Below are 61,769 nucleotides of genomic sequence, written 5' to 3'. Positions count from 1 at the left end.
TGCAGCTGGCCAGGCACACCTCTGCAATCCAGTCCTGTGGCTGCAGGTCGAGAACCCAAGTGTTACCATACTGTCATCAGGGCTGAGGGCTTGGACACAATGACCACTTGGCCCCACTCGGCCAGAGTCCTGTGAGGAACCCAGGAGAGGAATACCTAAGTACTGGTCATCTAAGAAAGCTACAACAGTGCCCAGCCAGCCTGTCCCTGGACTGTCTGGACCTGAGCCCATATCGTTCACTCCCAAGCCCAGCCTCCCCATGCCACGTCCATCCAATTATTCTCACCGGAAGCCTAGCCTCCCGAATCTATCCACTTCTCTCCACCCCCCAGCACTGTTCTGATCCCAGCCATCTATCTCCAGCCTGGAGGCCCACGGCACTCAACCTCTCTTCCCTGCCTACTCCTGCTCCCTCGTTCCCCAAACAGACCCTTTCTTCCCAGTGTCAGCTCCCGGAGGCTACGCTAACAACCCTACGTGCACTTCCACCCTCACAACTCACCCGCCACGTTGTGCCCAGTCCCTCCAAGGCACTGGCCCCAGCTTCCCTCAGGACCTCTGCATGCGCTAAGCCCTAGGTTGCATCCTAAGAGACTGCAGGCCCAAGGGCCACAGGCACCTTTGCCACCAAAACCACCTGTGCCTCTCTGCCACTTGAGTGGCCACGAAGGTGACAAGGAATATACAGCTTAGCTGCACCACTTCCAACCCAGCCCCCTGCCTCAGTTAGGCCATCCCCTCCTCCCTGGTCCAGAAACCATGGCCCCCTTTGCCTAGCATTCTGTTGCATGGTCAAGTCTTCCCCCACTGGACGGTGGGGAAGCCACAAGATCAGAGATCACGCGAGTCGAGCTTTGGCTAGTCCTCTCCAGGGAACCAATTCCCCATCCCCAGGTGGGACCTTAGCGGAAGGGCCTCAGCAACTGGCCTGGGGATGGGCACATGAACCAGGCTGGCCAATAGAAACCACCCCTGAGACTTTGGCTGGAAACCGCAGTATGGTCATCAACCCTCACGTCCTGTACAAAAATAAATAATCAGCAAGAGCAGAGCGGATGAGAAGAACGGACAGGGAGAGGGAAACTGAGTCTGGAAGAGCCCTCTGGGTCCCAGGACCAGCCAAGTCTGAAGCCTGAGAACCCTGGGATGGTTGCAATCTTGTCAGCCCCAAACCTGAGCCGTTTGCAGCTTCTGATCTCCCATCCTCACCCCGGCGCCTCTCCAGCACTCAGCTCTCAAGGGAGTCAACGAAGCTGGGAGTATGAGGCTAGGACAACTACAGGGCTGAAGAGGTCCGTCTGGGATGGTGGAAAGAGAATGGAAAGGGGCGAAAGGGGGAGCGGCTGCACAGACACCACTGGGATCAGTCCACGGAGCCCAAAGACGCCGAGGGTACCCGGGCAGGGCCTCTGAGGAGGCTGGGGCCGGGATGGACGCCAAATCAAGACCCGAAGGGGTAGAGCCGACTCCCTGCAGTGAGGATGGGGCCGGGGTCGTTCGCCAAGAGGAGGCCATGGACTAAGCCTGCCCATCCCCAGCGCGGGCCCAACTGGGCCGCCGGGACTACTTCTCCCTTGGTGCTCCGTATGATGGCGGCACGTCGCCTCAGCGACTGGATGGGACGTGCGGCAGGAGCCTCATTCGGACGCGGGCAGGCTGAGAGACAGAGCCCCCGCCGCCCCACGGGCCCGGCCCCCCGCCCCAACCAGCCCTCGCGGCACCGCTCACCGCCTGACGGTTCCCTTGGTGACAGCCTGAAATCGCAGAACCGCTCCGCGCCGCTTCCTCCCGCCCCCCCCCGAGGCACGCTGAGCTGTGATTGGAGGGGAGATGGGCACCGCCCATATCTCACGCGCAGCCGGCGGATGGTCGTAGGGCACCTCCGCTGGAACCGTAGACTCGTGCAGAGCGCGGCCCTTCCCACGTTCCGCTTCCGAAGTGTGTCAGCCTGTGTAAACCTCGACAGTGCTTACTACTCTCTGACACAATACACGTTTTATTTGTTAGTTTCCTCAACCAGACTCTCTGCGAGAGGGTTCTTTGGGTTTGCCGTGGGACACCGAAAGTGCTGGACCACGCACCCTCTAGGCAACGCCCCTGCCTTGCTCAGGCTCTGACCTGACCCAGCCTCAGTCTGTGACCCCCGGGGCCAAGTACTTCGTTTGGCCCGCCTACGCCGCCGTCTGCACGAGTGCAAGTGGGAACGGCTGGACCGCAAACGAAGCTGCCCGCATCTGCCCCACTTAAAGATGGCGGCAACAACGCCCCCCTCCCTGGACCCGCGGGCGTCCCCGGAAGTGACCGGCCCGGCCCGGCCTGCACGAACGGAAATACCCGAGCCTAGCCGAAGGAGCCCGATCCCCAAGTCCCATCGCGGAGCAACGCGGGGCGGTGGCGTCGGCGGCTGCGCAGGCGCACAGCGCAGGCCGGGCGGAAAGAGCCGAAGCGGGCAGGCGACGGAAATATCCGAAGAGGTGGGGCGCCCGAGGCCGTTGCGGACCTCCGCGCCGAAGCCGCTGCTGCCGCGGGAGCCGACCCTCCTCCAGTACACGGCCGTCGCCACCGCAGCCCCCGCCTCCCTCTTCCGACCCGAGCCGCAACCCCCTCGGGAAGGGAGCGAGTGAACAGGCCAGTGGCGCGGCCTAAGGACCCCGCGTCCACAGCCGCAGCTGGGCCTGAGGACACCGGAGCGGGCGAGGGGGAGGAGGGAGCGGCGGGTGGGGGCGGGGCCGAGCGGACACGAGAACAGCCGAGTGGGCCCGAGCGCTGCCGAGCGAGCCCGAGGCGCCGGGCCAGGCCGGAGCCGACTACGGGAGCCGACGCGGGCCGCGCGGTGGGCGCGGAGCGGCGCGGCAGGCCGGGCGGGCGGCGGCACCAGCCGAAGAGGCCGCGGCGGCGGGTCCGAGTGGCGGAGGCGGCAAGGGCGGCGGCGGCGGGGGGCCGGGTGGCCGGGGTCCCGGGCCCCGCAGGGGCGGCAGCGGCGGCGGCGGCAGGATGATCAAGCTGTTCTCGCTGAAGCAGCAGAAGAAGGAGGAGGAGTCGGCGGGCGGCACCAAGGGCAGCAGCAAGAAGGCGTCGGCGGCGCAGCTGCGGATCCAGAAGGGTAAGGAGTCGGGATCGGGGTGGAGGTCGGAGGTCAGGGCCTGCCTTGGGGTAGTGCGGTCGCCAGGGGTCAGAGGTGTCAGAAATGGGGGGGGGGGGGCGCGGATGTGGGGATCGGAGATCAGGGCCTGGGGATTGAGGGATCAGGGGTGGAGTAATAGTCACTGAAGTGGTCAAATGCGGGGCCGAGGATGGGGCACTGAAGGTATTTGGAAAGCCAGATGTCTGATATTAGGGACTGAGAATCTGAGGGTGGCAGTGTAGTGGGGGGATCGGGGAACTCGAGAGCCTGGGGGGTCAGACGGGAGCCTGGGTGAAAGGCAGAGGAGATATGGATAGTGGGGGCCGAGGATTGAGAATCCGAGTGGGAGATTTAGTGTATTATGCTGGGGTCAGTGGGAATCAGAGTCAGGCGTGGGCCTGGGTTTCGTGGGTCTGGGGGGGGGGCGTCACATGGCATTTTGGGGTTTAGGGTGACAGGAGGAGGAGGGAGGGACAGTGGGTGCCAGAGATTAGAGATAGGAGTAGGATTGGGTTTAGGCCATGGTGCTGGAGATGCTGGAAATCTTATAGTCCGAACAGTGTAAGGTAGGAGGGCTGGGAACTAACAGATCTGGGGGTCAGATGGGAACCTGGGTTTGGGATGATAGGCAGGAAGAGGACTATATGGATCATGGGGACCAGGGATTGGTGGGGGGATGATTTAGGGTGTGGAGGGGGAATAAGGTCTTTGAGTTTGGGCGGATAATTGGGGACTCCTCTAGAAGGTGGGGGTTATGGCCAGGGATCCTGGGTGTGGGGTAGTCAGAGGCTCTTGGAGGGCACATGGGAGTGGGGGCATTTAGGAGCTGGGTTGGGGGGGACCCCGCTGTTGGGTGCTGGGACTTAGGGCTGTGGATTCAGAAGAGTTGGAACTTACCCTGGGCCAGGAGCTCAAGCACAGTCACAATTGAACATGTGTGTTTGTGGTGTTCTGTAGATCGGGAAGAGCCTGCCTGGAGACTGGGGAGCAGAAAGAGCAGGGAGAGGGTTGGGGATGTGTCCCACTGCCCAGGACAGAGCCGGGGTCCTGGAGGAGGCTATGGAGGCTCTGCTGGCACCTGCACCTGCTCTGAACACCCTCCTCTCTCTCCCTCTTCCTTTCTCTCTGTTTCCCTTTTCTGCTGTGAAAACCTAGACATAAACGAGCTTAATCTGCCCAAGACGTGCGACATCAGCTTCTCAGATCCAGACGACCTCCTCAACTTCAAGCTGGTTATCTGTCCTGATGAGGTGAGGGCACACTCAGCTGGACCCCAGGCACAGCGGATGGCCCCACCTCAAGTAGGGATACCTGGTTCACCTGCCAGGCCTTGCTGGATGGGATCCCAACTCCTCTTTTCTTCCTTCACAGGGCTTCTACAAGAGCGGGAAGTTTGTGTTCAGTTTTAAGGTGAGTCCCGGTGGGCCGGGGTGGCTCTCTGGGCTGAGGAAGCAACAGCTGAGGCCCCGGCCAGGCACTGCTGGGGCACCTATCCACCTCCCCTCTCTTTTCCTGGAGCCAGGTGGGCCAGGGTTACCCGCATGACCCCCCCAAGGTGAAGTGTGAGACGATGGTTTATCACCCCAACATTGACCTCGAGGGCAACGTCTGCCTCAACATCCTCAGGTGAGGGCACTAGCCCTCCACAGCTCTCCCCAGCCCTGCCTGCCAGGCACCCTTCATGGCCTTGCACTACACCAGTCTCTGTCCATTCCTCACCCCTTGTGGTGTGTGTTCCTCGTGGCTTGACCTTGGCTTTCTCCATGGTCTGTCTTCCTCTGCACCCTCCCGCTAGCGTCTCCCATCCGCACTGTCCTGTGCCCTGGCCCTGACCTGTCCAGTCCCAGCAGGGCCTGTGGCGGCTGCCCACTCACCAGCCCCTGATCGTGATGTTCTCTGCCCACAGAGAGGACTGGAAGCCAGTCCTTACGATAAACTCCATAATTTATGGCCTGCAGTATCTCTTCTTGGTGAGTAGGGACGGGGGCGCTGGGGCCGGGGGAGGTTGGCCTTCTGCCCCTGGGGCTTGTTGACCCCCACCCATACCGGCCACAGGAGCCCAACCCTGAAGACCCACTGAACAAGGAAGCCGCCGAGGTCCTGCAGAACAACCGGAGGCTGTTTGAGCAGAACGTGCAGCGCTCCATGCGGGGTGGCTATATCGGCTCCACCTACTTCGAGCGCTGCCTGAAATAGGGTCGGCGCATACCCACCCCTGCCAGGGCCACCAGCCCCGGCGTCCCCTGCAAATATTTATTGGGGGCCACAGGTGGGGGGGGCATGGGGCAGCCGGTGGGGGAATCCCATGCCCTGACCTGCCACCCCTCCCTGCCACCCGCTCCTAGTTTTTTTTTTTTTAAACCACCATGTGATTGAGGTCGGCGCTACCTCCCCCGACCCGCTCAGCGATGGGAAATGAATTGGCTTGTCTAGCCCCACGCTGGGTGCTATCCAGCCCCCCTAATCTGGGCTCTGGGGTGGGAGGCCAGGGGTGGCTGGGCACCCGGCACCCCACCCCTGCACCACTGGAGGTCCCGCCAGGCTATTAAAGGGGAATGTTACCGCACGGCCTCTGCCTCTTCCTTTTGTGGGGTGGGAGGGGCAGGTGATGTCCACCAGGGCTCCTGCGGCAAGCGTGGTGGGAGTTGTGTGCTCACAGGTGGCATTAGGGGCCCCCCCGCCCCCGCGTCAGCAGGCTGCCCAGTGCCTGGGGCAGCCCTGGGAGTCGTGAGGGGACCAAGCCCCAGGCCTCGGGCAGGGTGGGATGAATCCCACTCCGGAACAAAGGAGGGGCAGGATCCAGTAACCACAGGCTTCCTGGCCAGTAAGCCAACATACAAGAAAGTCCGCACCATCTCCTGTTCTGCCCCCTTCTGCCATGGGAGGGCCTTACGAGGAGAATGCTGCCTGGTGCCACCGGGTGCCTGAGGTCCAGAAACATCAAGGAGAGTTCTGGGTCCCTGAGATGAGCTGGGCCCTACAGTGGGTGACGCGGTGGGGTGCAGGGCCTCCGGGTGGCTGCGCGGAAGGCGCCCGGATGGGCGCCAACCCCGCAAGGACCAGGACTCCGGCCGTGGCTCGGCTCCCTTAGGCTGGACTTGAACCTGTGGAACGCCGAGTCTGCGGCAGGGACACGGAAGCTGGTGCGCATGCGCTTGGGGCCGGCCTGGTTCCCCCGGCGCGTGCGCACGCGCGCTCTTGTCCCCGCCCAGCATTCCGGGCGCCGGCGGGGCGTGTGACGTCGGGTGGTTTAATCCGGAAACGGCGGCGACCGCCGACGCGACAGAACCGAGGGCCTGTCGTTGGTGGGCGCTCCGGGGCTCCCAGCGAGAAGAGGGTGACCCGGAAACGGAAGCGAGTCCCTGTCGCAACTCCGGTGAGTGGCCCCTACTGGGGCGCGGGCCCTGGGTGGGCGCGTGGGCGGCGGCGTACGAGGGCCTCGCCCCTCCCTGGGACCCGGCCTTATCATCAGAGGACCCCATGCTGTCTTGCCTTCAGTGGTCAACACCCCGAATGGCCCCCCAGGCTTTCCTGCGTGAACAAGGCACCCCAACACTTAGCATCCCTCCCTCTGTACAGGAGTCCACAACGCCCCCCAACCTTATTCTCCGCACCCAGATTCCCTCAGCATTTAGGACCCCCGCCCCAAACCGAATTCCATCCATACGCTGTCAGCTTCCCATCCACCCTGTTTCTAGCACTCACAGCCTCCACCTCCTCCTGTCAAGGACCACCCCCCCACAAGTGCCCTGTCCTTGGCGCTCAGGGTTCCAAGTGCCCCCTATCCCCGTCCGCCCACACACGGCCATCTCCAGTCTCAGTCCACCGGACACGCTAGGGCCTCATCGCAGGGTCTGCAGGACGAGATGGAAGCCTTGAACCTCTGTGGGGGCACTGCGATGGAGGAGGGGTTGGGGTGGGCACGTCGTCCCCACTCACGTCCCTGGGGCTACCCAAGTTCCGGACTCCACTCTCGTGGCCTTCCGTTCACGCCTTTTCTCCCTGCTCAGCCCCTTCCGTCTTGGGAGCCCCCACCTGTCCCTGCCCACACACAGTGTGACCCCACTCTGCCTCATGCCCTCGTGTTGGGCCTCACACCACTCTGCACTTGCCCCAGACCTGCCGGTGGGCTCCTGCGGCCATGGACCTGCTGTTTGGGCGCCGGAAGACACCGGAGGAGCTGCTGCGGCAGAACCAGCGCGCCCTGAACCGCGCCATGCGAGAGCTGGACCGTGAGCGACAGAAGCTAGAGACCCAGGAGAAGAAAATCATTGCAGACATCAAGAAAATGGCCAAGCAGGGCCAGATGGTAAGCTCGATTGGGCACAGCCTGGGACACAGGCCAGTGCTGTTGCTCGTTCAGACACTGGGGCTGCAGCGAACTGGACAGGCTGAGCACCAACAGGGAAGTGCTTCTAGGGAAACGAAGGGTTGAGTGGGGCTTTCCCTAGTTTCAGGGTCCAAAAGGCTGCCTCTGTGGAGGTGGTATCAGAGCCAAACGTTGAGTAACGAAGAGGGTGAGCCCGTGAAGATGCAAGTGGCAGGTGTGTCAGGTAGAACAGCAGATGCTCCACGAGAGAGCGACGGGTGAGCTCAGAGGAGTGGACGTGGACCAGACCGCTGGGAATCGTGGGCCACAGTGGGAGCCCACGTGGCATGGGATGCACTGGCCCTGGGGGCAAGCGAGCAAAGAGATGGGCACAGCCTGAACTGCTGGGGAGCAGCACCTTCGACGTGCGAGAGTTTTGGCCTGAGCAGCTGGGTTGACGTGCCATTTCCTGGGCTGGGCAAAGCAAGGAAGAGCTCTGGGGAGGAAGTGAAACGGTGAGGTTTGGATGTGTTCCTGTGTGAATCAGGATTCTGTTCTTGAGGTGAGGGCCTGTGTGAGGTGGAGGGAGACACACGTTCTTTGGCCAGGAGAGAAATTCAGGAATGGGTGTTGACTCTACAGACGTGGAGAGAAAAGAACCCCTCAAAGGTGGCCCCACCTTTCTTCCTCTCATTTCTGCCCGCGGAGGCGTCTGTGCACTCCACTCCGCGGAGGAGTGGTGACCCAAGAGGCATGAGGGCGAGAGGGAACAGGGACCACTGGGAGCAGGCACATAGGAGCCCCTGAAAGCCTCAGTGGGCATGGTGGAGTGGCAGTGAGCATACTCCCAACGCTGGCTCCCTGCCACCTCTGTCCCCTTCGCAGGACGCTGTGCGTATCATGGCGAGAGACCTGGTGCGCACGAGGCGGTACGTGCGAAAGTTTGTGTTGATGCGGGCCAACATCCAGGCTGTGTCCCTCAAGATCCAGACACTCAAGTCCAACAACTCGATGGCACAAGCCATGAAGGGCGTCACCAAGGCCATGGGCACCATGAACAGACAGGTGCGCCTCTCCCGACCCCCCCGCTACCCCGCTAACCTCAGGGGCCAGACTCACCCTCCTCCCACTTCCAGCTGAAGCTGCCCCAGATCCAGAAGATCATGATGGAGTTCGAGCGGCAGGCGGAGATTATGGACATGAAGGAGGAGATGATGAACGACGCCATTGACGACGCCATGGGTGACGAGGACGATGAAGAGGAGAGGTTTGGAGGCAGGAGGGAGGGCGGGGGCGGATGCCTGGCCCTCCGGGTGCCTGGCCCTCATAGTTCTTTTTTTTTTTTTAACCTAGTGACGCTGTTGTAGCCCAGGTCCTGGACGAGCTGGGGTTGAGCCTGACGGATGAGCTGTCGAGTGAGTGTCCAGACCCTGGGCCCTGTCCTGCGCGCAGCTCAGCCACCGCGCAGACCCTCCCTCTCCCAGCATGACTCCTTTCCGCAGGGGCTCTCTTCCTAACCCCCCTTCTCTGCAGACCTCCCCTCCACCGGAGGCTCCCTCAGTGTGGCTGCCAGCGGGAAGAAAGCAGAGGCTGCAGCCTCCGCCCTAGTCGATGCAGACGCAGACCTGGAGGAGCGGCTCAAGAACCTTCGAAGGGACTGACTGCGCACGCGCACGCCCCCGGCCACCCTAGGGAGCCAGCGGAGGGCCCGGCGTTTTCATTGTACCTTCTGCAATAAAAGAAGTTGGCCACTCGTCTTGGGCCTGTGTGAGTGGCCTGACGTGAGCCAGGCTGGGTTAGGGAGTCCGGTGACAGGGCTGACAGGAGTTGCTCAAGCAGGGGGCTTGGTAACGCGTACCAGATTAGTTGGGGTATAAGACAGAGGGCTGGAGGTTTTCTCGTTTTGGCGCGAGTGGACAGACCAAGCCCACCCGTCTTCAGGGCTTGGGACGTGAAAACGAGCAGCAGACACTGGTGCAGCACCCCCAAGGCGGCAGGCTCCCCAGACACACTGGTAGCATCCCAGGAGTCCAGGCCTGTCCCCCAGGAATACGGTGCCCAACTCCGCTTAGCCCAGCCCACCCAGCTCACTGTGGTGAGCTGGTTGCGAGCAACGGTTCCAAACCAGTCCAGGAAGCTCTCGGGGAGAATGAGCTGCCGTGCAGCACCTACCTGGGGATTCACCCTGCCTGCCCGCAGGTTAGCCTAGGTCTGCCTACCTACCAGGTGAGCCTCCTACCCACCAGACACTCCCCAGCTCGCAAAGGGCCCAGGAGGGATGCTGCTCCGCACTCCCTGGACACCCAGGTGGCTGGAGACAAGTGCCCCACCCCGATCTGGCCCAACAGGGTTTGGTGAGGGATCAGTAACAGCCAGAGACCAGGCCCCCAGGACCACTGCCGCCACCAACCAAGGCCTGAGTAACGGGTGAAGTTTTTATTAAATCCACAGAAGTAAAAACCGTATCGTGAGGGGCTGGGGTGTGGGCCACCAAGGAGTGGGGACCAGGCCACCGGAGGGAGGAGAAGAGGAAAGAGAAGAGGGGGTGACAGGACAGAACAGAGAACAGAGCCAGGTTGGAGCGGCTCGGGGGCTGCCCAGCCTCAGGGGCCGTCACCAGGGCCACTGGACAGGTCCTGGGCGCTCAGGCCAGCACCAGGCAGGCTCAGCGGCGGGGGCTCCACCAGAACAGCGGAGAACTTGGTGTCACCAAAGGCTTCGTTCATGCGAGTCTCAAAGAAGCGCTGCAGGCCAATGATGGACTGCACGTCGGCCTTGTCCTGCCGGGCAAATTACCGTGGATGGGTCCTAGGTCGCCCACCTCTCTACCCCCAGCCTCCCCTCCCCAACCCATCCCCACCCCAACAGGCTCACCTCTGTCAGCTTGTTGAATTGCTTGAACATGCGGCCCACATCCTGGGCAAACTCCTGGGGGGAGCTGTAGGGGGGCGACAGCTTCTCCTGGAGACGGGCTCGAATCAGCGTCAAGTCCAGGGTGCCGCCGGGCTGATCCTTCAAGCGGAGGCCACAGGCTGAAGGTGAGGCCAAACAGCCCCTGCACCTCCCACCCTCCCAAGTCCCAGAACTCACCAGGGAGAAGGTGGAGTCAGTAGCCAGCTGGTGCAGGGGCCGGCAGGGCTCATGGCAGAAGAGGGCCAGCAGGACTCGCTCACACTTCTGCGGGCATTACGTGAACATCAGAGTCATACGGGACTTGGGGTGCTGCTGGCCAAACCAAGGGAGGGGGCCCCACCCTCACCTGCTGGTTGGCTGGCGAGAGCTTGGCCACCACGCCAGCGCTGTCACCCCCGTCCAGGCTGAGGCTGCCATCCTCCTCCTTCAGGTCGGGCAGCACGTGGCAGAGCGCGCAGCTCCACTCCTCCCTGAGGGAACGGACCGTGAGGGGCTGCACGGGACCTGGCCCAGCCCTCCACCCCACAGGCCCCACGCAGCCGCGCACCCTGGCACATCCTGCAGGGCGGGCAGGTGGCAGTCCAGGTGGAAGCAGAATTCGCACTGGTTGCACATGACCAGGTCCCCTGGCTTCTGGCAGACACGGCAGATGGTGGCACTGTCATCCAGGGCACCTGGGCCACCAGCTGGGGCTGAGGTGCCCTCTGGAGCCACCACCTCCAGGCCTGAGCTTGTGCTGCCACTGGGTGAAGCCAGGCGGGGGCCCTCGGCACCGGGGCCCTCCGCCAGGGCCATCAACACAGGTTTGGTCTCGGGGCCCTCAGTGGCAGCAGGCGGGGCTCCAATGGCAGCCTCTGTTTCTTCCTCCTGTGAGGAGGTGAGGGGTGTTCAGTGGGGTGCCGGCCTGGGCAGTAGATCTTCATTTCCCAGCCACAGCCACTTGGGCAGGCTCACCTTGACGATGGCCATGCCCGGCAGGGGCGGGGCCCCAGGGGCCCCTGGGGGCGCAGTCCCAGGCTGTCCAGCAGCAACAGCTGCAGCACCTCGCTCAATGACGATGAGGTTGTAATCCTCAGTGGTGCTGCCCGGGAAGACCTTGAAGACTGGTGGCTGGCTGTCAGCCGTGAGATCCAAGTCCAGGCGTTCGAGGCTCACCCGTGGCACCTTACGCATGAGGCCACTCACCTCACCATCACTTGAGCGGGACCTGTGGGCGTGGCTTGGTGTGAGCACCCCACCCCTATGGCCACCCTGTCCCTATAACCACCAAAGGGCAGCCACACTCACCGCTTCACCCCTGACACGTGGGGCTCTGCACTCGAGTAAGGGTCATCTGCTCGGAACACAGAAAACAGGTTGGGGTGGACCTAGGGCACTGCAGCTCTCCCACCTACTGGGGGGGCAGAATCACTCACCTGACCCGAAGCCATAGCCTTCCTGCACCTCCATGGGCTGTGGGCAGAGCAAGCGGACCTCAGTGGACAGGTTTCCCACAGGACCCTGTGCCTCCTTCCTCCCACTATGGTCCCCTCCCTGGCTCACCTGGCTGCTGCCAGAGCCCTGCTTGCTCAAAGGCCCTGGAGCCCGAGGAGGGGCCATGGGTGCAGGGCCTGTGGAGTTGGTGCCAGGACGTTCTGCCACGATCTTGCCTGCAGTAAAGAAGTAAAACAGTGTCAGAAAGTGCAGTGCCTGGGATGGCAGGGTGCAGCAAGCGAAAGACAAAAACCCACCAAAGGCCTCTGCGCTCTTGGTCCAGGCATTGAGGTCCCACTGGAACTTCATCTCACCGTGTGGCTCCACGGGGTCCACGATCATCTTGAGGGCCCGGTGCAGCTGGAAGTAGATCTGGGGGTGGGCAGCACGTGAGCACACGGGCAGCGAACAGGGCTGCAGGGTCTTGGGAGGCGCCTACCTGGAACCCACCCCCTAGGTGCCCACCAGCACACACCAGCTTCTTGGACAGCAGCAGAGCAGTGGTGTTGTCACTCTCCAGAGCCCATGAGGCAAAGCGCAGGATGTGTTCCTGGTGCTTCTGGATCTTGGTCATGGTCCAGTGCTGGCGCTCCAGGCGCTCCTGCTGCCCCTCGGTCACCTTCTGCAGGCCGAGGGCACATGGGGTCAGGGAGGACAGCCACCAGAACCTCTCCCCGCCCAGGAGGGCGGCAGCAGCCAGCAGAGGGCGCCAAACCCCAGGGCGATTCCACTTGAGGCAGAGCGAGCTGCCAACAGAGAAGGGCCACGCAGGGGGTACCTGGGCGTCGTTAACCAGCACACGGCCCCGCTTGTTCAGTTCCTTCATGATCTGCAGGATGGCCATCTTAACGTCCACCTGCACGCGCTTCTGTACGTCAGACACTTGGCGGATCCTGGGTAGCAGAGTGGGTGAGGTCAGGGCCACTCAGGCAGGTACTCACCCAGGGCCACCCCCAGCCCCGCCCCAGCACAGCACGGGCATCCACACTTACGAGCTGCGAACCTCCTTGGTGTTCTTCTGCAAGGTCGCGTGCTTGTCCCCGAGGCGCTTCACCAGCGAGGCCAGGAGCTTGCGCTGGTTCCTCACAGCATCCTCCAGGAACTGGTACCTGAGGGCAGACAGAGGTGGGCCCGGGCGCCCGGCATGGCAACAGGCAGCACCCACCCACCAAGCCTCAGGACTCACTGGTGGTCCTTGTGGGCGTTGAGCTGGCAGTCCCGGCAGGTGAGGGTGTCGCAACTCTCGCAAAACAGCACAAGGGGCTCGTGCTTGTGCACGTTGCAATACACCGTGCGCTCACCGTCCCTCGACTTGGCTGGTCCTGGGGAATGGGAATCTATGAAGCGGGAGCTCATCCTCACCACCTCCAACTCGAGGAGCAGGCAGAGATCAGGGCCTCACTTCCTGCCTGTCCTGCAACCCTGGGCTGGGCTATCGGCCGGAAGAACCCAGAGGGCCTACAGCAGTGGACAGGGAGGAGCCAAGATCCTTGCTCTCAAAACCCTGTGCCCTCAGCCTGACCCAGAGGGTCACGCCCCTCTCCTTTCAGCTCCTGGAGGTGATGACAGCTTAAAGCTAAGACCGACGGCCTCTGCCAGGAGAGACCCCCCGCTGTTCCCTCTGCTGAAACTTCCTCCAGGTGGACACTCAGGAAAGCTCCTCCACCTCTGAAGCCCTGCCCCCATCCGCCACTGGGGTCCCTTTCTCCTCCACTCACAGAGGATTCTGTCCAGCAGGGGAGGGGATTCTGGCTACTGCGGCATCCCAGCACACACATTTGCTTTCTGGCTCAGACAAAAAGCAAATCAGGGCTTAAAGAGACCGTCAGATACTTTTTCCTCATAAGCCATGCCTGGTGACCTCCCCTCTCTTCTCTGGTAAAAGGAGACCACACCATCTTAACAACCCACGGGGGAACCTGCAAAGCCTTCTCAGGCTGGAGAGATGCGATATCAGACCAGGACCCTCAGAGAGGTGTCAGGCCCCTGTGCCGGGAAAAGGGTCCTACTGCTCAGAGCGACACTCCCCAAAGGCTAATACCCCACGCTGACCCCCCAGCAACCCCCCGAGGCCGCTGCCACTAGAAAACCGGGAACATCCTTCCTTCTCTCCTCCCCAAGCCCTATCATGTCTCGTTACTACACCAGCCCAGCATGAGACACAGGAACATTTTGATACAAAGGAGCCGAGCCTCAGCTCCTCTAAATATTGCCCGCTCTTGCACACTGACCTTTGCCTGGAACCCGGGACCCCCTGGAGACCCCTGCCCTTCTCTCCTGGCTCCTCATGCCCCACAGGAACCAGCTCTATCCAAGTTTTCCCATCAAAACTGTTCTCTGGGCTGGCGGAGCCACAGCGCGACTACCAAAACGCCACTCATGGGGAGTTCTGGGCCAAAAACCAAGCGCAAGCCCCTCTCCACAGCACTTCCAGCACTTTCACAGGAAAGTCTGGAAATACAGGGCTAGGCTGTGAAATACCTGGGACCCAATGATGAGAACACTCCCAGCACTCACTGGTGATAGTCTGATGACCCTACCAGCTTGTTAAGACACAAAGGCCCAAAGACCTCACTTTCCCCTACAAAGGCTTAAAACAGGTGCCAGGGAACCTCTGGTCCAGGAGGTCCCTCACATCATTCCCCAAACACCCTGCATTTCCCCGTCCATACATGCCGATCTCTCTACCATTGGAGGCCTATCCCCTGCCTGGGAGGGGGGGGGGGGTCCCTGATGAGCTTCCTCAAGCCCTCTATACACCCGCTGCGGCACCATGAGATCCCCTGTGAACTCCCCCGACTCCCTGCCTGTGGCTTTTCCCCAGCCACTGGACCCGCAGAGACTGCCCACCAGGGCCCCAGCCTCCCCCGTTTTGAGTTCTGCCCTCAGGCCCTTCAGCTGGTACCCCGTAGAGAAACTCCCTGAGACCCTTCCACCATCTGCAACTGAAGGCACACAGAGAAGACCAGCAAGCGCAGCCCCCTGCACGCTGCGTACCAGTGGAACGCACAGTGTGGTCCTTGGTGTACTTCACCCGCTGGTGCGCCTCCACACACGTCTCACACAGCGGCTCAGAGCACTCCACACAGTAACTGGTGGCCGGGGCATTATCCTCACAGCTAGTGCAGCACTGCTGAGCAAAGGCAGAGTCAGAAGAGACAGAACCACCAAACAAATGTGCATTTAGAACCAGGAAATACGACATGAAGAAAGGCGGGGCCTTTACTTAGCCTAGACAACCTGCCCTAAGCTTTCTACTACGGGGAGAGTAAAGCCTGGAGCTGGTACCACGCTCTGGGCTAGTGACCCCTACTCATGGCCAGACACCTCCTGGGGCTTGCTTGGGCGAGACATACCTGATTCGCATCCTGGGAATCGGTGGCAGCCTTGCTGCCACTGTCGCGCATGAAGTAATTCTCCACAATATCTTTGGAGAAACACTGCTGCTTACATACTGGACAGTCCACCACTACGAAGAACACGAAGAAACAAAACCAACGCGTGGTGAGCGCATCCCCCCACTGGGCCCCAAACTCATCCCCTGCCAAGCCGAGCCGACCCGACCCTCCGGAGGAAGAACCAAACCCTTCTTTTACCGAACTTTAAACAGTCGCCCCATCTCAGTGCCCGGCCCACAGCCCACTGCCCACACACGTTCCGGCCACTCTTCGGGTCCCCATCCTCTCGCCCAGGCGACCCCCGCCATCGTCACGCTGGGACCAGACCCCCAGTCCCCGAGCCTCGTCGGGATCAAAGGCTGCGGGTGGGGGAGGGGCCGCCCCCAGCCCCACCGCACTCACCAGCGCCGTCGCCCGCCGCACCTCCGTCCCCTGAGCTGTTGGCGGCGGCAGGCGCCGCGGGCCCGAGGCAGGCGCTGCAGGCCGAGTGCAGGCAGGGTAACAGGCGCGGTTCCCTCTCGGGCCGCAGGCGCTCCCGGCACACGCCGCAGTGCTCCAGCAGTTCCAGCGCCTCGCCGCCGCCCCCCGCGGGCGACGATGCCGATGCGGACGCCGCAGCCGAGGCCGCGGCCGAGGCCGTGGCCGAGGAGGCGGCGGCGCGCTTCTCGGCGCCCGCCGAGCCCTCTCCCGGGCCCGGGCTGCCAGAGGCAGCCGCTGCCGCCGCCGAGGCCGCCGCCGCCGAGGCCGCCATTCACACGCCGCCGGGGGCGCCCAGGGGGGGAGGAGGGGCGCGGGGCCCGCCGCGCAGGCGCAGACGCGCTCGCCGCCAAAGGCTGGGCCGCTGCCGCCGCGAGGCCTAGCGCCGCCACGCGCCGCCTAGGTCGCCGCCCGCTGCGCGCGGGGCGCTGCCGAGGCCCGGCCGGCCGCTGCCCGCTCTCCTGCCTCCGCCGCCGCCCGCGCTTCCTTCTCAGCGGGGACCGAGACCAGCGCCACGCGGCACGCACACAACAGCTCGACCGCGCGCCCGCTCGCAGAAAGAGCCGCGGCTGGGGGGCGGGACAGAAATAACTGGCGCCGACGCCGTCGCGCACGCGCACTGGGCGCCTCTCGCCCGGGGGCGGGGCCGGGGCGGGCCGCGGCTGGGGAGGCCATGAGTACGCACGCGCCTGAGCGGGCTCCTCCCACCCTCGCCTCCACCACCCGCAGCGCCGCTCGTGCGGCAGGGGCGGGGCATCTGCGTCGCCGCCGCCGCAGCCTGGTCCTCCGGCCGGGCTCGCGCCCGTTATTGTAGTCCCTGCTCCAGGCCGCTTACTCCGCACGCGCGCCGGCAGTCCGTTCTTCCACCTCGATCCCCGCCCCTTTGGCCGCCTGGGGAGGTCTCCAGTTGCTGCGTCGACTAGCGTTCCCTAGAGGGGGCGGGGCCGAGAGCTAGGGAAGATGCTGGGCCCGGGGAGAGGGGCGAAGGGTCCCCATCCCGTGGAGGAAGTACTCTTCTAAACCGAGACGCTGACTTTGGGGTTTTAACCTTTTTATTGTTTAACATGAGAAACATTGAAACCTGACTAAATCAAATAGATCCCACGGGGTTCAGAACACCGAGACTGAAATCCCGCCTGGCCCTGCAAGCGCTCCTTGCCATCTTTTAGCCCGCCAATGCGCTGCCCTTAATGCTCTTCAAGCGGGCGAACTGAACCGCAACAGTGGGGAAATTCTGAGGCGGAAGCAGGGTCTGCGTGGGGCGATCCATCTGTGGGCGGAGGCAGGATCTGTAGGGAGGGGAAGCCTGCCTCAGTGGGGAGCAGGATCTGCGTGCGGGGAGGGTGTTCCCGTCTGAGGAAGGACGTAGAGTGTCTGGTGAGAATTCTGTCAGATGGGGGAAGCTAGGCCTGGAGGAGGAATCCTATCCGAGAGAAACACGGTCTATTTGTGGGAATCCTGTCTGAGGGAGAAGCAGAGTCTATGAGGAGAATCCTGGGGGTGGGGCAGGGTCCGTGGGGAGAGAGGAGTCCTGAGCTGAGAAGGAGGGAAGCAGGGCCTAAGGCTGGAGCTGGCGGAGGAGGGGTCCTGACGGAGAGGAAAGCAGGAACAGTGGGAGGGGATCCCGTCGGAGGTGGGAGTGGGGCCTGTGGGAGGGGATCCTCTCTGAAGTCACTAGGCACAGAGAATACTTGAGGCATGGGTGCCTTGGAGCCTCTGCCTGGGGTGGTCCTTCGTCCCTGTGCAGGGCTCCTCAGTCCTGCGGTTGCCAGTCCAGGGGGAGGCTTGGGCGGCAGCTTTGAGAGGATGCAGAGAATCTGGAGGGCCGGCACGTCCAGCCCCCAGGCCCCACTCCGCCTCCCGCTGGCTCGACCGTGCAAAAGCTTCAGGGGAGCGGGGCGCAGCCTCCCCCACCCCAGCTCCCCTAGGCGCCCACACGCGGTGTAGGTGGCGGTGGTGGAAGTGCGTCCGGCGCTGCTCTAATTCCCGCAGGGCCTGGGGGAACTCGGGCCTATTGTCTCCGCGCCTGCCTTTGTTCCAGCTCGAGTGCGGCCCCCAAATCCGGGCCCCGCCCCGCCCCGCCCCGCCCCTTCAGCCGCCGGAGCGCCCCCCGCCCGGACCGCGCGATGCCCCTCCCCCCCCACTGACTGGCCCGCCCCGGCTCAGCCCCTCCCCCCGAGGCCTGGGCTGCAGACCCTCGCCTCCTTCCTCCGACAATTGGGAGGGAAAGTTGGTGGCTGGCAGCGCGCAAGCTGAGGTGCGGAACCCTTTAGTGATGTTTGTTGAGTACTTTCCATGCCCCCTCCCGCTCTCTGCGCTGGGCCCCAAAATCACTGGGTTGTGTGGGGTAGAGATGACCCATACCTACCCTGGCCGCCCACCCCCGCCCGGGCAGACGCGGGGCTGTCGAGGGCCAGACAGTCACAACAAGTAGGTGATGGTAAAGAGTGTAGGAGTGGACTTGCCTCGGGGCTGCCCCCAAACACCTGGGGGAAGAACCGTTCAGGGCAGAAACAAGTGCAAAGGCCCGGAGGCAGACAGACACACCGGGAGGAGTGACAGGAAGAGTGGTGGGAGATGCCTAGAGGTTGCTGGACAGCTTGCTGGGGATGGGTTGGGTCCTCCGGTTGCCCCTGGTATGGTCCCTTCACTGGACCCTGGCAACTGTTTCAGAACAGCATCTGTGCGGGCAGGTTCACCTGGAAATCAGGCTCAGGCAAACTCAGGGAAGAGGTCCTGGGAGCATCCTGGGACTGGCCGGGCCAGAGTGGGCATACAGGAGGGCAAGGCCAGGCCAGAGCCCTTCCTCAGAGGCCCTCTCCAAGGAGCCAGCCTGTCCAGAGGTGAGTGGCAGGACACGGGCACATCCTGACTCTGCCTCCCAGTGGGCCAGCGTCATCGTATACTTCCATCCCCTGGGTTCCTTGTCCACCCTTCACGGCATCTCACCCTTTCCAATCCTGGACCACTGGAAACTGCCTATATCCTGGCTTTGCAGACAGGGCTCAAGGGGTGAAGCAATGTGTAGGAGGTGCCAGCCAGACCACCACCCCTTGCAGGCACCCGCCTGCAGACAGCCATCCTTACCGCCGCTTCACTTCCCAAACTCCGCGCTTGCTCCCGATTCTCCCTCTGACCTTCAGGTGTCACCCCTAAAGCCACTTCCTGGGGAAGCCTTGTAGCTGCATCACTCTGATCTTTTTCTCTGTCTTCACAGGTTTCATTTGGGAACTAGGCAACTGTGATAGTTGCACAACATCATGAATGTACTTCATGCCACTGAACTGTATGCTTACAAAGCGTTGAAATGGCAATTATTTTTGTTTTAATTTTTTGGCTGCGTTGGGTCTTCGTTGCTGCACGCAGACTTTCTCTAGTTGTGGCGAGCGGCCTTCTCATTGCGGTGGCTCCTCTTATTGCGGAGCACGGGCTCTAGGCACGCAGGCTCAGTAGTTGTGGCTCGCTGGTTCTAGAGCGCAGGGTCAGGAGTTGTGGCACACGGGCTTAGTTGCTCCGAGGCATGTGGGATCTTCCTGGACCAGGGCTCGAACCCGTGTCCCCTGCATTGGCAGGCGGCTTCTTAACCACTGCGCCACCAGGGAAGCCCCTGACATGGCACTGTCATGTGCGTTTACACACGTAAATACCAGAGCTTGGTGCGTCTGTCCCTTCTGACCTCTGACCTCACAGCCTGGCTCCGGCCGTACAGGCTGACCTGGTGTCCCCACCTCACAGCCTTGGCACTTGCCGTTCCTTCTAGCCAGAACGTTCTTCCCACCTCCCTCTCTGGCTGGCTCCTTCTCTTCCTTCACATTTCAACTAGTGAGAATCACAAGGAAGTGAGCTCCAAACTCTTTACGTCACTGCTGCGTCTGCCATGTCTTGCTCGGGGCCTGCTCCACAGTGGGCACTCAGTCAGTGAGTAAAAGGACAAACAAATGCATGAAGCTGATGACTGTCTCTACCCGGCCAGTTTTGTAGGCTACAAGATAAGGTTTGAGTTCTATTACTTTTTAAGCTTTTTTTAAAATTGTGTTAAAACTCACGTAATATCAAATCCATCAATTTGACTATTTTGAAGTGTAAATTCAGTGTTATTTCATACATTCACAATGTTGTGCAACCACCAGTTCATCTAATTCCAGAACATTTTCATCACCCCAAAAGGAAACCCAGTATCCATCAGCACTTACCCCCCATTCCCGCTTCCACCGGCCCCCAGCAGTGACTACTCTGCTTTCTGTTTCTATGGACTTTTAAACCTTTTGATGGAGGCTTATGATATATAGAGAAAAGCCTACACAGTGTACGTACAGTGAGCACCCTTGGTAACCAGCTCTGATAGCAAAACACAGAATGTCTCTGGCTCTCAGAAGTCTTCCACGCCCCTGGCAGCCGCCGCCATCCTGACTTCTCCCACCCCGGACAGGCTTTCCTGGTATACATATGGAACCACACACAATTTGCATGTCCACGCCGTGTGTTCACACGCCTTCTTCCCCACGTTCACATTCACGTGGCTGTGTGTGGCCTTGATTCCCTCCGTGCCCACAAATATCCTACAGTGTGTTTCCATGTTCTCCTCTTGGCGGCGCTTGGGTCTCCGTCCTGCGTGTGCTGCAGCAGCACCATAAGTGGCTTTTTTTTTTTTCCGTCGCCCGGCGGCTTGCAGGATCAACCAGAGACTGAACCTGGGCCCCAGCAGTGAAAGTGCTGAGTCCGAACCACTGGACCACCAGGGAACTCCCAATTCATGGCTTTTGGCTGGGCTTTTATTTCACTGTAAGGAGCTAACAGAAGGATTTAGAATATGGCAGGATCGGATGCCCATTTTAAGTGTTCTAAGCCGGGAACGGATGGTAGGAGGTGGAAAGCAGAAGATAAGCATCCATGCCGGCCAGGCAGAGAAGGCACTAGATCCCCTAAAATCACGCTTTAAAGTAACTATGGTTCGGGAGTTCTCTGGTGGTCCAGTGGTTAGGACCCTGCGCTTCCACTGCAGGGGGCACGGGTTTGATCCCTGGTTGATCCCACAAGACGCCTGGCGTGGTCAAAAATAAATAAATAAAATTAATTAGTTAATTAATTTAATTAAACAACTACGGTTCCTCCATTAGTTTCCTGTGGCTACTATAACACACTACCACAAACTTGGTACCTTAAAAGAAAACTTTAGGGATTTCCCTGGTGGCGCAGTGGTTGAGAATCCATGTGCCAACACAGGGGACACGGGTTCGAACCCTGGTCCGGGAAGATCCCACATGCCATGGAGCAACTAAGCCCATGTGCCACAACTACTGAGCCCGCGGGCCACAACTACTAAAGTCCGCACACCTAGAGCCTGTGCTCCTCAACAAAGAGAAGCCACCACAGTGAGATGCCCTCACACCACGACAAAGAGTAGCCCCTGCTTGCTGCAACTAGAGAAAGCCCGTGTGCAGCAACAAAGACGCAGTGCAGCCAAAAATAAATAAATTTATATTTAGAAGAATTTAATTCACAGTTCTGGAGGCCAAAATTATGAAAGCTAAGTGTTAGGGCCACACTTCCTCTGAAGCCTCTAGGGGTGAATCCTTCCTCACCTCTTCCAGTTTCTGGTGGCTCCAGGGGTACCTAGGCTTGTGGCTGCATCACATCAGTCTTCAAGGTCCACATCTTCAAATCACTCTCTGTTCCAGCTTCATACTGCCTTTTCCTCTGTCCTTCTATGGACAGAAGTGTGTCCACCCCAAAATACAATGTGATAGTATTTGGTCCTGGGGCCTTTGGGAAGTAATTAGGGTTAGATGATATTGTGAGAGAGGAGCTCTGATAATGGGATTAGTGTCCCATTAAGAAGAGGCACCAAAGGGATGTGGGAACAGATGTATATGTATGACTGATTCACTTTGTTATAAAGCAGAAACTAATAAATAAATAAATAAATAAATAAATAAATAAAGAAGAGGCACCAGGGAGTTCTCTGGTGTCCTAGTGGTTAGGATTCCAGGCTTCCACTGCCGTGGCCAGGGTTCAGCTCCTGGTCGGGGGACTGAGATCCTGCAAGCCGCATGGTGCAGCCAAAAATAAATAAATTTTTAAAAAAGATGGGGAGACACCAGAGAGTTTGCTGTGGTCACAAAGAAGAGGTCACGTGAGCGGACACAATACAGCAGGCTTCTCCAAGCCAAGACAAGGGGCTTCAGAATGAAGCATACCTTGCCGGCACTTTGATCTTGGACTTCCCAGCCTCCAGAATTGTGAGAAGTAAATTTCTGTCCTTTGAGTCACCTAGTCTATAGTATTTTGTTATGGCAGCCAAGCCCAACTAAGACAGTTGACAAATTTCCCTCTGCCGCTCTTGTAAGGATGCATGTGAATTTACGTTTAGAGCCCACCCAAATAACACAGAATGACTTCCCCGTTTCCAGATCCTTAATCACAATTGCCAAGATTCTCTTTCCTGATAAGGTAACACTTCCGGGTTCTGAGGATTAGGATGTGTATAATCTTTGGAGCCACCTTTCTGCCTACTGCAGCCCACATTTCACGGATGGGAAAACTGGTCCCCAGAGAGTAGAAGGTGTCATCCAGGGCCGCACAGCCTGCATCAGTTCAACCCCGTTCTGGGGAATCTCTGGCCCCCAGGGAGAGCAGGGAGGGAAAGAACAGGAGACAACCAGAGCCCAGAGTTTCAACCCTTTCCCTGCAGTTAGGAACCAGGGCTCCTGGGAGAAAGCATTCCAGGGAAAGCCCCAGGTGAGCCCCAGGAGCACGAAAGAAACCTGTTAAAAGGACACAAAAGCCATACATGATGATACGACTCAAACATCAGAAAAAACAATGACTGTCATTGACTGACACACAATGAATCCACCCTATCCATGAGTTAAGGGTTCTCAAAAGGAAGAGTCGAAAAATAAGCCCATCTGTCACCACATGGTGCTGCTTTTTTTTTTCTTTTTTAGTATATTTATTTATTTTTGGCTGTGTTGGGTCTTTGCTGCTGCACGCAGGCTTTCTCTAGTTGCCGCGAGCGGGGGCTGCTCTTTGTTGCCGTGTGCAGGCTTCTCATTGAGTTGGCTTCTCTTGTTGCAGAGAGCGCGGGCTCTAGGCGTGTGGGCTTCAGTAGTTGTGGCACGCGGGCTCAGTAGTTGTGGCGCACGGGCTTAGTTGCTCCGTGGCATGTGGGATCCTCCTGGACCAGGGCTTGAACCCATGTCCCCTGCCTTGGCAGGCAGATTCTTAACCACTGCACCACCAGGGAAGTCCCCATGGTGCTTTTTTTTTTTTTTGCGGTACGCGGGCCTCTCACTGCTGTGGCCTCTCCCGTTGCGGAGCACAGGCTCCGGATGCGCAGGCTCAGTGGCCATGGCTCACGGGCCCAGCCACTCCGCGGCATGTGGGATTTTCCCAGACCGGTGCATGAACCCGTGTCCCCTGCATCAGCAGGCGGACTCCCAACCACTGCGCCACCAGGGAAGCCCCCATGGTACTGCTTTTAAGGCAGCTCCTCACTCTGAGAATTCAGCACCGATTCTGCCTCCCCAAAGGAACCTGTATTTCAGGGGAACACATGGCCCCAGTCCTTGATGAGATAATTAAATGCTAGAGTTTGGAAAACATCACCTCCCAAGCGGTAATGAGATTCCTGAGCAGGCTAGGATTATCTGGTGTACATGCTATGAGGTGAATGGAGGGTGGAGTGTCAATGTGGACATCTGGGGGTGGGGACACATGAGTGAGCAGAGTCAGGCTGTCACTGCCCTCTTGTTAGGGTCATCAGCACCGAGGTCCTGCATGGGATGCAATGGTGCCCATCTAACACCCCCTGTGAGGGGTTCTAGCCAACAATATTTGGCCCAAAGCCCAGCGAGTCTTTAGATCTAATTTTCCATCCGTGGGAGCTAAAGGGGATGTTGGGGGGAGGGAGAGAGGCCATCTGGATGGGGCGTGTCCTGCTAGAAGTCAGGGTCCACTGTCCCCGCCCAGTCCTCACTGAGGGGCTGTGTCTCTAGCCAGACGTTGAAGCAGTTGCTGCTGGGGCTGGAGCAGAAATGGACACAGACCACACAAAGGAAGTTTTAAGGTAGAGGGAAATGCTCTAAAACTGAACAGTTCGTGCGATGGCTGCACGATATAAATATTAATTTACTTCAAATCCTTGAAGGGTACCTGCTATGGGTGTATGTTATGGCATATAAATTCTACTTCAATACAACTGTTGAAAAAGGAGGGCAGGTCCAAAGAAGATATACAAATGGCCTGGACAATAAGCACATGAAAAGACATTCCGCATCATTAGTCATTAGGGAAATGCGAACCAAACCACAGTGAAGGACTGATTCACACCCACTTAGGATGGCTTCAAAAAAAAAAAATGAAAAAAACAAGTGTTGGCAGGGATGTGGAGAAATTGGAACCCTCCTACATTGCTGGTGGGAAAGTAAAATAGTGCAGCCATCCTGGAAAAAAGTTTGGCAGTTCCTCAAATGGCGAAACATAGATTTAACTTTTTTTTTTTTTTTTTTTGCGGTACGCGGGCCTCTCACTGTTGTGATCTCTCCCGTTGCAGAGCACAGGCTCCGGACACGCAGGCTCAGCGGCCATGGCTCACGGGCTCAGCCGCTCCGCGGCATGTGGGATCTTCCCGAACCGGCGCAGGAACCCGTGTCCCCTGCATCAGCAGGCGGACTCTCAACCACGGCGCCACCAGGGAAGCCCTAGATTTAAATTTTTGATCTAGCAATTAATTCCTAGGTATGTATCCAAAGGAATTGAAAAAGGTGTTCAAACAAATCCTGGTACAGGACTGTTCACAGCAGCAGTATTCACAATAGCCAAAGGTGGAAACAACCCAAATGTCCACCAATTGATGAATGGAAAAATAAATGTGGTATTTCCATACAATGGAGTCTTAGCCATAAAAAAGAACAAAGCACTGGTACGTGCTACAACATACATGAACCTTGAAAACATTATGCTAAGTGAAAAACTCAGACACAAAGGACCACATATTGTATGATTCTATTTTTATGAAATATCCAGAATATGCAAACTCATAGAGACATAGAGATTATTCATTGCCAGGGGCTGGAGGGAGGGGAAAATGAGGAGCTACTGGAGTGAGGAAAATGTTTTGGAACTAAATGCAGGTGGTGGTTACACCACATTGCAACTATACCAAAATCCACAGAGGACTTCCCTGGCGGTCCAGCGGTTAGGACTCCATGCTTCCCATGCAGGGGGCACAGGATTGATCCCTGGTTGGGGAAGTTCACGTGCCACGTGGCACAGCCAAAAAAAAAAAAAAAATACAAACAAACAAAAAATAAAATCCACTGAATTGTTCACTTTAAAATGGTTAAATATAAATAATTAAAATGGTTAATTTTTGTGTTATGTGAATCACCTTAATTTTAAAAGGAGAGGTGAGGCTTCCAGATCAATAGGGAGCAAAGGACTTGAGCGATCCAGAATGGGTCCTGGGCAGGGACAAACCAGCCATCAGGGCCTGTTTGTAGACAGCTGGTGACGTGGAGATGTGGACTAGACATGCTAAGGAGTTAAGGGAGCTTCCAAAGACGGGCAACTAGGAAACCTTGTTTTTAAAGGACGAATCCTGAGGTTAAAAGAACTAACCAAAGAAGACATAAGGATGGCAAACAGGCACATGAAAAGATGCTCAACATCGCTAATGATGAGAGAACTGCAAATGAAAACTACAGTGAGGTACCACCTCACACTCGTCAGAGTGGCCATCATTAAAAAGTCTACAAATAATAAATGCTGGAGAGGGTGTGGAGAAAAGTGAACGCTCCTACACTGTTGGTGAGAATGTAAACTGATACAGTCACTATGGAAAACATATGGGGGTTCCTTAAAAAACTAAAAATAGAGTTGCTATATGATCCAGCAATCTCACTCCTGGGCATATATCTGGATAAAACTATAATTCAGGGCTTCCCTGGTGGCGCAGTGGATAAGAATCCGCCTGCCAATGGAGGGGACACGGGTTTGATCCCTGGTCCGGGAAGATCCCACATGCCACGGAGCAACTAAGCCCATGTGCCACAACTACTGAGCCCGCGTGCCTAGAGCCCATGCTCCGCAACAAGAGAAGCCACCGCGATAAGAAGCATGTGCACTGCAACGAAGAGTAGCCCCAGCCACAACTAGAGAAAGCCCGTGCACAGCAACGAAGACCCAACGCAGCCAAAAATAAATAATTAAAAAAAAACTATAATTCAAAAAGATACACGCAGGGACATCCCTGGCAGTCCAGTGGTTAAGACTCCGCTTTCCAATGCAGGGGACACAAGTTCAATCCCTGGTCAGGGAACTAAGATCCCACATGCCTCACAGGAAGGCCAACAAAAAAAAGAAAGAAAAAAAAAAGATACATGCACCCCGGTGTTCACAGCAGCACTATTTACAATAGCCAAGACATGGAAACAACCTAAATGTCCATCAACAGATGAATGGATAAAGAAGATGTGGTACAGGGACTTCCCTGGAGGTCCGGTGGGCAAAACTCTGCGCTCCCAATGCAGAGGTCCCAGGTTCGATCCCTGGTCAGGGAACTAGATCCCACATGCATGTCGCAACTAAGTCCACATGCCGCAACTAAGACCCAGCACAGTCTAAATAAATAAATAAATAAATAAAATTTAAAAAAAATAAGGTAAAAATAAAATTAAAAAGATGTCAGTGGTTGAGAGTCCACCTGCCGATGCAGGGGACACGGGTTCGTGCCCTGGTCCGGGAGGATCCCACGTGCCGTGGAGTAACTAAGCCCATGCGCCACAACTACTGAGCCTGCGAGCCACAACTACTGAGCCCGTGTGCCACAGCTACTGAAGCCCACGTGCCTAGAGCCTGTGCTCCTCAACAAAGAGAAGCCACCGCAATGAGAAGCCCGCAGACTGCAACGAAGAGCAGCCCCTGCTCGCGGCAACTAGAGAAAAGCCTGCACACAGCAACGAAGACCCAACACAGCCCAAAATAAGTAAATTAAAAAAAAAAAAGGAGTTTAAGAAAAAAAAAGAAGTAGGAAAGGCTGTACTGGGCCCCTGTGCCAGGGTGCCAGGAAATCCTAGCCCCAGGGCACCGAGGAGCAATGATGGATGGGAGGGGAAGGGATTAGAACATTGATTAAAGCAAACATCCGGCCTCAGGGGATGCATTAAACCGGGATGGAACAAGAGGCCACAAGGACAGAACTGCCTAGGTGTGCCACCTCCAGGGGCTTTCCCCTTCACCTACAAGCTTCACTTAAAAAAAACAAAAACAAAAAACGGTTTTTACTTGAAAAAAATATTTTTAGTGTACTAAAAACAGGAGAAAAAACAAAGAACAAAACAAGAATATTTGCTAATTTGAGAATGTGAGTGCTCCGGTGTGTGCTCTACTGCTTTCTGTTTCTTGGCGCTTTTTGTTTTGTTTTTGAATTTCTGAATTTTATTTTATTTATTTTTTATACAGCAGGTTCTTATTAGTTATCTATTTTATACATATTAGTGTATATATGTCAATCCCAATCTCCCAGTTCATCCCACCCCACCCCCCCACCATTTTCCCCCCTTGGTGGCCATACATTTGTTCTCTACATCTGTGTCTCTATTTCTGCCCTGCAAACTGGTTCATCTGTACCACTTTTCTAGGTTCCACATATTTGGGCTTTTTAACTTTTTTTTTTTTTTTTTTGCGGTACGCGGTTCTCTCACTGTTGTGGCCTCTCCCGTTGCGGAGCACAGGCTCCAGACGCGCAGGCTCAGCAGCCATGGCTCACGGGCCCAGCCACTCCGCGGCATGTGGGATCTTCCCGGACCGGGGCACGAACCCGTGTCCCCTGCATCAGCAGGCGGACTCTCAACCACTGCGCCACCGGGGAAGCCCGGGTTTTTTAACTTTTGAAAATTAATCCAAGGACCAGTACGTGACCTAGGTGCAGGGACCCTGGAGAAGCGATATCGGTAGTTGTGCAGTTAAGATTGTTATTTCAGTTTAGGTCTCCTCCTCCCTACATAGTTTCCTCAGGCCACAGGGCTAGTAGGAGGTTCGTTGTCTTTTAAATATAAAAGCAAATTAAAGCTGCAATTCCCCCCCCCCCCACCTCTACCCCCTCAATGACAGTCCTTGATGTCTATCTGGATGTTTCTTTTCTTCTAGGGCCTTTCTGGTGTATTAGGGATCCTGCCACTGCCCCTCCCCCACCCCAAAGGGCTCTCCATTTCCTCTCAGCACCGTCTGGAGGGCTAAACCCTCCACTGCTGGTACCTGCCTTGCCAGGGACCTCCCTTGGTCTCCACCCTGTTTCCTGGGGACGTCCTTGGTGTCCAACCCCGGGCTGGCCGAGGGAAGCTCCTGGCAGACTGAGGTGTGTGCCTGAGTCTTGGGCCCTGCATCCCACACCTGGCACAGCCCAGACCCACTAGGATAGGGCTGGGCTCGGAGACCTGAACACTGGGCTTCCCCCTGGACAGCGGCTGCCGCGGCAGGAGGTTGGAGAGAGGCTGGGGACCCTGGTTGAGCTGGGAGGAGGGGCTGAGCCTCCTGACTGCTGACATAAACTGTAGGGGCTTCCCTGGCGGTCCCGTGGTGAGGATTCCATGCTCTCAGTTGTGGGGGGCACATGTTTGATCCCAGGTCAGGGAACTGGGATCCCTCAAACCGTGCGGTGCAGCCAAAAAATAAGTAAATAAATGAATAAAATGAAAACTCTGTGTGTGTGTTGGGTGGCTGGGGTGGGGGTCTGCCTCCCTGCTCAGGAGGCCCTGTCACGAGGCAGCTCAAGTTCTTCTGCTCCTTTCATATGTCTGTGATTGCCGTGAGCTCTCGGCTTCTTCCCTGCAGTGTGGCATTCTCATCCCCACCGCCTCCAAGACTCTCAGACCTGGTCGGGAGTTTGCCATATCGGCAGGCCACGTGGGCCTACCCCTGGCATCTTAAACGCGCGTCCTCAGCCACACTATTTATTCTTCGAGATGGCCCCACAATCACCGGACAAGGTCTTTGGAGAGAAAAGCAAAATAGACATTTTCTGAAGGCTTGTATCGCTGGAGGCCACTGCTCCCATCTCCTTTGCAGCCTGAGAGGTGTCGGGGCTTGGGTGTCTCCTCTTGTCTCTCACACTCCTTCAGGGCCAGGTCCTCCATCGCCCCCTCATCTGCTGAGAATGTTTCTGAAGCCACCCGTGTCCTCTCCTTCCTACCCTGACTCTGCCCCCACTTGGCCTTCCCTGCTGAGGTCTGAGCCGCCACTGCTGCCTTCTGGACCTCTTATGTGTGCTGCCCCACTAGGTCCACTGTCCTCCCGTTTGGGTCATAGTGGCAATAGTTGTCTGTCAAGGTGAAGGACACAGATGAACCCCTAGCCTCACAGGTCGAGGGGGGCACAGCAAGGGGCCTGTGAAGCCAGAGAGTAATGAACAGTGATAGGAACTGGGTAGAGGAGGTTGGATGAAAGAAGACCCAGTGAGCTGGACAGGCCATCGTGAAGGACTTAGATTCTGAACAAGGACGATGAGGCCACGGGACTGGGATTTTTTTTTTTTTTTTTTTTTTGCTGTACGCGGGCCTCTCACTGCTGTGGCCTCTCCCGTTGCGGAGCACAGGCTCCGGACGCGCAGGCTCAGCGGCCATGGCCCACGAGCCCAGCCGCTCCGCGGCACGTGGGATCCTCCCGGACCGGGGCACGAACCCGTGTCCCCTGCATCGGCAGGCGGACTCTCAACCACTGCGCCACCAGGGAAGCCCGGGAATGGGATTTTAATGAGGTTCCTCGGGGCATGGGCCACGGAATGCTTCCCACCCGGCACATCCCCTCCCTTCCCTGCCTGGAACACGTCTACAACACATCTAGAACACGTCTAGAACATGTCTACAACACAGCCGCGCGCTCAGCAGCTGCCGGAGGCAGGAGGCTGGCATGCTGACCTTGTCCTCATACTGGCAGCAGAGAAGTCAGGCCCTCCACTCTGGACTCCGCACCTGCTGCACAAGGCAGGGGGTCCACTGAGGTCTAGGCACCGCTGCCCCCCGACTCCCCGCCTTCCTTCAGTCCCCATGAGTAGGGCACAAGGCCCAGCCAGCCCACCACTGCAGCCTCACCATCTAGTGGGCCTGGTTCACGGATGTCCTGGACAGCCAGCCCCACCTCAAGGCCCTTGCGGATCAAGGCTGTTCCTCTGCCCAGACAGCTCTTCCCACAGATTCTGCCCCCTAAAGTGTCTTCTGGTCTTTGGAGTCCGGCTGTTCACCACCCTCCGGGCAGACGTAGGACGCAGCTCACACACATACACACCCTCCACTCCCCTTCTCTTCTCAGCTTCGGCCCAGAGTGTGGCATGCAGAGGGCACTAAGTGAACACTACTCGCCCTGGGGCAGGTGGGCCTGGTGTAGGGGCATCGAGTCTGGCTGCCTCCATCTTCTACCCGGGACCCAGGCTCAGGGCCGGCCCGAGTTGGCGTCCGCTCCCACATCCCACTTGCAGCCCCCAGGCCCCACTCGGGCTGGAGTCCCACACCAGGGGCGAGCCCTACTGCTGCTTCCATCCATATGGGTGGAAGGCTGTGGTGCAGCGGGGTTTAAACCTGCCGGGACCCGCCAGGGTCTTCGGAGCCGACCGCCCTCCCACCCGCTTTCCCTCTCACCTTCTTCCGCCCCGCAGCACAAGCGAGTGGGCGCGGCCCACAGACTGACAGCACAGGCTCCGGCCCCGCCCCGTCTCTAGGGCGACACTGCCTGGTTGTCCCAGCCCCTGTGACTTTGGCCGGAAGTGCGACCTTGCAGCGGCGACTAGTCTCCATGGAGACACCGGAAACTTGCTCTGACCTAGTGGTTCGCCGCGCCGCTGCAGCGGCGGACTTTGGTTCCGCCGACGTTGCGGCCCGGAAGTGCGGCCTTGAAAGTGGTGAGCTGGAGGCGGCCACCGCCCGGCCTGGTGCCTGAGGAGGAGCCGGAGGTGGGGTCAGGCGGGCATCCCCCTGCCGCAGGGCCGGCGGGGAGGCCGGGGCGTGCCAGGGGAGGGGCGCCCGCGCTAGGCTTGGAGCGCGCGCCGCAGACGTGAGGGGGCGCTGCAGGACGGGGGCACTTCGCGGGCAAGAGCGCGGAGGCGGGAAACCTAGTCGGCTGGGGCTGGGGCGGGCGCAGCCGGAGCAGATCAGAGAAGAGGGTGCTGGACTCAGGGTGAGGCGCGGGCTATGGGGCAGAGAATGGGAGAGGGTTCTCGGAGCAAAGTGCATGGCGTGGGCAAAAGCGTGGTGGCGAGGACGCCTGGGTGCAGCGTCTCAAGGTGGGCCTTTGTTCCGAAGCGCCCAGAGGCTCTGCTGCACCTGCACTATAGTTGGAGCCTGCTGGGGAGCACGGCGGGGGTGGATCGGAAGAGGAAGGGTTCAGTCCCTACGGATTGAAGCGCAGGTTTCTGCCCCCGTTGCCCGGGCACGGATTTGAAGTCCTTTAGGTGCTTGGGTGAAAAAAGACGGTGAAGGGTGCTTGTGGCAGAGGTAACGGTACGTGCAGAGTTGGCCTGTTTAAGGAATTGCCTGGAGAGCTCTGAGCTAAGGAGGGTCCCGAATTGTTAGGTCTGAACAGGCTCCCCCTGGCTGTCGCGTCGGGAATAGACCGGGAGGTGGGGGGACGCGAGGAGGTTACTGGGGCAGTGGAGGTGTGCAAAGTGGTCTGAGGGGTCAGGTATGGATCATGCATGGCCCCAGCAAAAGAAAGTTTGTTTGGGCTTAAGGCGCCCGAGGGGGTGAGTCTGAGACCGAAGTAGACCCCGAGGGGTTAAGAGAGGCCTCACCTGAGCCAGGCTGGTGCAGAGTGGGTGGGTCTCAGGGTGTGTCTTGTGTCCCGACTGATGCTTCTCCCCTAGACTGGAGGTGTGTGTGGCCTGGGTGTGGGGTGAGCCTCTATCTAAGATAGAGGGGAAACTGAGGCCAAGCAAGCATGGTGCCTGTTTGATGGTGAAGTAGCTGAGCTTCTCAGATTCCCATTGTTCCCAGGGGGGTGGTACCCCTTTCCCTTTCCAGTGTCTGAGGGTGGGCAGTGCTGGGATTTCGAGGCCACAGTTTAACAAGAAGTGTCCATATTGCTCAGCCATGCTGATCTTGAGGCCTCTGCCGCTCCACCTGCACCCAACCAATCACACACCCCTGCACAGTCCACAAGCCCCCTTCTCTATGCCTCACCCACACCCTGCGCCCCACAGGCCCAATCAAGATTCCAGGAAGCATCAGGCTGCAGGAGGCATCTCCCGCTAGCTGTGCTGGAGCGGCCCAGAGACCATGTCTTTTCCTCCCACAGGGCACCTGCTAGGCTAATGCCCAACCTAGTCTCAACTCTGTGTGACTATGCACACCCCGAATCGCTTAGCCCCAGAGGCAGTTCATGCCAGCCGCACCCCTGCGAAGACTTCCATACACACTAGTTACCGTAGCCAGGTTCTGAGGCAACAGACCTCGGTCTGCACAGGGCCTCGGATGTTCCGAGGTTGGGGGCTGTATCAAGGGGAGATCAAAAAGAAGCCACTCGTGGTGGGAGTCGCAGCCAGCAGGGTGGGGAGTGGGTGAGACACGGAAGCCTGTTCTAGATAGGGGTCCCCGCCCTCTCCTCCACAGGGTGTCCTGTCAGAGGAGGATGTGGGGAAGGCTATGGATACCAGAGTTCCGGGAAGGGTGGGTGGGGCAAAATAGGGGAAGCTAGCCCTGGAGCTCCCCACGCTGGCAGTAAGCAAGACCGGAGGGCAGCAAACCTTTGGTATCCCCAGCCCTCTCACAGCGGCGTGCTGGGGGCTGCAGAGGTAGAGGGGGTCCTGGGGTGCGGGCAGGGAGTCCTGCTGTGTTGGGAACCAGGACTTCGAGGGGCCAGGGGCATTGGAGAAGGCTGGGGTTCCTGAAGCCTGGGGGCGTGGTTCACCCTTGGGCCCTGTCCCGCTGAAGGGATGGGAACGCTGGGGCAGAGGGGGGTCCGTGGCCGACTTCCTCTTGCCCACACCCGCTCGTCCGGTGCAGATGGCGGCGGCGGAGGCGGTGCACCACATCCACCTGCAGAACTTCTCGCGATCCCTGCTTGAGACCCTCAACGGGCAGCGGCTGGGCGGGCACTTCTGTGACGTGACTGTGCGCATCCGCGAGGCCTCACTGCGTGCACACCGCTGCGTGCTGGCCGCCGGCTCGCCCTTCTTCCAGGACAAATTGCTGCTCGGCCACTCTGAGATCCGCGTGCCGCCTGTGGTGCCCGCGCAGACGGTGCGCCAGCTCGTCGAGTTCCTCTACAGCGGCTCGCTCGTGGTGGCGCAGGGTGAAGCGCTGCAGGTGCTCACGGCCGCGTCGGTGCTGCGCATCCAGACGGTCATAGACGAATGCACGCAAATCATAGCCCGCGCCCGCGCCCCTGCCCCGGGCACGCCCGCGCCCGCGCCCCTGCCCACGCCCGTGCCCCCGCCGCTCGCGCCCGCGCAGCTGCGCCACCGCTTGCGCCACTTGCTGGCCGCGCGACCCCCGGGCCACCCCGGTGCCGCGCACACACGCAAGCAGCGCCAGCCCGCGCGCCTGCAGCTGCCCGCGCCCCCCGCGCCTGCCAAGGCGGAGGGATCGGATGCCGACCCTGCCCTGACCGCTGCCCCAGACGACGGCGGGGACGACGACGACGACGAGACCGATGAGGAGACCGACGGCGAGGATGGCGAAGGCGGCGGCCCGGGTGAGGGCCAGGCGCCCCCTTCTTTCCCCGACTGCGCCGCCGGCTTCCTACCCGCGGCCGCGGACGGCGCGCGCGAGGAGCCGCCTGCACCCGCCGGCCTCTCCGATTACGGCGGCGCCGGGAGGGACTTCCTCCGGGGGACTTCGGCTGCCGAGGACGTGTTCCCCGACAGCTACGTCTCCGCTTGGCAAGACGGAGATCAAACCGCCCCTGAAGACTGTCCCGCCGAGACCCCTGCCCCGCCCGACTGTGTCCTATCTGGACCCCGCCCACCTGGCGTGAAGACCCCCGGGCCGCCCGTCGCGCTTTTCCCCTTTCATCTGGGCGCTCCCGGGCCGCCAGCGCAACCCCCTCCCGCGTCCTCGGGGCCGGCCCCTGCGCCCCCACCCGCCTTCTACCCAGCGCTCCAGCCGGACGCAGCTCCCAGCGCGCCTCTAGGGGAGGCCCCGGCCCCACCGGCCGCTCCCAGCGCAGCCCCCTCGACCACCCCTGCGCGCGCCCCGGGTGCCGAGCCGCCCGCCTATGAGTGCAGTCACTGCCACAAGACGTTCAGCTCCCGGAAGAACTACACCAAGCACATGTTCATCCACTCGGGTGAGCCGGGCTGGGTGTCTGAGCCCCTTGATCATTGGAGATAGGCTTTTTGTTAATACTTGATGACCCTAGGGGTCACACACAGCCTGTCCCCCCCCTGATTCAGGGAGAGGGGGGCAGCCTGCTCTGTCACCCGGGGGACATGATAGCAGCCAGAAGGGAGGGGGTAGGTATGCCGGGGTCTTTCCCAGTGTAAGGGTGCTGGGCCTTGCTAGACTGTCCCCAGAATGGTGGCCAGCGATCAGACAGTCCAGAACGCTCTATGAGCGTGGCAGGGAGGGCGGAGGGGTAGCCCGGCCCTGTGCCAGGCACGGTGCGGTTTGGGGGCGGGAAGGTCCCTGGAGGTGGGGGTAGACCTGAGTGGTCGGCCTCGGTGGGCAACGATGTTCCAGACCTGCGGGGTTCCCCGCTGGGAGGCTACCTGTTGGAGTTGCGGGTCGCAGACAGGCAGTGACATCCCGGTATGACCCTAAGGGTCGGGGAGAGGAGCGTCGCTGCCGGGCGGGGGGATTCCGGGTGGATGGCTGGTCCGGTTGGGGAGGGGAATCCCTGCCCGGCAAAGGCGCCCCGGGGCCCTTTCCCAGCTGACCTGAGTTTGCTGCCCGCCCTGTCGCCCGCAGGGGAGAAGCCCCACCAGTGCGCCGTGTGCTGGCGATCCTTCTCGCTGCGCGACTACCTGCTCAAGCACATGGTCACGCACACGGGCGTGCGCGCCTTCCAGTGCGCCGTCTGCGCCAAGCGCTTCACGCAGAAGAGCTCGCTCAACGTGCACATGCGCACCCACCGGCCGGAGCGCGCGCCGTGCCCCGCCTGCGGCAAGGTCTTCTCGCACCGCGCGCTGCTGGAGCGCCACCTGGCCGCGCACCCTGCGCCCTGATCCGGGCCTGGGGCCTGGCCACGCCCACCGAGGGATCGGTCAAGCCCCACCCGCTGTCACGCCTGCCGCGGCCACTAGACCACGTTCCCGCCACCAGCCCACGCTTTCTCCTGAGATCAGGCCCCCCTCCTGCTTCCACCCTCTCTCCAGCCCAGCGCGCCTTATTCCTCTCCTCCTACGTACTCGGCCCTCAGGTGGGGGCTGGCTGGGGATGGTCACCTCTGAGAACTGGATCATCTCCAACCTGAACTAGGGCTCAACCATGGTGCGGGGCCCAGGATTCAGGGCTCCGACTCTGGTTCACGGCCCTCCCCTCCCATGAGTGGGGTGGGGTCTGCTCCCCTGCCCCTGTGTCAGGCCGGGAAATGTCCCCGGCTCCCCGACCCGAGCTAATCCTTCCTCATCTGGCGCCTGGGGCGTCTCAGGTGGGCCCATCATGGACTGAGGCCTGGCCTTGGGACCCCTGCTCTGTAATAAAGGACTGTGGGCCGTGGGGCCGAAACCTGGAAGCGTGAGCTCCCGGACCCGTGTGTTCCTCTTCCTCACAGACCGTCTGTGGGTGTTGGGCCTCAGTGCCCCTGTCCCTGGGCAGCATCCCTGCTGCTCCCTGGGCTCCTTTGGGCTGCGAGCGGATGATCCGCTTTGCCATCTCGTGTCTCTGTCCTCTGGGTGGGAGTGGGGTGCACGTATGACTGGCGCTTGACTCTCCCAGAGCCCTCGGTCCTGTGCGGAGGGGTACAGGCGGGTCTCGGAGAGGGAGGCCACATGTGGGAGATCCGCAGCCACAATCCCAGCTGCTGCCATCCAAGATAAAGATTTCGAGGGCCCTCCCCCCATATCTTCCAGACAGAATCTCTAGCCTTCAGACTTCTCCTCCCCTGTCCTGATGGGCATGATGGTTGAGCACCTCACTTTTGGGGGTCCAGGGGGTCTTTGGGGCCAGGCTGCCACTAGGGGATCCAAACCCCAGGATAGCTGTCCTGGCTGGCAAGGTCGGAAGTGCCAGGCAGGGCTGGGGTGGGGGCAGGGCAGAAAGCGGCAGCCGGGACCCTTGGGCTGCCCATTGGGCTGCAGAAGATAGCCAGCCAGTGTCAGTTCGAGGCTACTCTTCGCGTGCCCCCATCACACTGTCGGCACGTGGCCTGGGCACCCCGGTCCAAAGTATCTGGAGCCGGTGAGGGGTGTGTGGCCTGTAGGGTGCTCCAGTAGCCCGGCTTGCCGTGATCCTAGGCCAATGGCAACGTTTCTCTGCACTACCCCCTGTGACTGCCTCCCAGAGGAGGGGGGCTAAGGCTTTCCTGGTCCAACCATGCACAGACTGCCAGACCCACATTCCAGGCAGAGTTCACCCTCCTGAACCCTGAGCATGGTCCCCATTGATGCCAAGGGTAAGGCAGAGAGTCAGAGTGGACCACATGGGTTGGAGGTCAGAGATGGGTTTGAATTCGGGCACTGCAGGTGTTCAAGGGCTTACTGAGCACCTGCTGTGTACCTGGCAAGAGGCTGGGGGCTCATCCCGGCCAGGCCCCATCTCCCGGAGGATTCAGATTAAGTAGGTACCACAGGAGAACTTCCTGGTGAGGTTTGCAGATGGGAAGGCAGTGCTTACAACCAGAGCTGCCCTGCTATCCTGCTGAATTTGCATTTGGCATGGCTGGAAGTTCAGTTTCCTGAGAGAGGGATTTCTGCCTATTTCCCAAGTGCCTGGGACACAGCGTGGGGGACAAAGGCAGAGGGGCTGGAACCACGTGGAAGACCAGGCAGAGTGAAACAAACAGTTGGGGTTAAGAAGGGCTGGAGGCAGAGTCCTGGAGCCACCACTATGGTCAACAGCCTCTGGGTCACCGCCAGGGGGTGGGGCTGACGGGTTATCGGCCCGGGCAAGAGGTGGGCATTCCTGGTCATTTCCCTGAGGCAGAAGCAGGTATCATGGGCATCTGGGGACGACTGGCCTTCTTGCTGTTGCTGCTGTTGCTGCTGCGAGGCCTGGGGCAGTCCTCATGGCCTGCAGCAGTGGCCCTGGCTCTGCGCTGGCTCCTGGGAGACTCCGCCTGCTGTGTGCTGCTGGGCCTGGCTGTGCTGGCGTGGCCCTGGCTCGGCCCCTGGATGCCCCACTGGCTGAGTCTGGCGGCCGCGGCCCTCACGCTGGCTCTGCTGCCCACGCAGCCGCCCCCAGGGCTGCGCTGGCTGCCTGCAGACCTGGCCTACATCATCAAGTATCTCCGCCTGGGCCTGAACATCTGGGCGCGCTTGAGCCGCCAGCCACCTGACACCTTCGTAGATTCCTTCGAGCGGCGGGCGCGAGCGCAGCCAGGGAGAGAGATCTTGGTGTGGACGGGGCCGGGGAGCCGGTCGGTCACCTTCGGGGAGCTGGACGCCAGGGCCTGCCGGGCGGCGTGGGTCATGAAGGCCGAGCTCGGCGGTGCCACAGGGCCCCGCGCTCAGGAGCCCATCGCCCTCCTCGTGCTGCCCTCGCAGACCATTCCTGCCCTGGGCCTGTGGCTCGGTCTGGCCAAGCTGGGCTGTACGGTGGCCTGGATTAACCCGCACGGCCGGGGGGCGCCCCTGGTGCACTCGGTGCTGAGCTCTGGGGCTCGGGTGCTGGTGGTGGATCCAGGTGAGGACCTCAGAGACCAGCGGAGGTCGGATGCGGTGGGGACAGGGGCAGGAGACAGACGTGGAGGATTGCTGTTCAGAGGGTCCTGGGTGGGGGCTGGGCAAGAGCTCCGTGCCCCTCACCCACCCCCAGGCAATTAGGGCCAAAACTTAGTTGCTGGCAAGTAATTCTGAGGGCACCAGAGCTTTGCTTTGTGTTTTCTTCAACATGGCTATTTCAACTTTTTTTGCCCCCCAGTACTAATTACGGAGTTCTTTACACATAAGGCAGATGCTCTTCTCTGCTGGCTGCTTCCTCCATGGCTGGCAGTGGGCTCCTCTCCCATATCTCGGGTCCCCCCCACCTCAAAGGTGGGCCTCCTCTAAATTCCTCCTCTGACCCATTCCCACAGACCTCCGGGAGAACCTGGAGGAGGTCCTTCCCAAGCTGCAGGCAGAGAACATCCGCTGCTTCTACCTCAGCCACTCCTCCCCCACGCCAGGGGTGAGGGCTCTGGGGGCTGCCCTTGATGCTGCACCCTCAGACCCCGTGCCCGCTGACCTTCGAGCTGAGATCAAGCCGAGAAGCCCAGCCCTGTTCATCTACACCTCGGGGACCACCGGTGAGGAACCCCAGCTGTCCTAGCCCAACCTCTGAACCCTTCTGCTGACATTACTCCAAGCCTGACCTGTGCCTCAGACTTGACCTCTGAAACCCACCCTGCCCTTTGATTTTGACACCTGGCCGAACACTGACCCCCAGTGTTATTTGAATGGTCAGTGCTAGAATCCTGCCTGTGCCCAGTAAACAGCCACTGAAACCCTGAACTTTGGAATTCAGCCTCTGAACTCCAGTCCAACTTGTCCTCCCCCAAACCCACCCACAGGTCCCACACTTGACCAGCTTTCGAGAGCCTCAAAGCCCTGACTGTGACCTGGTCCTGGAGTCCCACTCCTGCGTGTGGGCCTCTCTGGTGCTGTCCGTGCGCCAGCCCACTCTTCCCATTGCTTCTCCCCCCAGGGCTCCCGAAGCCAGCCATCCTCACGTACGAGCGGGTGCTGCACATCAGCGGGTTGCTGACCCTGTGTGGGGTCACAGCTGATGACGTGGTCTACACGGTCTTGCCTCTGTACCACACGATGGGGCTGGTCCTTGGGGTCCTTAGCTGCCTGGAGCTTGGTAAGCCCTTCGCTGAGGACCACCCCCCAATCCCCAGGACTGCCAGACTGGATGTCAAGGCCCCATAGGTTACCCAGCACCCCAGGTTCTTATATTCGACAAGGGACAGTGAGCCCCAGGGCTACCTGGACAGAGGGCTGGACACCCAGACAGTCCTTAATGGCTGTGCTGTGGTCAGGAGGTGAAAGAGCTGATATGAGTGTTGGTCACTCATATCTGTCATCGTCACAGGCGGAGCTAGTGAGGGAACACTCACCAAACATTCCATCAGGTTGTCGTCTGCCTAGACACCTGACCATGAATTCAATCAACAGACTGCGCTGGTCTGTTTTTTGTTGTTGTTGTTGTTTGTTATTTTGTTTTTTTTTCCCTGAAATTTTAACATGGAAAATTTTGAAATATAAAAATTTCTAAAATTCTCTACATGCATCCTCAAGTACTCACCACCCAGCTTCAGCCACCCTCAACATTCTGCTCTCTGTGTTTCCTTTATCGCCTCCCCCTAACTCCCACTTGTCTTTTTACTCATATTTTATTTAAAACATTTAAAATCATGGACAATTTCAAACATACACTAAAGCAGAGCAGATAGTTTGATGATGCTTCCCATATCCTCACCCAGCCTCAACAATTGTTAACATGTGGCTAATTTTATGTCATATGTACTCACTTCCTTCTTTCTGGATGACTTTGGAGCAAATCCTAGACACTATCTTTTTGTTGGTAAATCTCGCGGTATGTATCTCTAACAGGTAAGGCCTTAAAAAACTGTAACCAGAGTGATCATCACACCTGAAAAAGTTAACAGTAACTCGTTGATACTATCTGATGTGCACTTGATGTTCAAAATCTCCCCAATGGTCTCACTGCCTTTTTGCAGTTACACTGTTCTCATTGAGCTTGCTTGGTCTCTGCTCCTCTCCCTCCCACAATTCCTGGTAGACTAGATGTTCCCTCTAGAGATGTTTTCAGATGCAGTTCAATTATTCTTGTCAAGAACCTTGGTGGGGTGCAAAGTGCCTCCTAATTTGTCAAGTTGGAGGCTGCTCAAAACTGGGATCCTACCTAAAGCTAAAAAGAATTGGGAAGCTTTCATTGGAAAAACCCTTATCAACCTCCCCCCTGGTTTTAGCAGCTCTTGAAGACCTTTCCAGAATCCAGGCATTTCGCTAGGGATTGCTAACAAAGCTATCGCTTTCAAGGACCCAGCATCCATTTTCACAGAGGGGGCATTATATTTCACGTCTGTCAAGATACAGTCTCGAAGAAGACACACACTTGCTACCACACCAAGCACACACGCCATCGCCCCTTTGGGTGCAGGGATGATGATATTTAGCTTTCGGGGTTTTGTTGAGGATTTGGGTTGAGGTAAGGAGAGTGCCATCCACAGAGCCAGCTGCAGAGGAGGGGATCAGAAAAGGAGGGCGCGATTTCCTGGGGTGGATGTAGTGGTCCCTAAGATGTATTAACCCATGTGTCCACCCTTCAGAACATCCCCATATCCATCCACCAGCCACCCATCCGTCACCCATCCACCCTTCCACCCACCTACCCATTCATCCATCTGTCCATTTGCCGAGCTAGACATTCCTAAGACAGTCATCACAATCAAGAGTGCTTCCTACTCACGGCCCTTATCCGGCAGTGCTCGCTTTGTGCCAGGCACCGAGCTTTCCACACACACTGGAGACGGGATTCAAACTCAGGTTCAGCTGTGCTCTTCTCATGGGAATAGTTTTGGCTGGGCCAGCAACACAGAGATGAGTTTGATGTCATCTTGGGTTTCAGGGGCCACAGCCAGGTGATCAAAGCAGCTTCTCACAATGGCTTGGAAGCATGACCTGAAACCCTTTCTTCTCCTCCCTCCAAGGAGTGACCTGTGTCCTGGCCCCCAAGTTCTCTGCCTCCTGCTTCTGGGACGACTGTCGGCAGCATGGTGTGACTGTGATCCAGTACGTGGGCGAGGTCCTGCGGTACCTGTGCAACACCGCCCAGGTGAGGTGCTACGATTAGGGCTCCAAGGTGAACACCCCAGGAGTCATCCCAGGTAAAGATCTCAGGTAGATTCAGTCCAGGACTCAAGCAAGTTCCCTCAGGTATCAATAAAACACCCCAGACAAGAGGCACGGACAGTGAGACCCACACAAGGTTTCCAATCATGGCTGCCTTGATGATCAGCTGTGCTATCTTGGGCAGGTGACTTCACGTCTCTCAGCCTCAGTGTCCTCTTTTGGAAATCAGGAATAATACCTCAAGGGGGTATTGTGAGAATTAAACACGTAAAGTGCCTAGAACAGGGTGTGGCTCAGGATAAACTCACTAGATGTGAGCTGGCCTCATGCTATGTATCAATGATGTATGGACCCTGGGTAACTGTCTCTAAGCAAGATGCCCAGGTATCTTTCCAAATATAGTCTCCAGGTAACCCCTCAGGGAAAGGCTCCTGGTAACTACCCCCCAAGTAAGGCTCCCAGATAACTCCCCAAGATGAAGCTTCAAGTCACTCCCCAGATTACCTTCAGGTAAAGGCCCCCAAGTAACCCCTCCTGGTAAGGCCTCCAGTTAACCACCCCCCCCAGGTAAAAGCTTCAGGTAACTACCCCTATATAAGACCCCAGATGTTTCCCCTAGGTAAGAGCCCAGATGAGGCCTCCCATCACCCCTAGATATCTCTCCAGGTAAGGTTCCCAGGTAACCTCTGCAGGTAACCCCTGCAAGTAACTCTCCAGGTACAGACTCCAGGTAACTGCTCAAGTAAGAACTCAGGTAGATCACCTAGGTAAAGGTCCCCCATCACCTCCCAGGTAGCTGCTCAGGTCAGGACCCAAGATAGCCCTCCCGGGTAAGGGCTCCTGGGCACACCCGAGGGCACCTCCTCCTCACCCTTCTTGGGATGTCCCTGCAGCGGCCAGAGGACCGAACACATGAAGTCCGCCTGGCGATTGGCAGTGGACTCCGGGCAGAAGTGTGGGAGACCTTCCAGCAGCGCTTTGGCCCCATTCAGATCTGGGAAGTCTACGGCTCCACGGAAGGCAACGGTGGCTTTGTCAACTATCCAGGGCGCTGTGGGGCCCAGGGCAAGACAAGCTGCTTCCTTCGAGTGAGTGTGCTGGGCGTGACAGTGGCCCTGATTGAGGCTGAGCCCACAGGACCTCTGCTGACACCTCCCCACCCTCCACTCAGATGCTGTTCCCCTTCGAGCTTGTACAATACAGCATGGAGACAGAGGAGCCTGTGAGGGACAGCTGGGGCCTCTGCGTCCCTGCGAGGCCAGGTATGGGGGCTGGGAACCTCCCCTGGGGGTGGGGAGGGTGGAGACCCTGGGTCTCCCCCGCGGCTGGAACAAGCCACCCAAAGCCTTGAGGTTGATGTCCAGTGGTGGTGTCTGCAGTCCTCACCTGGACCCCGAGCCCCAGGCCTGTCTGACGGCGGTCCGGGGCCCCCTCCCTCTCAGCTTGTCAGCTCTGCCCAGCTCCTCGGCCTCAACCTCTTGTCCATTTGAGTTGTTCTCTTGAGCTTTCTGTGGAAGTCACATCCTCCCAGGCATCAGTCTCTTGTCCTGAACCTTCTCCTAGGGTCTTCTCTCCGGGGGCGTTGCAAGGTCATGGCGGAGTCTCTCTCTTCCCACCACCATTTGCCTCTCTCCCTCATCCATCCTTGTTAAACTTTCCCTGTTTCTTTTCTTTTTTTTTTAACACTTAGATAACATTTACTATGTGGCAGATATTGTGCTATACATACAATTATTTAGTATCTACCCCCAGCATATTGTCTGGCCCAAGGCCAGCGGTCAGTTTGTTGAGTGAATGAACCCAGCCCCTATGTGCACACCTGCAACGTTGCTGACTACCCCCCCGGAACAGCCCATTATACTGATAGGTAACTGGTGGTGATTGGAAGGATCTTCTTTATATTGACCCCAGCTGCCTCCCTGCAATTTCCACCCACTGATTCTATTTCTGCCCCTGTGGGGCCACGCAGTACGAGCCTTCATTGTCCTTCCGCAAGCTCGACTTCGCAGCACCTGAAGGCTCATCCGTCCCCCTAGCGTCCCCGTTGCCGGCCCTCCCTGCAGAGGCTCCTCCGGGCTCCTGTCCGCGGCGGCGGCCCCCTGTTCCTAATGGCCTCCCTGATGCCGCCTTCTCTCTCCTCCTGCCCCTCATCTTCTGTCTCTGGATCTGTTTCTGGGTCTCCCCCTGCCTCTTCTCTGGCAGAGTCCCGGCCGCGGCCTGGTGGGCTCCCGACGTTCTCATCCACTGCTAATGGCGGACTCCCGCTCCTGCCCCCCAGGGCAGGCAGGGCTCCTGCTGACCCAGGTGCTGCGTCACCAACCTTTCCTGGGCTACCGTGGGCCCCGGGAGCACACAGAAAGGAAACTGGTGAAGAACGTGCGGCGCCCGAACGACCTTTACTACAACACGGGGGACGTGCTGGCCCTGGACGACGAAGGCTTCCTCTACTTCCGCGACCGCCTCGGGGACACCTTCCGGTCCCGCGGGGTTTCTCAGGGCGGGGCTTCGTGGACAGGAGGCGGGGCCTCTCCTCTCCGGGGCGGGGTTTCTGAATTCCGGAGGGGGTGGGGCCTAGTCGCCAGGAGGCGGGGCTTGGTCAGGGGCGGGGCCTCCTTTCCTGGGCCCTGGTCCCAGCACCCCCTCCAACCCCGCAGGTGGAAGGGTGAGAACGTGTCCACGCGGGAGGTGGAGGGCGTGCTGTCACTCGTGGACTTCCTGCAGGAGGTGAACGTCTACGGTGTGCCTGTGCCAGGTGCGGAGGGTTCACCTCTTTCTAACCCCCCAACTGCTTTGTGGGTGGTGCCGGAGCTTTGTTCCAGGTGGGGGGCTGCTGGGACCCAGGGGAGAGAGCCAGCCGCGGGCACTGTGAGGTGGGTCCACAGGGGATGCATGTGCTCCACAGGATGTGAGGGCAAGGTGGGCATGGCTGCCGTGCAGCTGGCCCCCGGCCAGGCCTTTGACGGGCAGAGGCTGTACCAGCACGTGCGCACTTGGCTCCCCGCCTACGCTACCCCCCATTTCATTCGTATTCAGGTGAGCTCACCGTGGCTGGAGTAGGTGGGTGGGAGGTCTTGGCGGGACAGTCACAGTCGGGGTTACAGTCCCTGCCCTTGCAGGATGCCTTGGAGATCACAAGCACGTTCAAACTGGTGAAGTCGCGGTTGGTGCGCGAGGGCTTCAACGTGGGCATTGTTGCTGACCCCCTGTACCTGCTGGACAACCAGGCCCGAGCCTTCCGGCCCCTGACGCCAGACATATACCAGGCAGTATGTGAGGGAGCCTGGAGACTCTAACCATCGGGTCAGCCCACAGGACATCCGAAGGCACTAGGCCCAACGCTGATCACCACCCCCTCTTGTACTGTCACCCACACCCCAGACCCGCACGGCATCGTCAGGAATCCCAGCCTGTCCTTATCCCCAGCTGCACAGTGTGGGATGACCCTGGCCCCACAGCAGAGCGAGAATAAACTTGGATGTGTACACAGATGTCTGTGTGGATGGGGAAACAAGCAAGGAGTGCAGGGGCCGGTGCCCTCACTTACTTCAGGGTCCCCCCCCATCTTGAGGAGTGGCCTTGTCTGGTCAAGGCCAGGGGTGTGGGAGAAGCTCGCAGCCCCACAGCCACCCCAGATGGAGAGACAATTCTATCTGTGGGTCACTTGTGGCCTCTGATGCAGCTGAGGCTTGGCTAGGCCAGTGGATGTGGACGTGGTCTGGAGGATGTGGGGAGAGGTGCCATGATGGGCAGTCTGACAAAGGCCAGAGGGCGTTGGACTGAGGCAGGAAGGGTGTGACTGGGGGAGGAGTGTGTCTGGCAGAGTGCATGTGCAAAGGCCCTGTGGCAAGTCCCTCTGGGGGAAGCAGAGGCAGAGGCTTCTGGAGAACAGAGTACACAGTGTCTTAGGGGCCACTGTGGGAGCAGTAGGCAGGGGGATGTTAGCAGGAGCAGTTGTTGCTGGGTGACGTCCCCGCGGCAGTATCATGGTCCCACGGGTCCCTGGGCATTTTAAGGTGGGTTTGCTATGAGAATCTTCTCATCAGTGGTGGCGGCCGGGCGCTGTGTGCAGCCTGAGCACAGCAGACCAGGCACTGCGGGCCACCCCTGTGGTTATCTTCCGGGATGTGGCTATTCCTGTTGTCATTGACTGTTTCTCTGCCCTTGGGGCCAAGGGAGCCCCGGCTGTCCCCCACAGAACCACAGCCCGTTCTTGCCACTGGTGCACACAACTGGACTCAATCTGGGCCCACTGTGGTCCAGCCCACCTCCCTGCACACACTAGGTCATCAGGTTTACACACATGCCTGTTCCCTCCATGAGAGACCCTGGCTAGGAAGGGAGCTGGGGCTGTGTGAACATAGCAGCAGAGGCCCAGGCTGGCCACCCCTGCTTTGGCCCAGGCCTACTTCCTCCTGGAGCACACAGTAGGTCCAGTATCGTTTGACAGCTGGCACATAGCAGCAGAGACTGGGCTGGTCCACCTTGAGGCCCAGTGTCCTGCCCTTGAGGCCCTTGTACCCTCTGGGACCAGAAACCAGCCTGGAAGAGAGCTTGGAGTGTATGGATGAAGCAGTAGAGGCTGCCACTGGCCACCCCACTGCGACCAAGTGCTCCTGCCATGACTTGTGACTGTCCCTTAAGACCTGCTGGGCACTGCTCTACAGGTTCTCCAGGCTTCCCTGGAGAAGGAGAAGCTGCCCATCGCCTGTGCCAGCATGAGCCGATACGTCCACTTCTCTTGCATGTACCATGCTGCGAGTGGGGTGAAGCTGTGGCCATCCCCCCCGATGAGGAACACTGCATTCCTGCACCCAGGTCAAGGGGCCCTGACTGGTGATGCCACGTCACTGCATTTCCTCTTGACAGAAGAGGCTAGCATCTGGGATGTGAGCCAAAGAGACCCACCCGGTCAACAGAAGAACATGTGCTGGGATGCCTGGAGAGTGGCGCGGGGGGACGTGTGCTGGACGCGAACCTGGGTCTGTGGATCCCGGAGGTTTCAGTGTGGGTTGAGAGCTGGCTGCTTACAGGCTGGATGGCCTGGGGCAATGCCTAGAACCCCTTTCCTCCCGAGCACTGTCTTCCTTCATTGTAAAATGGGACCGGTGATCGTGTCCACCTCAACAGATGTTTATGGGGATTAACCAAGATAGAAGTGCAGGGAACGTTCCGCACAAGGGCTACCTGGCGTCCCTGACATTGGTATCCTGGCTCGGCTCTCGCTGTGGGCCCATTTCTTCAGCAGCAGCGTCACCGGGAGGGATCATTGTCAGAACAACAGGATTAAACTGTACCTAAGACCCCTCAAGATTGCCCTTGTAGCCGGGCCAATGCGGGTACATCTCAGTCAACAGTCTGTGTCACCCTCATCCCATCTCACGGGGTGGTTGTAGCGTTATTCCCACTTTACCGTCAAGGAAGCCCCAGCAGAGGGGGTGCTTCAGCCATGAGTTATCTAGCCAGCACCATCAGGGTAGGCGTCAAGTCCCTCCGTCATCGCATGGATGTTTTAAAAAGATCTCACTATGGATCTGAAGGCTTACAGGTTCACCAGCACTTTAAACAAATTCCTGCCCCTGCAAGCCCCAGCCAGCTTCGGACATTCACAGTTTTTGCTATTACCTTTGCAAGGTTAAAACATAATTGTTGGGGCTTCCCTGGTGGCTCAGTGGTTAAGAATCCTCCTGCCAATGCAGGGGACACGGGTTCGAGTCCTGGTCCGGGAAGATCCCACATGCCGTGGAGCAACTAAGCCCATGAGCCACAACTACTGAGCCTGTGCTCTAGAGCCCGCAAACCACAACTACTGAAGCCCGCAAGCCACAACTACTGAAGCCCGTGCGCCTAGAGCCTGTGCTCTGCAACAAGAGAAACCACTGCAATGAGAAGCCCACGCACCACAGCGAAGAGTAGCCCCCACTCGCCGCAACTAGAGAAAGCCCGCGTGCAGCAACCAGGACCCAATGCAGCTAAAAATTAAAAAAAAAAAAATGTGGCTGGTGTCCCCAGCTTTCTCTCCCAAAGGCTGCTTCATGTTAATGCCAGCAAGGAAGTTGGCGTTTGTTGTTTTCTGCTGCCTTGTCAGTTAGAGTCACAGCTTGTAGCCACTTTAAATCCCGTGTTTTCAAGTGACAGGGACATTGGCTGTTCCTCCTTGTGACTTCTCCATTTGTGTGTTTTGCTGACTTTCCTTTGGATGTTTGCCTTGTTCTTAACAATTTAAAGGAGCTCTTTGTCTTTTCAAGATATTAGCCTTTTATCTGTACTGGGTGGCACAGATTTGGTGCAGACTCTTTTAATCTTGTTTCTGTATCTCTTTGCTGTACAGAAATTAGACTTTTACGTAGTCACATAAGATTAAGACAGTTCCATAAAATAACCAGATAGATTTCTGTATCCCTGGGTTTCTGTTGTAGAAAATCCATTTCTAATGGATTTTTAAATGTGTTGCCATGGGGTTGCTCATAATATACATAAATTTATATTTCCTTATGTCTCTGATACAAGTCTATTTGGTGGGTACGTTTAACTCTTTTTTCATGACTAGACTTACATACTTTAGTGACCTCTCTCATTTCTTTACTCAGGTTCAGTGATGTAATCTATTTTATTTATTGTTCTGTGCAGACAGCTCTATTTTGGATTTATTTGCTTTACTCTTCTGGATTGGTCTTTTAAGTTTGTGTACTGTCCCTGCCTGTGTAAACTTCTGGGATGATGAGCGGGCACAGCTGGGAGAGCTGGCACAAGTGGTCCTCTCAGCTGGGCCCGGCTGTCCTCGCTTCAGCTCTGAAAACAAGATCCCTGTGAGCCTGCCCTGTGAGCAGAGTCTGGGAGCCACATCTAGCTTCACTCTGCCGTGGTTTTGTGACTTCAGGCCTTCACCCCAAACCATGTCTCCCTCACGCTGGCTTGGGCCTGAGGGCCCTAATATACATTTGGCAACAGAAGAAAAGCAAGTTCTGTAGCCCCCCCGAGAGATTCTTTCCCTTTTGGATGCCAGCAAATAGATCGTACAGCAAGACACAGTCTGATTTGGGAGTCCCTTCTTGGCCTGGCAAATTCAGTGGACAAGAGTCAATTTACTATGAAACAGCGATTCCTTCTCTGATCCAGAGGTCTTTTCAGGAGAATTGTCAATAGTTTGCTTTTTTGGTCTTATTTCTAAATGTGTTTGATTACGATTAAAAAGGTAGATCCTATAGCACCTCTTTATCACACTTCACACCCTTTAGCGTGGTTATAAAAAAAGACAATAACGGGCTTCCCTGGTGGCACAGTGGTTGAGAGTCTGCCTGCTGATGCAGGGGACACAGGTTCGTGCCCCGGCCCGGGAAGGTCCCACATGCCGCGGAGCAGCTGGGCCCGTGAGCCATGGTCGCTGAGCCTGAGCGTCCGGAGCCTGTGCTCCGCAATGGGAGAGGCCACAACAGTGAGAGGCCCGCGTACGGCAAAAAAAAAAAAAAAGAAAAAGACAATAACAAGTGTTGGGGAAGGTGTGGAGAAACTGGAACCCTTGTACGCTGCTAGTGAGAATGCAGAACAGTGCAGCTACTTTAGAAAACAGTCAACTCAAAGTTAAATGTAGAGTTACTGTATGACCAGTAATTCCAGTTCTAACATAATCTTTGTTTTCCCTATAATTTTATTTATTTATTTATTTTTGGCTGCGTTGGCTCTTTGTTGCTGCGCGGGCTTTCGCTAGTTGTGGTGAGCTGGGGCTACTCTTCGTTGTGGTGCGCGGGCTTCTCACTGCGGTGGCGTCTCTCGTTGTGGAGCACGGGCTCTAGGCGCACGGGCTTCAGTAGTTGCGGCACGCGGGCTCAGTAGTTGTGGCTCGCGGGCTCTAGAGTGCAGGCTCAGTACTTGTGGCGCACGGGCTTAGTTGCTCTGTGGCATGTGGGATATTCCCGGACCAGGGCTCGAACCTGTGTCCCCTGCGTTGGCAGGCAGATTCTTAACCACTGCACCACCAGAGAAGTCCCCTAACATAATCTTATACCCAAGACAGATAAAAACATATGTCCACACAAACCCTTGCACATGAATGTTCATAGCAGCATTATTCACAGTACCAAAATGTGCAAACAACCCAAACTGTCCAAACAACTTAGGATTGGATAAACACAATGTGCTACATGCATACAATGGAATATTATTCTGCAGCAAAAAAAAGAAGCCCTGATAGATCCGCAGGGACAGAAAGGAGGTTGGTGATCGCCAGGGGCTGGGGAGGAGGAGTTAGGGATGACTGCTAACAGGTGTGCAGTTTTTGGATAATGTGAGAAAATGTTTAAATGTGTGATGATGGAGGCACAGCTCTGTGGATAGACTAAAAACCACCGAATTGTATACCTTCAAGGGGTGAATTGCATGGTATGTGAATATCTCCATAAAGCTGTGAAAAATCAGCACACTGAAATGTAACATTTTATGATGTTTGCATTCATTTTATTTTGTAGAATATGAAGCTATTACCTGTCTTGATGGTGAGTCTGTGGCATCCCTTCAAAGCCCTGCTCTCCTCGCCCTGCTTCAGCCTTGCTCATCAGCTTTGGGGTGTGGTGCCCCACCCAACTCTGGAGCGTCTTCATCTAGTACCATGGCTCCCACAGTAGGCAGTGGGCACCCGAGGGGGCCCACTGTTTTTTTTGTAAGTTTTTTTCGTTTTAAAATTTTTTTTTGAATTTTATTATTATTTTTAGACAGCAGGTTCTTATTAGTTATCTATTTTATACATATTAGTGTATACATGTCAATCCCAATCTCCCAGTTCATCCCACCACCACCACCCCTGCCACTTTCCCCCCTTGGTGTCCATACTTCTTTTTTCTACATCTGTGTCTCTATTTCTGCCCTGCAAACCGGTTCATCTGTACCATTTTTCTAGGTTCCACGTATATGCATTAATATATGGTATTTGTTTTTCTCTTCTGACTTACTTCACTCTGTATGACAGTCTGTGGATCCATCCACGTCTCTGCAAATGACCCAATTTCGTTCCTTTTTATGGCTGAGTAATATTCCATTGTATATATGTACCACATCTTCTTTATCCATTCATCTGTTGGTGGGCATTTTGGTTGCTTCCATGACCTGGCTATTGTAAATAGTGCTGCAATGAACACTGGGGTGCATGTGTCTTTTTGAATTATGGTTTTCTCTGGGTATATGCCCAGTAGTGACATTGCTGGCTCATATGGTAATTCTATTTTTAGTTTTTTAAGGAATCTCCATAGTGTTCTCCATAGTGGCTGTATCAATTTACATTCCCACCAACAGTGCAAGAGGGCTCCCTTTTCTCCGCACCATCTCCAGCATTTGTTGTTTGTAGATTTTCTGATGATGCCCATTATAACTGGTATGAGATGATACCTCGTTGTAGTTTTGATTTGCATTTCTCTAATAATTAGGGATGTTGAGCAGCTTTTCATGTGCTTCTTGGCCATCTGTATGGCTTCTTTGGAGAAATGTCTATTTAAGTCTTCTGCCCTTTTTTTGATTGGGTTGTTTGTTTTTTTAGTATTGAGCTGCATGAGCTGTTTATATATTTTGGAGATTAATCCTTTGTCCGTGGATTCATGTGCAAATATTTTCTCCCATTCTGAGGGTTGTCTTTTTGTCTTGTGTGTAGTTTCCTTTGCTGTGCAAAAGCTTTTAAGTTTCATTAGGTCCCATTTGTTTATTTTTGATTTTATTTCCATTTCTCTAGGAGGTGGATCAAAAAAGATCTTGCTGTGATTTATGTCAAAGAGTGTTCTTCCGATGTTTTCCTCTAAGAGTTTTATAGTGTCCAGTCTTACATTAAGGTCTCTAATCCATTTTGAGTTTATTTTTGTGTGGTGTTAGGGAGTGTTCTCGTTTCACTCTTTTACGTGTAGCTGTCCAGTTTTCCCAGCACCACTTATTGAAGAGGCTGTCTTTTCTCCATTGTATATCCTTGCCTCCTTTGTCATAGATTATTGACCATAAGTGCGTGGGGGCCCACTGTTTTAATCATCTTCTGTTCAACCAGCCCTGGGGCTATGGGGAGTGGCTGAATGCACAACACGTGTAGATGAGCTCACCACCTGCGCAGGAGAGCACCTCACACCACACAGGGTCACGTGCTCTTGGGTGGCCCCTGGCCCCTGCTGCAGGATGTGACTGGCTTTCTGGAATAATTCTGCAGGCTTGGCAGGATCAGCCATTTGATGAGGAGGGCCGTGTGACTTGGGGCTCTTACTGCGGGAGTAGCGGAGGGAGGGAGGGGGACTTGCTACCTGCCCTTGGGGCTCTCCTGGTTTCAGGAGTTAGGGAGGCACCTAGAATCGGGCTTTGCTTTTAGCCTGTCCCCACATCCACAGATGCTTCCACAGTCAGATGGACCCGCGTCAGATTTTGGCTCTGCCAATCACTGGGTCACCTCAAATAGGCTGACCTCAGGAGCAGCGGCCGAGGAAGGAGAAGGGGCTGGAGGGAGACCCAGACGAGGAGGAGAGGCGCTTGGGGTGGTCGTGAGGATCAGAGGAGACTGGGGGCGGGGGGCGAGCAGCTGGAACTCGGCAGGAAGACACCTCCTGCAGCCTCAGCCCAGAGGCAGCCCAGGGGGTGGCAGGGGTGAGGGGTGCCACGGGAGGGGCGGCCTGGCCCGGTTTCTAACGTGAAGAGGTAGATTCTGGAACCTGCCCTGCAGGCTGACCATGCTGCTGAGCTGGCTGGGGCAAGCGGTCTAAGAAAAGCGATGGAAAGGACTTCCCTGGTGGCACAGTTGTTAAGACTCTGCGCTCCCAGTGCAGGGGGCCCGGGTTCGATCCCTGGTCAGAACTAGATCCCACATGCATGCCGCAACTAAGGAGCCCACCTGACACAACTAAGACCTGGGGCAACCAAATAAATAAATGAATGAAAAAAAAAAAAGACCCGGCACAGCCAAATAAAGAAATATTCAACAACAACAAAAAAAAGCGACGGAAGATGAGGACGGTGATGGATCTGACTACGCGAAAACTCAAAAGTCAGATCAGATGCATGAAGATGTGACCAACGGTGTGGCCCACACCGTGCGTTCACAGGAGAGGAGACCCACGTGAGCGGCTGTGGGGAGGAGGGTGCAGCCTGCCTGGCATCCATGGAGAAACAGTGTGCTTGGGTTCTGCCTACAGGATGGAGAAGACGGTAGAGAACGGGAGTCCAGGGTGTTCTAGCTGCCAGGGAGCCCTTCTGGAGGGAAAGCAGACGGGCGGCCCCCACATTTCCGGAAGACACTGACGTATCCATGAGAATTTAAAACGCCCATGGCCCAGGGCTTCCCTGGTGGCGCAGTGGTTGAGAATCCGCCTGCCAATGCAGGGGACACGGGTTCGATCCCTGGTCCGGGAAGATCCCACATGCCGCGGAGCAACTAAGCCCGCACACCACAACTACTGAGCCTGAGCTCTAGAGCCCGCGAGCCACAACTACTGAGCCCGTGTGCCGCAACTACTGAAGCCCGTGTGCCTAGAGCCCGTGCTCCGCAACGAGAGAAGCCACCGCAGTGAGAAGCCCGCTCACCGCAACTAGAGAAAGCCCCACACGCAGCAACGAAGACCCAACACAGCCAAAAATAAATAAACCCCCCCAAAAATTGTTCTGGATGATCCGGGTGGGCCCAACGTCGCCACGAGGACCCTCAGAGGTGGAAGGGGAGGCAGAGGACAGTGTCAGGGTGACGCCCTGTGGGAGAGAGCCGACTGTCCACCGCTGGCTCAGAAGGTGGGGAAGGGCCGTGAGCCCGGCTCGCAGGCCATCTCTAGGGTGGAAAAGTCGAGCACACGGGATGGGTTCTCCCAGAGTTCACAGAAGGAACTCAACCCTGCCACACCTGGAGCTTAGCTTAGTGAGGCTGTGCCTGACTTCTGACCTCCAGAACTATAAAATAATGTTTTAAGACAAAAAGAAAAAGGAAAAAACTAGAGCAGAAATCCCATGCTCCCGGAAACTCAGCGCTCCCACTTTGGGGGGTGTCTGTTTTGAGGAAACAGCCAGGTTGCATCTGGGGTGTCTGCTCAGGTGCGGCCACCACAGCACTGGGTGCTAAGGGGGGCGGGAAACAAGGAACTATCTGGGCTTGGTGGGAACAACACTGCCGGCCAGAAAACGGGATTTCCACCCAGGCATTTTTAAGAACACAGGGAGCTGCGTGGGAAGAGCACGATGCACAACGTACAGTAGCTTCACAAGCTGTGTGACACAAACCCCTGCGGATGAACACTGAGAATAAGACAGCGGCATCAGGGATCGTTTTCGCGATCTCCTTTGCCCCCTTGTATATTTCAGATTTCTCTAAGTGAACATAAACTACTTTTAAATACGGAAAATTGCATTAGAAGATTGCTCACCGCTCTCCCTCAGCAGCTGGCGGTCCTGACATTTGGCCCTCGGCCTGGCCTGAGCGTTCGGGCCCTGCTCTGTTCTCTTCCGCCGCGTCCCCGGCACGGATGAAGCTTCCTGCTTGCCAACCAGACTGTAACAGGGAAGCACCTGTGTATTCTGTTACAAGTGAGTCCCTGGAGGGGTGTTGCCTATAAGCTTCAATATACACAATGGCCCATTTCTGCGAGCCCGGCCTCCCAGGTATAATGGGCATTAAGCTAAAACACCTTTGTTCAGCTCCCAGGAAACCTCCTGACCAGGCCCCCTGTGAATGACTGCAAGGAGAAGAAATGAACAGATCCCCTCCCGGGGCTGATCTGAGCCAGGAAATGTTTGACTTTACTCCCTCCCCTTTCAGTATGAAAGAAACCTGAATTTTAACTCAGGCAAGATGGTTCTTTGGGGCACGAGTGCACCACCTTCTTGGTCTGCTGGCTTTCTTTTTTTTTTTTAAAGCACTTTCTTTTTTAATTAATTAACTTTTGGCTGCATTGGGTCTTCGTTGCTGCACGTGGGCTTTCTCTCCAGCTGCGGTGGGCTTCTCATTGCGGTGGCTTCTCTTGTTGCAGAGCACAGGCTCTAGGTACGCAGGCTCAGTAGTTGTGGCTCTTGGGCTCTAGAGCGCAGGCTCTGTAGTTGTGTCGCATGGGCTTTGTTGCTCCGCGGCATGTGGGATCTTCCCAGACCAGGGATCGAACCCGTGTCCCCTAGGTTGGCAGGCGGATTCTTACCCCTGCGCCACCAGGGAAGTCCTGAGTCTGCTGGCTTTCTGAATAAAGTCACTATTCCTCGCCTCAACAACTCGGCTCTCAATTTATTGGCCTGTGGTGCGGCCAGCAGTACAAGCTTGGACTCGGTAACAAGATCACCAGTGCCCAGTTCCACCTCCAGCCTGGCTCTGCTTCCTCAGGCCTGAGTGTGGTCGACAGGTCTAAGGTCCTCAGAAGACTGGGGATGGAGGAGACGGGTCCTCCAGATGGAGGCCTCTCCCTCCCAGTTTCAGGCTGCAGCAAGGTCCCCCCCAGGCAGCCCAGGTGTCCACCCCACCTCTGCTAGTAACCATGGTCACAGCCACACTCAACACCCACCTGCCACCCCTGCATGAGCCTGAGGCTGCAGAGGCCTCCTTCTGTGGGTGCACCTGTTTCCCTGAAACCACTTCCCACAAAACTGTCCCTTGTTTTCAGAGCAGAAAGGTGACAGAGAAGGGTGTGGAGTAACAGTTCCCAAAGACATCCATGTCCTAATCCCTGGAACCTGTGAATGTTGTCTCACATGCAGAAGGGATTTTGCAGATGAGATCAGGCGTGTAGGTAGGGCATGGGTGAGATGTGACCCTGAGATGGGGAGATCATCACGGGTTACCAGGGGAGCCGTAGATGTAACCCTGAGGGTCCTCACAAGGGGGAGGCAGCATAAGACTTAACCATCCACTGCTGGCTTTGAAGATGGAGGAAGGGGCCACCACCGAGGAACGCGGCGGCCTCTACAAGCTAGAAAAAGCCTTGAAGTGGATTCCCCCCTTAGAGCCTTCAGGAGGAACCAGCCGTGCTGACACCTTGATTGGGCCCAGTGAGACCCAATTCAGAGTCCTAAGAGAGTACGTTTTGTGTTGTTTCAAGCCACCGAGTTCGTAAGAGCAACAGTGGGAAAGTACTACAGGATACTGGCCGAAGTCCTGAACGCCCGCAGACGGACCGCCATGGGCAGCAGGCAGCGGATCCTCCGTCCTCCTGCTGTGGGACTCACTGACCCGCCAGCATGCATGGCCTAAGTGACATCTGTTCTCAGACGCCATGCTTGTCCATCCATACTTGGAAAGAAGTTCCATGTCCGTTCAGGCTGGGACTTGGCAGCTGGAAGGACCACAAGGCCAGGGAGTGACGTGTGTGGCCGAGGAACGGGTAAGCCGGACACCGACCCTGCTCGTGGGCGGGCAGCTCTGAGGCTCCAGCTGCCGGGCAGGGGCTGCTGATCTGACCAGCAGAGACCAGAGATCAGGATTCTTACGCAGAAGCTTCTCCAGGATAAAACTGGAATTTGTTAAAAATCTAAAACGCACAGTGGACAGACTTTAGCCTTCCACCTGCCTGCAAACAGAAGCAGGCTGTGCTCTCCTGGGCTTTCTGCACCGGCCTGCACCATGTCACAGGAAGGGGTTTGGAAGTCACCTGGCCGCCACGGGTCTGGTGCGTCGGTGCACTGGAGCCCAGACCTCTCTCTCTGAAAGGTGGGGTGGGCGAGACAGGAGAGGAGGGAGCCGCGGCTTTGGGGGGGAGACTGAGCGGGGATGGGGGACCCTCCTGGGACTCTGACTTCTGCCCTGGGTGGCCTCCAGTTCTCCAGGCTGCGGCGGAGTGGAGTAGCAGGGGCGGGCTGGACACGGGGCCCTGGCGAGGCTGCCCCTCCAGCGCTCACGGGGCCTCGGGCCGGTGGCTCTTGCGGTGGATGACCAGCTGGGACTTCCAGTCGAAGCTGTGGCCGCAGTCGCCGCAGAAGTGGCGCCGCTGGCCGGCGTGGCCCTTGCGGTGGATGACCAGCTGCGACTTCCAGCTGAAGCTGCGGCCGCACTCCTCGCAGGCGTAGCTGCGCGGGCCCGGGAGCGCGCGCCAGGGCGGCCCCACCGGCTGCTTCTCGGCGCCCGGGCCGCCCGCGTGCGCGCGGCGGTGGATGACGAACACCGACTTCCAGTCGAAGGTGCGGCCGCACTGCGCGCACGTGTAGGGCTTGCTCCGCGCGGGCGGCGGGGCCTCCGGGCAGCCGGGCTGGCCCTTTCGGGAGCTCTCGCTCTCTCCTCCTGGTGTGGGGGCAGAGGTGGCAGAGCCAGGTCGCCTGGTGACTCCGCCCGCAAACCCCCAGGCGCGGGGCGGCCTGGGCTCCCCGCCCCCCGCCCCCGTCACCACCGGGGAGCGGGAGGCCACTCACCCGGGAGGAGGCTTCTCGCTCCCTCGGATCCGGTGCTCAGCGTCTCCGGCTCCGGCTCAGTGCGCGCCTCCGGCAGGGGGCACGGCAACCCTGCTGGGGTCGGGGGCCCATCAGGCGCCAGCCCTGGCACAGGGGCGTGAGGGGTTCGCACAAATGAGGGACAGGGGTGGGGGGCCCGGCGGGTGGCCAGGGTGCGGCTTGGGAAACGCCGGGAGGCAAGGTGCGCGCAAGGACCCGGAGGAGAGGGGTCCTCACCCAGGGAGACCACCGTGCCATACTTCTGCAGCATCGCATCCCAGTACACCTCCTTCTGTGACGGGTCCAGGAGCCCCCACTCCTCCTGCAGGGACGTGGCCCATCATCCACAGAAGGCCCGTCTACCCCGCACCCCACCCGGCCCACCCCATGGGCCCAGCCTTGTTAATCACCTGGGGAGCAGCAGGTAAACCACCCTCACCTGCCTGGGGGTGGGGCTAAAGAGGAAGCTGAGATGGGAACCTGTGAGTGCTGGGGATGCAGGGCCAGGAAGGGAGCTGCCTTCTGGCTCACCTGGGGGATGCACCAGTCCCCCTCAGCTGCCCCACCCCGTGTTCTGGCCACACAGATGGAAGCTGAGGACCCATCCAGGATGGGCCTTGAACAGTGTGTGCTGCACCGAGAGCAGAAGGCCAGGGGGATGCAGGGACCCCAGGCACCTCTCCCAGGCCTCTGGTTTCAAGAGCAATAGAGATCCTCCTGGGGGAAGTGCCACGGGCCTCAGCATCCCTGGCTGCGGGGACCGGGCTGCAGGGAGGCAGGTGCCGCAGAGGGCCAGGAACAGCCTCCCACTCAGGACATGGCTGGGCTGGCTCCTGGGTGCCGGGGGTTGAAGCAACCATGGCCTTCAGGCTGCGGCTGGGTCCTGGGCGACTTCTCAGTGTGGAGTCGATTAGGAAGGGTCGCTGGGAGAGGACAAGAGCCCTGCCGCCCACACTCAGGAACCAAGCCCTCTGGGCGGCAGGGGCTTCCATGCCCAGCTGGTCGCAGCGGAGGGCTGGTTGGCCTTGGAGAAAAGCCCAGGCAGAGGGGGAGTTGCGGGCACTTCCTGGGAAGAGTGTCTCCACTCTGATCTCAGGTGTGCAGGGGAGGCCAGACTCTGGGTGGCACTCAGGCTTTCCTGGTCATCCTGTCCCCTTCCCAGGTGCCAGCTCAGGACTGCTGGGAGCTGTCAACCCCCTGACTGGCTTCTCTGTAAGTGGGAAGCCAACCCCTGCCAGTTCCAATCACTCTAAACCAGAATCCCAGTTACCTGAGGCCAAAATCCTTTCCAAGCACTGGTCTGTCCCCCTGCCCCCCAGGACCTGCAGGGGGTGCCCTGATACCAACTCCACTTTGGGGGAGCAAAGAGCGCAAGAAGTGCTGGCCAAGGAGCCTGGCCAACGGGCAGGACACTCTCCTCCCACTGTGGGCCTGCACCCGCCACCAGGGGCTGCTCACCTGAATCCTGGGTGGCTGGAAGGGCACGGAGGTCGGTTCCTGTGGTTCAGCGGGCCCCTCGTGGGACCGGGCTGCATGTGGGGGGCTGGACGGTGCTAGGAAGCAAGGCAGACAGGGGTCAGGGGCTCCCACGTGAGCCAGAGCAGGCGAGGAGCTGGCGTTGGCGTCGCAGCCTGGGCCCTCCTCGGCAGCAGGGAGGAGTCCTCTGTGTGTGCCAGGCACACAGCAAGCAGGCGGGCAGCCAGCCCTTCCCTCCAGCCTCCCGGGGACCCCGCTCTGCAGTCCGCAGTCCCTGCGGGTCCCGCTCCCAGGTGGGAACACCCACACTCCCTCCAGGAGCCCCCAGCTCCAGCATAACCTCACCTGGGTTCCCCGCCCTAGCTGGGGACGTTCGCACTCTCTCAAGGAGGCCTCAGCCCTCACGCACCCCGACTCTCACCTGTCTCCTGCCCGTAGCCATCAGGCTCCTCCTTCACGCTGCAGCTGAGCTGGGCGTTCCCCTCCAACTGGGCATCCTTGGACCCCTCCCCAGAGGCTGCCCTTAGGGGCTCCACTGTCCCTGAAGGGTTGGAGCTCCCCACAGACTCCTCTGTTTTCTGTGTGGCTGGGAGCACCGCTTGCTTCAGGACGCGTGCTGTAATCTGAGGGGGAGACGCAGGTCACCGGGGCACTAGTCTCACTCTGTCCCTCCAAGAAGCCAACACCACCACACTCACCCAGCCCAGCAGCTGCCCAGGGTCATGCTGCAGGCCCTCGACCAGGACAGTGGCCTCCTCAGGGCTGCCTGGCTGCTGTCCCCGCACCCAGGCCTGGATCTCAGGGGGCAGCGCGCCCAGGAACTGCTCCAGCACCAGCAGCTCCAGCATCTGCTCCTTGGAGTGCACCTCGGGCCGCAGCCACTGGCGGCAGAGTTCACGGAGCTGGGCCAGCGCCTCGCGGGGACCAGCCACCTCCTGGTAGCAGAAGCCCCGGAAGCGCTGGCGTGCCACCTCAGGATCCTCCAGGGTGGCCTCGGGGTCCACAGAGGGCAGACTCGGGGGGCCCAGTGGGGATGGCATTGTTGTGCCAGGAGTCTTCTTGGAGCCACCAAGGGGGACCTGCAGGAAAGGAGGGGTCAGGGTGCCAGCCACAAGGCCACAGCCAGGGTAAGGCACTGTGCAGAGAGGCCCAGCCCAGGGGGCTGAGGCTGTGACAGAGAGGACCCTGGTGTGGGGATGCTTGCGGCTGAATTGGGGAAAGCTTCATGGAGGGAGGGGTCACAGGAGCTGGAACTGAGAGCAGAAGGAACCGACACTTGGAGGCAAGTTGCCAGTGGAGCTTCCAGGAAACTGCAGGGAACTGTCTGTCGGGAGATGATGCTGGAGCGCAGGCAAGAGGAGTTAGCACAGGCTTCCAGGGTCAGGCTGAGGAGCCCCGGCAGGTGCCCCCGCGGCGGAGAGAGGGGGTAGCCAGGGAGGCGGTGGGGCCGTGATCCAGGGTGAGAACTGGGGCCAGGCTGCCTGTCCCCACCATCTCCAGGACACGCTGACCCAAGTGGGGCACCCTGAGGGGCTGGCTTGCGCCATGGCTCGAGGCAAGGGCTTATGTGGACCCCGAGACACCGTGCTCGCTGACCGCGGAGAGCCATGACTCACACGGTATGGACCGTGCGTGTGAAATGCAGAAGCAAAGCAAAACGGAATCACGAGTTGTGTGGAGCGGTGGACGGGCAACTGTGTCCCGGCCCTGCAGAGGGTCTGGAGTGAAACACGCCCACTTTGGCGGTGGGGGGGCCTGTCCGACAGGCTGGACTAGGCCTGACTCCTGGAGTCCGCCTTCCACAGAGGAAAGGGGGGCAGGTCTTCCCGAAGGAGAGGAACGGGGCTCCGGAAGGGAGGAGGGGCCCGGGAGAAGGCTCGGAGGTGAGGCACGTCGGGAGATAGTGGAAAGGCCACGCCCACCCAGCCGGCCGGCTCTCACCTCGGCCACCCGAGGCCACTTCGGGTAAGTGGGCCCACGCGGTCCCGCGCGCCTCTCCCCGGATCCAGCGGTCAGCCCCTCGCGCGTTACCCTGGCGACACCGCTCTGGCCAATCACACGTCTGCTCCGAAGGCAGCGCCCCCTCCCTTCGGACTACATTTCCCACGAGCCTCAGCAAACAGGGACAGGCGCGGCCTCCGCCAGTAGATGATCATTTTCGGAGGCCTCTCACGACTGAGAGGCGCCCCATCCCTCCGAGAGGAATCTGAAGAGTCGCAGGGTTTGGGGGACTCCCTCCCCTCCCCGGCAGCCGCTCTTCCTTTGTATCGCACCCTAGGACTCACCAACGGCGGAGACGGACGGTACCTTCGAATCCTGCGCATGTGCACAACAGGCCCGGCGTCTATTGGCAGGAGGTGATGGATGGGGAGGAGCGTGACCTTTCGGTCAATCAGGGTTGGCGCTCAGCCTAGGCTCCTCCCCCAGCGACCTACCTGAGGCTTCTTTCTGGTCGCCCGGCGGACGCCTTGGTAACCCCTGGAGCATAACCAACCTGCTCCAGCTGTTTCCAAGACAGCGGCCCGAGAGTTGTCCTACCCTCCCCGGAGGCCGGAAGTCGCGGCCTGGGGGAGTGTTGTTTCGCCGAGACTCGCCTCCCGATGGTCCTAGGAGGATGCAGGGACCTACCGGGAAGGCTGGCCTAACCCATGGGCTTTCTCCGCCATCCCCGGGGATTTCTCCAGCGAGGATGGTGCTGGGGTCCTTCATTCGACCACTGCTGAGCGCCCTGCAGATATGCGGGGACAGCAGGCATCCATCTCCTGATGAAGAAACTGTTCTATGATTTTTACCCTCAGAGTCTCAGACATGCCTTCAGCTAGATCAGTACTGCAAAGTGAGGGCTGGAGGTTTTTGTCCAGAATTATGGGACGTGTTCAGCCTTTTATTTACTTTGGGGACCAGAACTAGTAAGGGTGACCTTTATTTTTATTTTATATCAGTAGACGATGTTATTGTTTTTAAAATCTGACTGTGGGTCAGGGTGTTTTGCTTCCACACATCAAATGGCTGAACCATGACTTATTTATTCTATCCTAAGGTGCATCTGCCTGCCTGTTCTGGTTTCTTCTAACACCTAGGAATCCCTGGCTACCAGGGATTTGATTTTTTCTCTGGGACTGTTCAGATTCCCCAGAAAGGACTCTTCCACCATCTACCCTGTGGGAAGAGCTGGAGCTCTAACAGCTTCTCCAGGAGCTCCCACTCAGTCATCTTTGTTTTGGGTCTCCCCTTCCGGGGGGCTGCTGGTTTTCAAGCCTTCTGGAATTCTGCAGCGTAAGCCTGATGGGATCTCCTTCCACTTCCGCCAGCGCCAACTCAGTATTTGGCTTTCCCCAAATCAGTGACAGCTCTCCCAGCCCCAGCCACTTCTAGCTTCAGAATGCCGTTGCCTCCTCTTCTACCATCCTCATATTTGTGGGTTTGTGTTATAGTTAATTTATTTACTTATTGGCCGTGCCGCTTGCGGAATCCTAGCTCCCCAACCAGGGATCGAACCCGAGCCCCCTGCAGTGGAAGCACAGAGTCCTAACCACTGGACCGCCAGGGAATTCTCAAGGGTTTGCTTTAAGTGCTCTCTGTGGTTTCAGTGGGCTTCTGGACCAAATGAGATGCATGTGCTCAGTCCATCATCTTGACCCAGAAAGCCTACGGATACTTTTTATAGTCATGACCCGTTCACGGTTGAGTGGAAGGGTCAGCCTGGCAGGACGTGGCCCAACATGATCAAAAAGGTTTGGGGGAGGACAACTTAGGGGCCAAGACATGGGGGAAGGTGGGTGCTCATGGTTGCTGTTCCCACAGGAACAGGGCTGGAGCGTCTGACCACCCCTGGTGCTGGGAGGGTGGACTCGGGGAGGGTGGAGGGAAGGAGGGATAGTAGGGGCCAAGCACACAGGCAGGAGAGGCTCAGTGCAGCAGGAGGAGGCTGCTGGGGAGACAGGATAGAGCACCAGGCCCAGCTTCTGTCCAAGAGGCAAAAAAAGGTTGCAAGTGACTCTCTGGGCATCCACTTGATGTTCAACATTGCTTTGCTCCTGACTCCCATGGGCTCCCTACAATAATAGCCTTCTGTAAGCTCTGTGGGGTTTGTCTGCAGCTCATAGCCATCCACACTGACCCTGAAGTGAGCTGCTCAAGAATCCCTCATGGGGGCCAGCCTGGGGGAAGATGAAATAGGGCGAGGCCAGGGCATGGACCAGGTCAGAGAGAGGATGGGCCCCAAGAGGGGTGCACAATGGCTCAGAGGACCTGCCCTTGAGGAGTCTTGGGGAGCCCGGCCCCGTGTGACTTCTCCCTACCCCCATGTCTCCTTTCCTT

The 61,769-nt window shown here is 58.1% G+C and overlaps 6 protein-coding genes across 10 annotated transcripts; 4 read left to right on the top strand and 2 right to left on the bottom strand.

Annotated features, from left to right (window-relative positions):
* The first annotated feature begins 2,969 nt into the window (after positions 1-2,969).
* UBE2M (ubiquitin conjugating enzyme E2 M) lies at positions 2,970-5,690 on the top strand. Its single transcript, XM_081217713.1, has 6 exons — positions 2,970-3,103; positions 4,280-4,374; positions 4,496-4,534; positions 4,647-4,750; positions 5,031-5,094; positions 5,180-5,690. The coding sequence occupies exons 1-6, from the start codon at positions 2,995-2,997 to the stop codon at positions 5,318-5,320; spliced, it is 552 nt and encodes a 183-aa protein (XP_081073839.1). The 5' UTR covers positions 2,970-2,994; the 3' UTR covers positions 5,321-5,690.
* Positions 5,691-6,344: 654 nt separating this feature from the next.
* CHMP2A (charged multivesicular body protein 2A) lies at positions 6,345-9,186 on the top strand. Its single transcript, XM_081217711.1, has 6 exons — positions 6,345-6,500; positions 7,242-7,433; positions 8,319-8,498; positions 8,570-8,700; positions 8,787-8,848; positions 8,967-9,186. The coding sequence occupies exons 2-6, from the start codon at positions 7,266-7,268 to the stop codon at positions 9,092-9,094; spliced, it is 669 nt and encodes a 222-aa protein (XP_081073837.1). The 5' UTR covers positions 6,345-6,500; positions 7,242-7,265; the 3' UTR covers positions 9,095-9,186.
* A 668-nt stretch (positions 9,187-9,854) lies between these two features.
* TRIM28 (tripartite motif containing 28) lies at positions 9,855-16,277 on the bottom strand. The gene is made up of 17 exons (XM_081217625.1): positions 15,620-16,277; positions 15,176-15,288; positions 14,817-14,949; positions 13,006-13,141; positions 12,812-12,928; positions 12,598-12,712; positions 12,295-12,441; positions 12,077-12,191; positions 11,889-11,995; positions 11,762-11,798; positions 11,634-11,679; positions 11,301-11,553; positions 10,894-11,213; positions 10,693-10,816; positions 10,524-10,610; positions 10,308-10,445; positions 9,855-10,213 (listed from the first exon to the last, which is right to left on the bottom strand). Exons 1-17 carry the CDS (start codon positions 15,966-15,968, stop codon positions 10,037-10,039), a joined length of 2,514 nt encoding a protein of 837 aa, XP_081073751.1. The 5' UTR covers positions 15,969-16,277; the 3' UTR covers positions 9,855-10,036.
* A 14,298-nt stretch (positions 16,278-30,575) lies between these two features.
* Positions 30,576-35,347, top strand: ZBTB45 (zinc finger and BTB domain containing 45). 3 transcript variants are annotated; one of them, XM_081217671.1, is made up of 3 exons: positions 30,576-30,638; positions 32,686-33,970; positions 34,591-35,347. In XM_081217671.1, the coding sequence occupies exons 2-3, from the start codon at positions 32,686-32,688 to the stop codon at positions 34,845-34,847; spliced, it is 1,542 nt and encodes a 513-aa protein (XP_081073797.1). In that variant the 5' UTR covers positions 30,576-30,638; the 3' UTR covers positions 34,848-35,347. The 3 variants fall into 3 exon arrangements, with proteins under 3 accessions (XP_081073797.1, XP_081073796.1, XP_081073798.1); XM_081217670.1 differs by lacking the exon at positions 30,576-30,638 and adding an exon at positions 30,753-30,862; XM_081217672.1 differs by lacking the exon at positions 30,576-30,638 and adding an exon at positions 30,870-30,968.
* A 1,354-nt stretch (positions 35,348-36,701) lies between these two features.
* On the top strand, positions 36,702-44,116 carry SLC27A5 (solute carrier family 27 member 5). 2 transcript variants are annotated; one of them, XM_081217639.1, is made up of 10 exons: positions 36,702-37,464; positions 37,856-38,065; positions 38,464-38,622; positions 40,496-40,620; positions 41,531-41,725; positions 41,809-41,899; positions 42,916-43,114; positions 43,292-43,389; positions 43,540-43,670; positions 43,754-44,116. In XM_081217639.1, the coding sequence occupies exons 1-10, from the start codon at positions 36,777-36,779 to the stop codon at positions 43,928-43,930; spliced, it is 2,073 nt and encodes a 690-aa protein (XP_081073765.1). In that variant the 5' UTR covers positions 36,702-36,776; the 3' UTR covers positions 43,931-44,116. The 2 variants fall into 2 exon arrangements, with proteins under 2 accessions (XP_081073765.1, XP_081073766.1); XM_081217640.1 differs by lacking the exon at positions 43,540-43,670 and having other exon boundaries at positions 43,754-43,918.
* Positions 44,117-53,501: 9,385 nt separating this feature from the next.
* On the bottom strand, positions 53,502-61,246 carry ZNF446 (zinc finger protein 446). Of its 2 annotated transcripts, none has more exons than XM_081217694.1 (7): positions 59,735-61,246; positions 58,148-58,528; positions 57,871-58,072; positions 57,432-57,526; positions 56,211-56,295; positions 55,956-56,048; positions 53,502-55,827 (listed from the first exon to the last, which is right to left on the bottom strand). In XM_081217694.1, the coding sequence occupies exons 1-7, from the start codon at positions 59,771-59,773 to the stop codon at positions 55,445-55,447; spliced, it is 1,278 nt and encodes a 425-aa protein (XP_081073820.1). In that variant the 5' UTR covers positions 59,774-61,246; the 3' UTR covers positions 53,502-55,444. The 2 variants fall into 2 exon arrangements, with proteins under 2 accessions (XP_081073820.1, XP_081073821.1); XM_081217695.1 differs by having other exon boundaries at positions 55,956-56,045.
* Positions 61,247-61,769: the final 523 nt, after the last annotated feature.

Source organism: Mesoplodon bidens (genome assembly GCF_964165515.1).
Source record: "Mesoplodon bidens genome assembly, chromosome: 18".
Lineage (NCBI taxonomy): Eukaryota > Metazoa > Chordata > Mammalia > Artiodactyla > Ziphiidae > Mesoplodon > Mesoplodon bidens.
The sequence above is the reverse complement of the archived record's forward strand: the minus strand, read 5'-3'. Positions and strand labels throughout refer to the sequence as shown.

Excerpts from the sequence above, each read along its gene's own strand:
- CHMP2A (XM_081217711.1), top strand. The coding sequence starts at position 7,266 with ATGGACCTGCTGTTTGGGCGCCGGAAGACACCGGAGGAGCTGCTGCGG. Across the intron at positions 8,499-8,569 it reads TGGGCACCATGAACAGACAG|CTGAAGCTGCCCCAGATCCA; the intron begins GTGCGCCTCTCC and ends TCCCACTTCCAG. Across the intron at positions 8,701-8,786 it reads GAGGACGATGAAGAGGAGAG|TGACGCTGTTGTAGCCCAGG; the intron begins GTTTGGAGGCAG and ends TTTTTAACCTAG.
- ZNF446 (XM_081217694.1), bottom strand. The coding sequence starts at position 59,773 with ATGCGCAGGATTCGAAGGTACCGTCCGTCTCCGCCGTTG. Across the intron at positions 58,073-58,147 it reads CTGGGCAGCTGCTGGGCTGG|ATTACAGCACGCGTCCTGAA; the intron begins GTGAGTGTGGTG and ends TCTCCCCCTCAG. Across the intron at positions 56,296-57,431 it reads TCCAGCCACCCAGGATTCAG|GAGGAGTGGGGGCTCCTGGA; the intron begins GTGAGCAGCCCC and ends ACGTCCCTGCAG.
- UBE2M (XM_081217713.1), top strand. The coding sequence starts at position 2,995 with ATGATCAAGCTGTTCTCGCTGAAGCAGCAGAAGAAGGAGGAGGAGTCG. Across the intron at positions 3,104-4,279 it reads GCAGCTGCGGATCCAGAAGG|ACATAAACGAGCTTAATCTG; the intron begins GTAAGGAGTCGG and ends GTGAAAACCTAG. Across the intron at positions 5,095-5,179 it reads GCCTGCAGTATCTCTTCTTG|GAGCCCAACCCTGAAGACCC; the intron begins GTGAGTAGGGAC and ends TACCGGCCACAG.
- ZBTB45 (XM_081217671.1), top strand. The coding sequence starts at position 32,686 with ATGGCGGCGGCGGAGGCGGTGCACCACATCCACCTGCAGAACTTCTCG. Across the intron at positions 33,971-34,590 it reads GCACATGTTCATCCACTCGG|GGGAGAAGCCCCACCAGTGC; the intron begins GTGAGCCGGGCT and ends TGTCGCCCGCAG.
- SLC27A5 (XM_081217639.1), top strand. The coding sequence starts at position 36,777 with ATGGGCATCTGGGGACGACTGGCCTTCTTGCTGTTGCTGCTGTTGCTG. Across the intron at positions 40,621-41,530 it reads ACCTGTGCAACACCGCCCAG|CGGCCAGAGGACCGAACACA; the intron begins GTGAGGTGCTAC and ends ATGTCCCTGCAG. Across the intron at positions 41,900-42,915 it reads CTGCGTCCCTGCGAGGCCAG|GGCAGGCAGGGCTCCTGCTG; the intron begins GTATGGGGGCTG and ends CCTGCCCCCCAG.
- TRIM28 (XM_081217625.1), bottom strand. The coding sequence starts at position 15,968 with ATGGCGGCCTCGGCGGCGGCGGCCTCGGCGGCGGCAGCGGCTGCCTCT. Across the intron at positions 12,713-12,811 it reads ACCAAGGAGGTTCGCAGCTC|GATCCGCCAAGTGTCTGACG; the intron begins GTAAGTGTGGAT and ends TCTGCTACCCAG. Across the intron at positions 10,214-10,307 it reads AATTCAACAAGCTGACAGAG|GACAAGGCCGACGTGCAGTC; the intron begins GTGAGCCTGTTG and ends TTTGCCCGGCAG.